Genomic DNA, 72089 nt, shown 5'->3' with positions numbered 1-72089 from the left:
TGACCGTTTTATCATGCTTCACAATCCTCGCCATTCTCTGAACTCGTACATCAATGAGCTGTTTCCGTCCACAGGACTGCCGGTGGATTGAAGTTGTTTAGTTATTACACTACTCTTGATACACCCTAAACACAATTGTGCGTAAAAAGGCTAGAAGAGTGGAAGTTTTTTAGATACTGACACCAGTCTGGTACCAATACTTGTACCACGCTCAAAGCCACTTTATATATATATATATTATATATATATAAAGTGGCTTTGATATATATATATATATATATATATAAAGTGGCTTTGATATATATATATATATATATATATATATATATATATATATATATATATATATATATATATATATATATATATATATATATATATATATATATATATATATATATATAAAGTGGCTTTGATATATATATATAACTTGCTTATTATGAAAATAAGCAACTTATATAACAACAAGATAAGATAAAATAAAATAAGTTGCTTATTATGAATCAATCGGTGGCTAGTAACGATGCCCATGCCCAGTAAGAAGTTATTAAACTATCGAGAGCAACAACCAACTTCATCATCGTGAAAAGAAAGAAAGACATTCAATGCGCATATTTACCACTAAAATATTATTATTAGTATTATTACCAGGAATATTTTATTATTATTATTTCTAATATTTAATTACTAACAGTGATACTAACAACTATGTCAGTGTTCGTGACAAAAAGTTAGAATCTACTGAAAAATTGAAAAAAAACATTTTTTTGCCAAAATTTTGAACGTACTGGAACAGAACTGGCAATTGATTCAAAAAATGAAACATCTTAATAATAAGTCATTATTCAAACAAACGGTATACTACGGTATCACAAAGAAAATATGGATATGTTTTGAACATACCTACATATTTTAACATCTTACGAGTATTTTATTATTAGTAGTAAAGCATGTGAACATGGGTGTTTAAAGTAGTTTACCAAATCTAGAGGAATACTTTAATTATAGTCACATCATGTAAATAGTGGGATAAGGATTAAATAAGCTCCCTCCTCTAGAAAGAAAACGGGATATTTTTCATGCCCTTCAGCCTCCAAAAAACACGGTTCAGAAAATCATCAAACACCTGTTTAGATATTACCAGCTTGCTTTAATCTATGACTCGACACCAAGTGGCATATTGTATCATCATGAAACTTTTCGTTAATAGTCGAATGTCTATTTTAAGAAACCGGTGGTAGGCAGCATATTTAACTTTCCAATTTTTCTACATTTGTCAGAAAACCAGGAAGTGAACCACTTTCTTCACTTTTCTTGTCATTTCGATTCCTAATCTACCAAGCAGGAAAAAATGAAGACTTCAGTAATTATTTTTTATATTATTGACGTTCCAATATTATTTATTTATGTTAATTTTTACTTGATTATTTCATCTTGTTTAATTCACAATACTTAATTTGTTTCTCAGTTAAGGATCTATTTTTCTGTGTGTGTGGTAAATATTTTCATTTCATTGAACTTTTTCACAATATACACGGGATTTTAATTGACGACAAGCAAATAAGATGTATTGTTATTGCTCAGAGGCAAAAGTTGCCTCTAATAGATTTCTTAAGCAGAATGAGAGAATTTCCTGTTATTAAACAGGCATGTAAAAGTGTTTAATAAAACTGAAGAATAGTGTGAGTCGAGTGTCTCATGATAATTTTGGGGGCCTTCTCTTAAAAAAATTTCTTTTTAAAATTCTCTGTCAGTTTTCTTTATTTATCAAGAAGGGATATGTGTATTTACTGTTGCTAAAACTAATAACACCAGACATCATAATAAAATAACTATTTTTGGAGGATTAGTGCTGTTTCGTATACTATAGGTATTGCAGTGCTATTTAAAAAAGTGTACTTCGATAATTGAAAATATATACTTAAGAACTGCTATGCGTCGATGACTATTTACTTGTTTATTGATAAAGAAAATGTACCGAAACAATTTGTGCAAAACTGTAACTTTAAAAAATAAAAAGGTAGAAAGAACGCCATATATGCCAACCTACTTAATTATTATTCTGTTTTGTTAAAAATTAAATTAATATCAAATGTTCATATTTCTTTATTCTTTTCTAATTTTTTAAAATTTTATCCATTCTGCAATGGATAAGATGTACACTATATGGTGTACACTATATAATACCTGACAAAAATTATATTCTTATTTTCATCCTAATTTTATCCAAGAGTAAGGAAACAAACGTTTGCATGCGAGAGAGTGTCTTCACGAGTAAGCTACTTGTACACAGAGAACAGCTGATTTCACATCAAGCTACACTTTGTATCCCATAATGCTCTCTTTTCAGACGTATAATATCATCTGTGGAGAAATATGGGTTTAATTCGGCTGATGAGATTTCAATAATGGTTCGAACGAGTCGGAATAATGACCTTCACTATAATGCATGATACTACATACACCAGAGAAGGGAGTGTAGTGTGCATTATAGTACACAAGAGCAACTTGTGTACTATAATGCACAAGTTGCTTTATAGTGTAAGTGGTATAAGGTTGACTTATACCACTTACACAAGTGTAAGTGGTATAAGTCAACCGTGCTATAATAAAAGTATAGTTGTGAAGATACATTCTTAAGCAAACTTTTTCTCTCTTGTGACTGGTTGAAATAAGCATGATAATGCATTTCGACCAATAAGGAAAACTTCCTATAAAATGTACGCAATGTCTCAAAAATTATCCGGACACCAGGTTTCAAAAACCTTTTTTACAAGCTTCAATACACCGTTGAGAAAGATAAGCCAACGGCTTATCTTTCTCAACGAACACATGTTCGTTGAGAAAGATCTCAATCTTCTAGACTTTCCATTAAATACAAATAAACGGTAAACATTTTGGCCAGTTCCTCAAAAAAAAAAAAAACAGCTAACGGTAGTGAAGACAGATATATTGATCTAGTCCTCAATCTATGTTTTAACTCTTTCCAAAGGATTCAGATCTCGATATGTTGTGTAACAGTCTAACCATTGCAATTGCATTCCCATGTCCTAAAACCAAATTCCTACAGTGCTTGTGACATAGTGTATTATCATACTGGCATTCAATTGAATTTTTCTATCTATAACCCCTACAGACAACACAAACGTTTCAAAAATGTTTATAATTCTGTTCACTTTTCGAGGAATCGAGTAAAGGTGTTCTAATCCAAACTAGAAAAATCATCTCAACATCGTAACACCGCCACCATATATAACGGATAACAAAATACACTGTGGTAAAGAATATTCTCTTGGAAGCACTATGTTCAATACCTCTCCCTAATTTAAATACTGTGTACTGTGATTTGCGATCATGTCTAATCACGGCGTGCTCCGCACCAGAAAATTGGAACTGATTCAGGAGATCTTTGGTTTGTATGAAATATCCTTTTCACGGAAACCGAGGCCGTGGAGTTTAGTGCATAATATTTCTGTACAAAGTTTTAAAGATGTGGATTACCCCCTCCATTTTTCTCTCTCTCTGCAAAATTCACCGCAGAGAGAGAGAAAAACCAAGTGAATGGCTGAAGGGTAACGCAAACCTTTTCAGAGAGCTGTCATGTCTCCATCTGTCGGTTCCTGTAAGTGGTTTATATGTTTATTTTCGACATCATATTCCCATTTTTAACATCAGTCACTACTCGTCAATGCTGTGACTGTGGTAAAGTCGTACGAAATTACTGATAAATAATATGATAGCCTATGATAACATCTCGTTTGGAGGTTCCCTAAGGGAAACACAATACCCACTTTTTTTCAGTATTGTACAAAACTGCAGATATTTTGCTTTTATCGCTTGCTGTCTTTCCTGGTTTTGCGCTATTATTCAGTATTTAAAAATTTAAATGTCCATATAATTCCTCTATATTGAAAGGTATATTTTTACTTTGCATATCCTGGAAATTTGCTCAGCTAATTTATGTGAATGAAGCTTCGAAGCTATTTCTCTTAAGATAAATATAACCTTTAATGAAAAAACACAAAATATAATTTTTCCAAATGTGATTCCAACAGGCTGCGCTTTGCTATATATGCAAAAAACACAATATTTAAAAATACAGTTCATTTATAACTTGTACTCGGACTTTCTAACCGACGGGGAGATGTTACGATATCCTCGCACCAGTGTCTCGCTTATTTGTTCTGCATATGATGAAAAATAATTTCTAGTGTTTATGATAGTTTCTAGTGTTATGATAAAAAATATATGGAAGAAAATTAATGCATGTAAAAGATACGTCATCTCTTTCAAAGTACCAACTTCAGGGATTATATCCAGCGATTCAGAGGTCCTTTCTTGGTTGGATGCATTTCTGGTAAGCCTATTTAGTAATGGAATCCTGATAGATTTTCCCGTTCACATTAGTTTTCATTCTGGGAAAGAAGAAAAAGTCTGCAGAGAAAAAATAAGGTGAGTGAAGTGAGAGGGAACTACGAAGATGCCGTAGTTCCGTCCCACATTACTCACCTTATTTTTTCTTGAACAACCAAAGCCGTATACACATTGCTGGTATAGAAAACAAGTGCTGAAAGACCATTCGTGAGGCCATATTTGGGCGAAATGAATATCGAGAACATTAGAGAAATGTTCTGAAGACACTTATTTATATGAATATCTGAGTTTTGAGAAGAAATTCTCGATGCACAAGACCATCCAAGTCAAACAAGAATTGTTATAACAAAGCGCCGAATTTTATTTGTTTGGATTAACCCTATACTGTTTCTCCGAACTGAATTCTTACTGTAAGATTTCATCCAATTCTGTGATCATTTATTACATTTGCAACAAAACTTGATGCGTGCACATTGTTCCCTCAATACGTCCAACTCAAAATAACACGAGGAAGATATGTTCGCACTTTAGGATTGCAGTAACTCGCGAGTAAGGCAAGTTGTCTTTCTTTTCCGATAGGTCAAGGAATAACGTTTAATATCTTACACAGATGTTACTTCAGTAATCTTAGTAGTTCCTATAATTCTGTCCAGTATATATTTTGATGCCCAGTTCTGTATGAAACCAGAATTTATGTGACGTATGAATATCCACTTGAAATCAAAATTCGCTTTCAGTAATATTTGTCAAACAGATCAGTGTTAACTAGGAGCACTTCCATCACGCAGTCGCCTGAACTTTTGCGATATTTGCTGTTCGTATAGAAAGACTTAGATTCAGCCTTTCTACAATAGAATACATAGAAACGGTTTTGGGGATTTTTTTCTGCTGAAGGTGAATTAGCCGGCATAAAATGGAGACACAAATTTTTCCCCTTAAGGAAAAAGGAATTTTTAATCCTTCGAAGCAGCCAAACCAGCTGCTGAACAAATGCATGTAACTGACCATAATGGCATACTGGCCATACAGTCTTAGTCTACTCTTGGCTGTATTTCCAAATTCTAGGAAATTTTAATGACAAAATTGAATGTACTTTACTATTAATTTTGATTGCACTTGCACTAAGAGTTTTAATTTCACCTTCCCAAATACTCAAGTGTTTCACATAATATCAATAAAAAAAAACTATTTAAGATTTGATAACAAAAATATTAGGTATTCCTAACTCACTATAATATTTTATGGTGAATTAGGAAGATTGAAAATCTTCAAATAATTTTAGTTTATTTTCATGACCTCAATTATTTGCTACTCCCATCAAGAGAGTCTACACGAAGCACCTAAAATACGCGACCTAGTCGAGTGCAAAGTGCGGAATTTAATCATGAAGACCACCCTCAAATGTTATCTTCAAGTTCCACTCCCAGTGTCACCCCCGCAAAAAAGATGACAAACAGCATATACCTTCCATGGAAACTAGAAATGGTTAAAAACGATGTGCTCAAAGTGCAAAATTCTGCCTGATAACCTAGATTTTCTGCTTAACTCTTCTAATCAAGTCTGACCCAACCTCTTTCTGCTATATCTTGTTAAATACGTTTTCTCCTTGATATGTTATCTTGGTAACAATGAGGCCGTGTAAATAAGAATCTTACTTTGGTAAGTACTTGTGTTTGACCCCTAGACACAATAATATAAATATGGTTCGGGGATAATGCAACCTCGCATATCTTATTTAGTGCCGTTTGCGTGGAGCAAGTTCAGGTTGGAGGCCGTCTCCTGAGTATGTAGCGTCTCCGCATTACACTGTAGCAAATAAGGAAAGCATACGTTAGGAGAAAGGATGAAAAGTGGTAAACTATTTGAGACTGCATTCTTTCCTTTACTATCGAAAGTGACCTAATGGCATTATACAACTTTCACATATGTATCTAGTAAACTTTGGATTTTGATTTTTTAGAACAATTACTCAAGTTGTTTCGACTGAATATTAATGATTACTCGTGTGAACAAAAATTCAGAGAGAAATCTAAATCCAAGCCAGGTTGGGCTGTGAGCAGAGTTCTTTTCGTCTAGTGTTTTATTACTCTAACCAGAATAATAATAACATTATCTTCTGTTTATTTCCTGGGCTAAATGTGATAAAAGTACCAGCACACAGCCAAGAGACCTCCTCCACCTGTCTGCAGTTTTAGTGCGTCAAGATGTAGAAGCATCAACCCGGAAGTAGAGAACTCAGGGTGAGTGAACTCTTCACGTGATGTCATCAGGAAACACCCGCCAGCAAACTCTCTCTCTTCTTTAGCTCGTCGCATTAGTGAGGAAAACAGCATACCGTTTGCGTGTAGTAGAAAAGGAGTGTAATGGCATGATAACCATTAGCCAACTGTTTCCAGAGAATGGAACACTTCCGCGTATGCGCAGTTACTAAATGCGCATCACAGTACTACTACGTAACCGAATGTATCATAAATCATACGTCATGAAAATTGTATATGAAATTACACAGAATAAAGAGAAAGAGTAGACGTGCCACTAATAATACTTATTATGAATGGTGTGTATGTGTGTGTCAGAGAGAGAGAGAGAGAGAGAGAGAGAGAGGGGGGGGATGGAATAAACAGTTTTTCAACTTGATGATGGAGAAGGCTAAATATCCATTAGTCTTTCACAACTGCATGGTGCATTTACTTCCTCACTAAGCAAGAAAGAATAATCACTGCCTTGTGAACCTCGTAATCCTTTGTTTTTTTTCCACCTGATCACTCCTTTATACCACTAAGCTTCCAGACCACATAGTTAAGGTTTACTCTTGACTTCTGAATTCTACAGATTACATAATTTTTCGTTCAAGAAAAGAGAAGTAATTTTTCGGTTTTCTTTTAAGAAAAGCATTAATTATCTTTGATATCGTCGTATGGAGGATTGTTATATGTCAGTAAAAGCACACAAGCAGTTTTATCTAAACAATTTCCGAGAACAAAGTATCTTATCTATGATTACTGAAGAAAACTGGGCCGTAGCTGATAACATCAATCTGAAAGTGAGCAAGAAAATAAATTCGACGTTATCTGCTAAAAGTTTCTAAGGAAAAGTAAAATAAGGAAAGAACAAAAACACTGCTACTACTCACAGTTGAAAAAAGGGACTGGGATTGGGAATGTAATGCATTAAAGCAATTGAGAGGGGGGGGAAGAGTAAAACATTTTCGAATTATACTTGTGCACACTATCCCGACCTATTATGGATATTAAAAGAATTTCCATGAAATGTATTTTATGTCTTTGCGTTCAATATATATATATATATATATATATATATATATATATATATATATATATATATATATATATATATATATATAGATAGATAGATAGATAGATATTATATATTATAAAATTCTATGCATGTATTGCCAATTTCATCTAGGTTCTGATTGTTACTGAAAACAAAGTGCGAAAAAAAATCAATAAAATAAACTTAGTAAGACTAAATCACTAAGGAAACGATCGTAGACAGTCATAAAAATGAGCATGTTGTAATCGCATTCTTATATAAACCTCATCAAATTGTTACAACTGAACCAACGACCTTTTTTGTAGAGAGTGTTATGCATATGTTGCGAGTGGGAACATTGAATGTTGGAAGCATGACTGGAAGGGGAAGAGAGGCGGCAGACATGATGAGGAAGAGGAAGTTGGACATTTTATGTGTGCAGGAGACAAGGTGGAAGCGGGGTAAGGCAAAGGAACTGGGAGATGGATATAAATTGTTCTACTCTGGAGCGAATAACGAGGGAAGAAATGGTGTAGGAATTGTGGTGTGTGGCAGAATGAAGGGCGAAGTACTGGAAGTGGGTAGAAGGAACGACAGGATAATGCGAATGAAATTGGGTCTTGGAGAAGAGCGGGTGGTCGTATTATGTATATGCCGCAAGTTGGTTGTATAGCAGAGGAGAAAGATGAGTTCTGGAACGTGTTAGATGAAGAAATGAGGGAACTGGAAGAAAATAGGATGGTGATTGTCGGAGGAGACTTGAACGGACACACAGGGAGACAGAATAGGGACTGTGAAAGGATGCATGGTGGCCACAGAGTGGGAATGATGAACCAGGAAGGAAAGAGGGTTGTGGACTTTGCAGTAGCGTTTGATCTGGCAATTGTGAACTCGTTTTTCTACAAGAGAGAAAAACATTTGATAACATTTAGGAGTGGTAACAACAGTTCACAAATTGACTACATTTTGACTAGAAGAAAGCAGATTAAGGGTGTGACAAATTGTAAAGTAATTCCAACAGATCAAGTAGCACTGCAACACCGACTGCTGTGCGCAGACTTTAAAATAAGATCGAAGATGAGAACCTCTGGATGCCATGGGATGAAGACAATTAAGTGGTTTCGCTTAAAAGAGGAGAGTGTGAGGAATCGTTTTAGGGAGAGGGTGTTAGAGAGGATTTCGGATGGACTGGAAAGTGTACAAGATTGGTGGAAACATAATTCAAAAGTAATCCTGAGCTGTGCAATCGAGGTGCTTGGTGAGACATCTGGAAAGATTAGAGAGCAGAAGGAGGGTTGGTGGTGGAATAATAATGTACAAGTGGCAGTGACAGCTAAGAGGAAGGCAAAGCAGAAGTGGGATGAGTCAAGAGTGGAAGAGGACAGAGGTGTACAGAGAGAGAAAGCAAGAACCCAAGAGAGTTGTGGTACAGGCGAAGGCCATGGCATATCAAGATCTGTATGATCAATTAGAAACAAAGGAAGGACAGAAAAGTTTACCAACTAGCGAAATGTAGAAATAAAGCAGCAAAGGACATCTTACATGTGAGGCAGATCAAAGACGCTGAAGGAAGAGTATTATGGAGGGATGTGGACATAAGAAACAGATGGAAAATATACTTTGAGGTACTTTTGAATGAGGAAAATGCAAGGACTCACAGAGAAGATGGGCAGCCTTCTGAGGGGATGGTGCAGAACATCAGTAGAGTGGAAGTGACGGAGGCCATGAAGAGGATGAGGAATGGAAAATCGGTGGGCCCCGACAGAATTCCAGTGGAGGCATTGAAGGCACTGGGGGAAGAGGGAATTTATCTGCTGTGGGAGCTCTTCATGAAAGTTTGCCAACAGGAAAATATACCCGAGGAATGGAGGGAGAGTACTCTTGTCCCCCCATCTACAAGGGTACAGGGGATGCACAAGACTGTAAAAATTACAGAGGAATAAAGTTGATGTCCCACATAATGAAAATCCTAGAAAGGGTTCTTTATGGTAGATTGAGGAAGGAGGTGGAGATTGCAAAGGAACAATTTGGCTTCATGTCTGGTAGATCAACGACAGATGCTATCTTTGGGTTACGGGAGATGATGGAAAAGTATCGAGAGAAACAAAGGGAGCTACATCTGGCATTTATTGATCTGGAGAAAGCATATGACAGAGTGCCAAGGCAAGAAGTCTGGAAGTGTCTGAGGGAGAAGAAGGTTTCGGAGAAATATGTCAGGTTGGTGCGGGAAATGTACAGAAATGTGAAGACAAGTGTTCGGACTGGAACAGACAGAAAGTTTTCAAGTAACAGTTGGCTTGCATCAAGGGTCAGCATTAAGTCCGTTTCTGTTTAATATTGTGATGGAGGTGGTAACAGAGGAGGTGAGAGAAGATGCGCCTTGGACAATGTTGTATGCAGATGACATCTTGCTGTGTGCAGATTCAAGAGAAGAAGCAGGAACTAAACTGGAAAGACGGAGAAAAGTACTGGAAGAGAGAGGTATGAGACTGAGCAGAAGTAAGACAGAGTATATGTGTTGCACAGTGGGCGGCGGACAGGAGACAGATCTGGAGCTGGAAGGAAATGTCATCAGGAAGGTGAGAGACTTTAGATACTTAGGTTCAACAGTGGAAGAAGATGGAGGAGCTGAGAAGGAAGTGGGATGCAGGATACAAGCGGGTTGGAGGAAATGGAGGGAGATGGCTGGAGTGTTATGCAATAAGAGGGTGCCGATCAATCTGAAAGGCAAAATCTATAGGACAGTAGTGAGGCCAGCTATGACATATGCTATAGAAACTGTGGCCCTGAGGAAAAATAACATCAGCAGGATGGAAGTAGCAGAGATGAGAATGCTTAAGTGGATGTGCGGTGTAACCAGAAAGGATCGTCTGAGAAATGACTATGTCAGGGGAACAGTGAAAGTTAAAAACTTAGGAGCGAAAATACAGGAGGCAAGGTTCAGATAGTTTGGTCATGTGATGAGGAGGGAGGACGAATATGTGGGAAGAAGGGTTATGCAGATTGATGTGCAAGGAAGGCGGAAGCGTGGGCGGCCAAAGAAGAGATGGAGGAAGCTGGTAGAAGAGGACTTGAGGATGAAGAACTTGGATGTGGTGACAGCCCAAGACAGGAAGGTGTGGAGGAGACTCATTATCAACAGTGACCCCACTTAAGTGGGAGAAGCTGCAGAATAATAAGAAGTGTTATGTATATGTACAGACGGAATTTTGTTTTAATTTTACCATTAACATATCTAGTTCTACCTACGCAGTTTGTAAAAAAATCATTTCCGATTGTTTCGCGAATGAAAACGCAATTATAAAATTCTGTCTAGCTATGAATAGATTTATTGCAATATACAATTTCAACGTTTTGTCTCTTTATGCTTCTGCAAATGGTCCGACATAGATAAAAATTTAAATGGATTCTGATTTTTGTAAGGATTGCAAATATGAAATCTAATTAAAATAAGTCCAACCAGCGTCTCTGAATAATCTGCAATGTTAAAACAAGACGATTCTTAAAAATATAACACTTTGTAGATGTTTGGAATTTCTATATTTTCCCTTAGTTGATGCTGTAATAGTAAATGCATGTGATGCTTTCGTTTGTTAGAACTGAGTTGTTCAAAAGCAACTAAGGCTATGGTGGGCAGTATATCATGTTAATGTTAATTGTGGAGTGTTCTCTATCCGGTGTTCCTCTTTTGAAGAATGATAATCCAGAGTTTCCGAGGAAGAACTCTTCTGCCTCTGGATGAAACCAGCTAACTCAACTTTTTATGACGAAAATACTATAAAGGTGCTCGGTGCTCTAGACGGATTTTGAATCCAGGTCTTTCCAACCGAAAGGCAAATGGCAATCCTCCAGTTTATTTTGCCGATCAGAGAGCATATCAGCTCTCTAATAAACAGAATAAAGTTCGAATCCCATGGTGGCATAGAAATCTGCGAATGTCTCTAGGTAGCAGACTATCTTAATCGTCTGTCGTGAGACCACTATCACGATCTGCTTAATAAAGATTAATAATAATAAAATGAAGGGATACCGGATTATCTGGCCCTTAGCAAACTTCCGGTATTAATGTTTATAGTCTTTCTCGTGTGGAATTCACATAAAAAATGCTGCGCAGTCCTCACACATGTGCTTATGGATACAATACATCAAGTTGTTCATGTTGGTAAACATACTACATGTGAATGTATCAAATTCTTACTCCTTGCAACATTTTTATCGGGCTATTGGAAGTCCGTTTAATGCATCGCACGTATTATTTTCTGATGTCTTTATAAACTTTGTCTAGCAGTCAAAGGTACATGTCATTATTCGATGTTCATAAATTTGTTTTAACATTTAAAGCTTATCACTTTCAAATTATATGTTTTAGTTATTAATGACAAACCATGCAGTACTCTGACAACGCTGTCTGGGTATAAGATCATCTGCAACTAGTGCGTTAAACATTAATTTACAAACTATCCTTCAATGGGGAGAGAGGACAAACTTGTCATGTTCAATGACACCAAAACATAGTCGCTTTTTTTCGCGCAAAAGAGAATCAAGCTCACCTACCTTTAGTAATACAAAAATCACCAGACAAGATCAGATCTCTATGCCTGGACTAACATTTACCTCCATTCTTTCCTGACATAAACTCACATCAATAGCCTCCTCAGCATCCAAGAAATTTGGCACTCTTCTTCGTTCAAGAGCTTATTTCACACCCAGTCAACTCTCAACTATATACAAATCCCAAATCCACCCACGTTTAGAATAATTGTTCACAGTGTTTCAGTCACACTTCTTCTTTATATTTCGTTTGCTAATTTCTGAGACCTAAATTTGTGGATCAGCTGTTTAAGATAACGCCGAAGCAGTCAAAACTATAAGGTGATTTGCATTATCGTTTTTTCGTTTATATATATATATATATATATAAAGTATATATATATATATATATATATATATATATATATATATATATATATATATATATATATATATATATATATAAAATATATATATATAATTCTTTATATATATATATATATATATATATATATATATATATATATATATATATATATATATATATATATATATATAAAATATATATATATAATTCTTTATATATATATATATATATATATATATATATAAAGAAAAATCACAGAAAATGCATTTTTATAATTCATATTTATTTAGTAAATTAGAAACGTGTTATGAATCAGCAGACATTTCTGCTAAAATGTTGTATTTAAAGAAATTGATCGCTAACATTTCGTGGCAATCTGCTACTATTTACAGTAATTAAAGAGACTAAGGAGAAAACATTGTTACCAAATTCGCCATATACGAGTGTATTCTTCCAGATGTAACAGAGCATCACTTCTTAATTGTATTAACTTATGTCTCAGTAGTAAAAAAAGTATTGGAGGTAATTTTTTTTCTTTAGATTTTTAGAAAGCTAAAGCTTTCTAAAAAGCTAAAGGAAACAAGAAGACTATAATAGTCATTAAGGGGCGGAATACCACAGATTACATATAAAATGCATTAGAGTGATCTAAACTTACTTCCCTGGTCTGATCATGATTTTCGTTGTTTTCATATTACTTTATAAATGTTCAGATGTATGTATGTATGTATATATATATATATATATATATATATATACATACATACATCTATACATACACACACATATATATGTTTCAGGCGCAAACTTAATTGTTTGCATACTTGGGATTAGGAGTTAAATAACCAAGGTTATAAAATTACTTGGTAACTCTAATATACAGTATCCCCAAGTTAAAAATTAATTACACATACACACATATATATATATACAGGGTGGTTCAAAATTCCCTGTACAAACTTTGAGGAGAGGTAGAGAACATCAAAATCAATTATATTCACATAGGAAAGCATGACCGGAAACGCAATCAGAAGGTACTAACAGGGACACAAAGATACAGAAATAACACAAGGTAGTAAGTAGTGTAAAAAACTTTATTAGGCGTAACTGAACAGTTCAATAGTAGTTGGATACATAATATAGTTTCACGTCAGGTGCTCAAAGTTACGACCATTAGCAGTGATGCATGCCTGTAACCGACGACGCATTGATTGCCATACATTTTCGAAAATACCTGGAGTTTCCCGGATATTAGCAGCGGCGATGGCGATTCTTGCCACGAGGGCCATGTCAGAGGCAACAGGCGTTTCGTACACCATGGCTTTAAGGATTCCCCCACAGAAAGAAATCAATGTTCGATAAATCAGGTGAGCTTGGGGGGAGGGGCATGCGACGGGTCCACCACGCCCAATCTGTCGAGCCTCAAAGGACCTGTCCAAATACTGACGCACAGAAATGCCAAAATGGGCTTGAGCCCCGTCGTGTTGGAACCACATCTGCCGACGCACAGTCATTGGAACATTGTTCAGTAAATCCGGCAGAACTTCTTCCAGAAAGGTCCGATACTCCTGGGAATCCAGTCGGGGTGGTAACAGGTATGGGCCAACTAAACAGTCAGCGACGATACCTGCCCATACATTAATGGCGAAGCGTCGTTGTGCAGCATGTGATCGCACAGTGTGTGAGTTCTCATGGGCCCACACATGAGCATTGTGGTGATTGAAGACCCCTTCGCGGGTAAATGAAATTTCATCCGTGAACAAAACACAAGTTGGAAAATCCGGGTCTATGGAAAATCCGCTTTTCTGCAGAAACCACTGCGCGAATTCCACACGTCGAGAATAATCTTCGGCCATCAGTTCAATAACTGGACCCGTTGCAGATGAAATGGATATAAGGACTCAGAGTGCAAAACGCGCAATACGGTGGATCAAGATCCTCTTATAGCAGAGGCAACGGCACGTGTGCTTGTCTCTGGATTATTGTCCATCGAATGCAACACCTCCTCTTCCGTGGCGGGATTTCGCGTCGATTGTGGCCGCCCACTATCATGCCTGCGATCCCTGAATGATCCATAGTCACACATATTCTGATGCAAATGCGCAAACATTTGGTGATGCGGTACACGTCTGTTTGGGTACCTTTTGCGATACATTTGTACAGTGGCTCATCCATTACCGTCAGCTAATCCGTAAACGAGGTGCCTGTCTGCCATCTCAGCGTTCGTAAAACGACGCATGTTCTTCGTACGACGTGGAAAGCTTGAATGAGGAAGCCCCAATTGCTCACCTGGAGCGCTGGCGAACAGCGCCACCTATCACTTTCGGGTGGCGTTTCCAGTCATGCTTTCCTGTGTGAATATGGTTGATTTTGATGGTCTCTACCTCCCGTCAAAGTTTGTACTTTGAATTATGAACCACCCTGTATATATATCCAATAATAACGAAATAAATGTTACACATTTTATAGACAGCATTATCTCTCTCTCTTTTTCTTTCTTTGTAGAGAGCAGCTTCTATTCTCTTTTGCTAACTGTAAACGAATATTCGCTTGTTGCTGCATAATTAACGAGTAATAAATATTTAAAATTGTTTTATGTTGGAATATTCCATCGTTATGATATGATATTGATAACGATGGAATATTCCATCGTTATCAATATCATAAATTGGCATATTCATTGATATCCGTTGTTGAATGTTTGATTTCGTGAAAATGAAAAATTAATGCACGGATTCAAAGCAGTATAAACTATAAGAAGTGAATACACTACCAGAATAACCTGTTTGTAGCATTCGCTTTGAGACCGTGTCTATTAGTCGCATATTATACATTTTAGAACCGCATGTGCGAAATGCAATTATTTGAAATTCAAAAGCAGAGTTTTCTAGAAACTCCGTTTAATTCTGTTCAAACGAGCATAATTCCTGCAATTGCTCATTTGCTACAGATGAAGTCGTCATCCTACATGGGACTGAAAGTAAATGGGTAGGGAAGTAGAATAAGAACATGATGAGATATCAAGAAATTACGAAACTGGGTTTATTTTTCAGAACTGTTTGCACATCGGTAATGAAGACTTAATATATATATCAAGTCTTCCTTATATTTCGTTTACTAATTTCTGAGACGGAAATATCTGTGGGTCAGTTTAAGATAACGCCGAGGCATCTAAAACAAGGTGATTTGCATTATGTGGGTCGGTTTTGAGTTGGTGTGTTTTCGGATTAAAAATCCGACTTTCCAAAAAAAAAAAAAAAAATCCTATTACCATCGTTTAATCGCAGCTGAAAAATCCTAAGAAATGTTTGTTTCTTGATGGGATTTGAATTCAGATCCTTTCAATCACAAAAACAAGTTTCATTATTTCTACTTGGACAGATTTTAAAAAATGCATTGCTGACCTCACATTATTATAAACTTAACCATATGCTGACTTTAGGAATAAATGGCTGCTGGTTATTTAGAAACACAAGAGAAACAAGAAGTAGTTGTTTCCAAACACGATATTGTTTAATCACTTGTCTGAAACTCAGAGTTGTGGCCTTCTTGACAAGATGGAATTTAATAGAGGTTCTGATATGTTTTTTGTATCTTGCTCATCATCACATTTCTTCTTTTCTCAAGAAACCGATGAAGAATAAACGTTAAAGAAACGCTAAAAAGTTGAAAGCAGTTATTTCGGTCTACGTGTGGTCAAAACAACGGAAGTGTTAATTATAAATTTAATGTTGTGACATTTCTATGTCACAACAGAGAGAAAGACTACAACATATAGAAAGTCAATATGAACATAAAACAGAATTTGAGAATCATCAAGTAATCTGATGATTTTTTTCTTAAGTGTTATGATAAAAAATTCTAATAACAAACAATGCAATTTATTAGCTTGATATTTACTGGAAGAAAACTGATCGGCTTTTTGATGTTTTTTTTTGATAATATGCTTTCTAATTTACCATTACTACAAATCTGTATCCTCTCAAAGTCAAATCATATGTATACTATACTAAAAAAAGTATATCACAAACTGAAGTGAAACTCAGAGTTTTTTTCAGTTATTAATTAGTATGATAACAAGAGGTCATATTGAGTTCAGCGGGTTACTTTGAGGATACTATGAGGATAATCATAGTACCCTCCAGACTTCACGTTCATAATTGCATCCCATTTATACTTTTTCAGCGTTGTTTTGTTCATGGAAGTTGTGAAAAAGGCAAACGTCAAATACATCATATTTCTTGATTTAGATCATCGTGAATTTTACTATAATAATGCGTACTGCATTAATAGTTCGGCGTTATATCCCACTTACACTGCCTGGAAAGAAATCATTGGATACTCCCATGGGCAAGGTGCATCGTGCTATGTAACGACTCACGTGTTTGTAGTCACGGGTGAAATATACGACTCACGTATATTTCACCCGGACACAGTGCAACTGTGTCCGGTTGAAATATACGTGTGTGTGTGTGTGTGTGTGTGTGTGTGTGTGTGTGTGTGTGTGTGTGTGTGTGTGTGTGTGTGTGTGTGTGTGTGTGTGTGTGTGTGTGTGTGTTTAAATGTCCGAAAACTGTGCTCTAGAGACGTGAAACTGTTTCAAGTCATTTCAGGCCTCCAGTAAGCGGAGCAGTGGTCTCATACCAGGAGAATGAAATTCATTTCAGACTAAAAGACACTCACAAACATTCAAGGCTACGGTGAGATTCGAACTTGCAGACTGATGGTTGGAGAGCGGATACACTAATTACATGGCCAACTAGATTCGCCAAGGAAGATTAATGCAATCTAGCATTAAAGGCTAATTGCTGGCATTTGCTGGGTGAGTGATTAGCGTACCAGCGCTCCAATCAACAGGTCGTGGGCTCGAATCCCGCCATGGCCATGGATGTTTGTAATTGTCTTAGGTAGAAGATGAATTTCATCACCCGGTGTGAGACCACCGTCCCGCTTACTGGCAGACCGAAGTGGCCGAAAAAGTTCCATGTTTGGTCTCTAGAGCAGGGTTTCTGGTCCGTGTAAAAAGATTACACTATATATATATACTGTATATTGACAAAAATTGGGGATGGGGAATCCTTAGCCCACCCACGGTACAAATGCACTATAATTTAGTAATGACACTTCGTGGGTGGTAACCGCATAAAAAAAAATAGAATGCAGTCAGCTTCCGCTTCTCCAGTTATTGGTTCCCTTTTTTTAAATAGATTATTGTTATGAGATATGACTGATTTCTGAACGAAGTAGGTAAGACAGCTACGTAATAAAATTCCCATACTGTTGAATAACGTAAGCAGGAGCGATGCTGTGTCATTTTACTTTCTTCTTGTTCTTTCTTCACAATGCTGCCTTTCATTTTGGTTCAAGTGTGCCAAAATTGTTATAGGACTTTAAACAACATAAGAAACAAATATATTTCAAATCTAGTCGAAAACTGTTGAAAGATGTGATCCTGAATGGATCATATCTTACAACCGTTTTAAACATCTTTCAACTTGTCTGGTGAGAACAGATTTCAAGTCTTCTGGGAAATCTTTAAGCGACGTAAGAAACAACTATATTCTGAATCTTGTCCAAAATGGTTGAAATGTCTCTTCGAAGACAAACTCCTCCCCACTTTACGTTCCTGCTTCTCTTTAATACAAATGGGCCATTTTTTCCAGGGGTTTTTAACCAATGCCAGAATAGCTACGTTTCAAATTTTACAGAAATCGGTTGAACGTATAATGCATACTACAATCTACAGAAAAGCCCTCTTCCCATTCCTCCATTTTAGAGCCCGATTAGGCCGAGTTTCTCAAAAGATATCCAACAAGGTAAGAAACAACTACATTCAAAATCTAGTAAGAATCTGCCTTATGTAGGAAGAGAAAAAAAAAATTAAAAAAAATGACGCTTTGGAGACGAACGTTTTTCGCTATTTTCAAAGACCTGTAGTATTTTGTATTAACTGGATTTCACATTTTAAATTGGTAAAATTTTACTGCGTTTACTGATACACCTCTATCCAATAAAAGTGACGAGCCGATGATATTTAACTTCGAAATGGAATTACAGGAAGTCTTTTGGTCATAATGATTCTTGTAATATGGATCATTACAAGAATCAAGTCAGTGGCTATCTACAGCAAGTGGCTGAAGCTTCAATGGTCTGAATGCCGATCTTCAGAATATGTATAAGTATCTTGATGAGATGACCAGTGAGGCGAAGGTCTTTTCGGATGAACTGAGATGACTAGCATAAGTGTAACAAAGGATCCGAGAAAATATTGTCAACAAAACTTTATTGGGATTTGAATTTGACATTCGCTGATTCATTTCATTGGAATCAATATACGCTGCAATTTACAGTGTAATAACACATCTTGAAAAATAAACTGGCAGCAATGAACTGTACTGCCATAAAACAGCTTTGGACGAAAAAACTAGGATATATTAATTGTACAGGATATATATGTGCTTCAATAATAAATAACCTGCACATGTTTTTTATCTTCGCTAGATGTATTTCCTCGACATGTCAAGGAAATACATCTAGTATAAATAAAAAAAAGTCTACAAGTTAAAACCTGACTATGCAAGCAAATCAACTCGTAGTGAATCACATACATATATGTGTTTCTCTCAAACTGTAAGCATACATTAAATATCATGATTTACAACTTGCTCGTTTTGCTAATACAGACCATCTCATTTTGAAACGAATTCTTAATTCCTAAATGAAGTAAGGTAGTTTAAGAAATGAAGAATACATTATCATTAAAACTAATAACAAACATTTTTGAAGTGATATTTGCTATATTGTTCACGTTACTGTTCATAGACATGCACGCACACGTAATTAATCAAGTAAGTAAAGAATTTTTTTTCTCACTATTCACGCAATCAGTAATTCATTTTATAAATGACTTCCTTTGACATAGTTCCCATGATTCAACATGGGTATCCCAAAGTTTTATTTTCATAATTAATATTTTTCTTCATCTATTCTAGGAAGTATGATCCTTCTGGTGTTGGAGTGGATGCGTAAGATGAGTTTATTTCTCGACATCAAATTGAAGAGACGCAAGGTTGATTCAAGATGCAGCAGTGACGGAGAGTTGAGTGTCGATATCAACACGTCGTCTCCAGAGAGCGGCGGTGGTGCAGAATTGCCACCACTGCGAGATGGAGAATCAGGAGGGTGTTTGACAAGCCAAGCATCAGTTTCCGATGATGGAACAGGAAATTCGCCAGAATCCGGCCATGACAGACCACCATCGGAACTTGATATGTACGGAGAGCATTCCGGGTTCGACATGTTAAAGAACGGGGGTGAGCCGAAACACACTCCGGAAAAGAATGGACACAAAATAGACGGTGAGATTTCGGATGCCATTAAAGAAGAGGAAAGGTCAGTGGAGAGTCCTCAGCACGAGAGAAGAAATAGTGTATTCGATGGTGGGGGCGGGAAAGAAATGTCAAAATCGATCAAGCAGGAATCATTTGGCGATGATCAGACTAATGGTGATGGGGGTCTTGACTTAAGTAACCCTTTACGGCAGCAAAGAGACATCCGGCCGCCTCAACTATTTTCGTATTCAACATACCGGAGAAACGAAGAAGAAAAAAGTCTTTCTCTTCAAAGACTGGTGAACCAGTATCGGCCGCCGCTGGTCATTAGTGATATCCCTGGACCAGTATCAGGAAAGACAATGTTGTGGGCTACCGGCTCCAGTCCAACAGTGTCCCCGCTGGGCCGAAAGCCAGAAAGTACAGCTACATGTACTAGTGCGAGCAGTGATGAGCAAGGGAGCGGTGCACCAGTTTCGCCCACTCAGGCAACAATAGGAAATAACAGTCGATCTATGTCTCCTCGCTCTCATGAGTTTTCCATCCTAATGTCTGTGACTTCCCCACCTACCACCCCTCCGAACTTTTCCCAATATGGGACACTAAGTAAGTCTGGAATCAAAATACCTATCTTCGTGTCGGGACGAACCGACGTCCCATCGGTGTTTCCCTACGGACCGAGTTCGAGTAAGACTCTGTATAACACGAATCCCTCCTTGTCCACTAATACTAGGACAAATGACTTGCAAAAATTCTTCCCTAGGCCGCCTTCCGAGCCTAGAAAGTTCTGGTCGACACCAGCAGAAAAGAATTCGTCGACTTCAAATCAATCGGACTGTCAGGCCCTGCAGGCCCTCAATCTGACTGTGGCAGGGGGAAGTCGGAGAGATGAACCTAACCCATCCTCCACTGAAGGGATTGTGGTGGTTCCTAGTGGAGAAGAGGAGGAAGAGGAACAGCCTATGGTGTGTATGATCTGTGAGGACAAGGCCACTGGACTACATTATGGAATCATCACTTGTGAAGGGTAGGTGTAGGTGTAGAATTTATGTGGGAAAGGGGAGGAAGACAAGTTGATGATGAGACCATCTTCTATTTATATCCTTTTTTTATCGATAAATAATAGCATATAGTATAAAAGACCTTATTAGATCCTGGAGTTTTAATAGCGACTGTATTTCATTATTAGACTTATACTAGTGCAATAGCAATTAGAATTTTACATTAGATTTATATTAGTTCTAGAGAAACATATCGATATAATTCGTTTATGTCGTAGCCATATCGGTGTTCATTAATGTGTACATAGGATGTTTGAATCTCTGTGATATCCCAGTTTACATTGACCTACTCAAGAGCAATTGTGGTTCTCTTCGTCTCTGAAAAAAAGAAAAAAAAAAGGGAAAAAAAGTCTTAGGAAGTTAGAATGAGTCAGCCCTTAATGACCTGAATGAGATTTCAGACTATGAACATAATAAAGTTTTGAAAAATCTCCTTTTAAGGACAATGATCAGGATTAGGTAGTCAGGGAACTAACATGAGAGTATAGTTTTTTCCATTATTATTATTATTATTATTATTATTATTATTATTATTATTATTATTATTATTATTATTATAGTAAGTAGTTAGTGTTCCTTAAGGGAATGGAGGAGAAGGAGGACTGAATAGTTGAAGTATACTTATGTTGATCAATGATAATAGAGATCCAAACTACTAAATGAACTGATTACAAGAAATGTTCATTTATTCTTCTTTTAGAATATATGAACCTATCAACTGAGGGTATTTTGTGTTGGAAATACCAATCACCATGAAGAAAGTGCGAAGTAGTATCTCTTAGCTTTTCATGGCAGCTTAAATCAGCCAGCCAGTTTCCTAATGCAGCTAACTGTAATTGGAACTGGAACTACAATTATGATGATCACGGTGATTTTAAGCGTCCAGATTAAAAAAAAAAAGGTTTTGTGCTTATGTACGAGACGGATGATTCCGAACATACAAAAATTTTAATATTTCTTAAACTGGCTTATTTAAACCAAACTTCTATAAGAATAATACTACAAAAAGCTCTTGAAAGGGTCATAGTGTTATGTGGAATTATGTGTTATGTGGACAAATATGCATTAATTCAAGGCAAATGGTTCTGTATAACTAAGAAAACCACATAATCTAAAATTTTTGGAGTCAAGAATTATTATGAATAAATAAATAAACAAATAAATAATTCGAAAATAAGAAATGAGAAGAAATTCTATTCAGTTAAATCACCTTTGGCAAAAATATTTTTATGGATAGTAGCAATAGCGTTGAACCAAACAGTTCGTATTTTATTAATATTATATAAATCATGATTCTCTTTTAGATATGAAATAAAGTTGTAGCGTGCAGAATTTTATTCTTTTGCTTGTTGCTGAAATGATTAATGCTGAACAAGTAGCAGAGAGCTCCTCATTGTTCGTGCACTGCATGTGTCTTTGTTAGTTACTTAGTAGAAGGTGCATGTGGGATCAGTAAAAATAAAGATGAAAAGAATAAAAATGAATAATAAATTAATAAAAAAAGACAGTAAAACAATAAAAATAATAAATATAAATATAGGAATAAAATAACTGAAAATAGGGAGAAGAATAAAAATAGTAATTAGGTAAGTTATTGGTTCAGATTTTTCTAAAGACGACGGATATTGCTTTTATTTTCTAGCTATTGCACAGCACCCTTGCAGTTGTGTTGTGGGATCATAAGGCGTACTGAACACAGGATATAGACGAGGATCGCGCTAGAAATGTAACTATAAGATCTTGAGAGTATATAGGAGTGAAGAGGGATTTAAGCTATAAAAAATGAAAAAGTGGAATGTACTAAATAAAGATTGAAATAAATGCCTAAGATATGCTTCCTAGTGTCTGCTTGTTTATCTCTAGAATAAAATAGAAATAACTAGCATACCTTTTACGACTAATGATTTATCAGCTTCATGGTAAAAGAGCTCTATATTTATATTTCCATGAGTTGTCCTCGTCTTTTTGTATTCCTATGTTCATCTCGCACCATGACCATCCTAATCGCAAGAAGGGCTCTGTACCTTGTAAAAGCAACATTCATGCGTTTTTTTTTTAAATCACTGAGGCGATACGATTACCTAATTAGTACTGTTATTCATACCTGCCTGGTATTTTATCATCACTCCAACCAACAGGCTGGGGATTCGATTCCTGCTGTGGGCATAGATGTTTGTGATTGTCTTTAAGTAACAGATAAATTTCATTGCCCAGTGTGAAACCAACCACCTGTTTATTGAAGGCTAGAACTTATGAAAGTTGATGTTTGGTCTCTAGAGGAGGATTTCCGGATTATGTAAAAAATAAAACACAATATAACAATATAAAAATGATAAAAAGAAAAACATTTCTTATCCCACCCATGGCACAAATCAACTATAGTTTTACAATCTTTCGTTGGGGTTGGAGTATCATAAAAATTCCCATATTGCATCTACCGCTAGGTAACAACGAGTCTCGAAAAAACAGAAGAGTTCTAATTGAAAATATGAGTACGTTTTGTAACAATTACAAGTATGAAAACGTATTTATAAAAATATTATAGAGAATTTAAATGGATGTGGGGATTTGATATCGGTAAATGAGGTTACCATAACAACATGATGTTAGTTTTAATAATTTTGCTATAATTTATAGTTGTAGCTTCCAAATATGCTAATCATATAATTTTTTACGGATTTGAAATTCGGCTACTGTAACTTTCGTGCTCTCTAAATTTTATATTACATCTTTTGTTGTAACTGAAATGATATTTATGAAGTCCGTGACACTGATCGACTTCCGCTTAACCCAAGGTCGCGGCCGAAGTCAGTAAAGTTCAACATGCTTCGTTCTCAGTGATTAGCTTGTTCATGTCTCTGCCCTCTGCGTTAAGAATAAACCGACATCTTTTCTAAACTAACATGTCTTCATTACTTTTTGCCGATTGTTATGTGAACTTTATATGAGTCAAGGTGCTCTAAATATGTTACTTGTTATCAGCAACGATATAGTCTCAGAGTGGCCTATCCAGAGTGATTACATTTTTAACAAATGAAAGAAAACAGACAAGGTGTAATATGTTTTCAAAAGTATTAGAATGTCAGAAAAATATAGAATCTGATTTAAAACATTACTTTTAAATGAGGTACAAGTCCACATTTAGGGTGTACTGCAGCATTCAGTTTTTGTGATAAACTTACCATGCACTTCTTAACAGGCTTTATGGAAAATTAATCTGTATACTTCACATAACTGTCTCGAGTCTTACACGTAATGAGAATCTCAACGAATTTCACAAATGGCATTCCATTTCATCCATGTTTTCATTCCAATCATGTACTCACCCCTGCACTTGCTTAGATCTCTCTTCTAGATGTCTGCGCTGCTTTTCTTGCAAGACTCTTTAAAAGCTATAGACAGTCCATTATACGAAAGTTATTCTCAAACCAAGTTAGGTATATTGTCCACCGCTGACCATAGGTGCAAGAAGTGCAACGTCATCACACAAAACGTAAAGATTACATTACACAAAACATTACATTACACTTTCAATGCTATGCTTTATAGTTAACAATGCAGTCCTCAGTCAGCGGCGATATTTTCGCTTCGGTTGGAAAACTTCAGTACTGGAATACTGTCTAGGACGCGAGGGATGTTTATAAGGGTATCTCAATCGAGGGTGAGTTAGCCAGTTTTGTTCGGAGATGGAAACGTTTTTCCTCTCGGAAACGGACTTTTTTCCCTCATTCCGGCAAAACAACCAAACCAGCCAGAAAATACATGAAGTGTACAGCATAATACATTGACCTCACAGATGTAATTTTTATAACCAAACAAAAGTCTTATTATTATCGGTTTGGGTGCGGCTTGTTTATTTATTTATTTTTTTTATTTACGGCCAAACCAACTAAAGCTGCGAGGTCAGTATATTATGTTTGTAAATTGCGTATGTTCTTCTGGCCAGTTTTCCTGTTTAGCTGGATGAAAAACCTAACTTTCTGTGAAGAAACCCTTTCACCTCTATATCAGACTAACTTCAGATTAAAATCTCTATGAAGGTTCTTCACATTCTAGAACTCGAACCCAGATCTTTCCAATCAAAGGGCATCATTAATAGCGACTGGGCTACGGAGTCACTTTATGAGTGACAACTTGCGCAAAGAATCCTTTGCATACAACGCTCTGCGCACCCTTCTCACATCTGCACTCACCCCTGCAAATACTTCGATCTGTTCTTCTTCTTCTTCTTCTTCTTTTTTTTTTTTTTTTCATTCCCGCAAAACAAGCAAACCGGTCAGAAAATATATGAAATGTTCAGCGTAATTTTGCAAGAAAAGCAGCTTTTCTTACTCGTGTAAGAAAAGCTGCTTTTCTTACACGAGTTTCTACTTTGACCTTTGACATTTCCACTCAATATCCATTTTCATACAATGCCCCCTACTTTGCTGCGAAAGTTTAATGTCTCAGAAATATGTTTTATATCCAGCCTTGTAATATAATATCCAACAGTCTAATTACCTTTGTACTCATTAAGTTCTGCTCCGCTTGCCACTTTAGTTCAAACTGAGCTCGATGTTTACTAACGTATCTTTATATTCATTGGAACATAGTGAATTATACCTTGGTTGACGGGTTGATCCATTAATGTTGATAATAGCAGACCTTTTGAGAGCTATGAAGAGTATAATGGGAAATTTGTAGGAAGAAAGTGAAGAAACAGATTGGGATTTAAAATAGCGAAAGGAACAGAGGACATGGAATAAGAAGATTAGTGTAGGAGGAATGGGGGGGGGGCTCCTTTCTATCCATATCCTCACTTTTCTTAATTATTCCAAATCCTATTCAACTTCTTCAGTTCCCATTCCTTATTATCCTCCCCACAAAAAAATGAACCTTCACTTTACCCCACATAGCTCAAAAGTAGTCACTCAACATCGAGGATTATCGAAACCGAGGTTTGATAAGTTATCTACTCAGTAATTCTCTTTTCAATATTGTAATTAAAATTAGTAATTAAATTAAATGCACAAGACATTTTTAAAACATAGTATTAATAAATTAGAAACACAATTAGTTGTTTGCAACATTCAAATTACGTGGAAGGTTATACCATTATAAGAGCTGTTATTCGATGTTTTGCTTAAATTATGTAATTTGATCTCAACAAACAACTCATTTAAAAAAGAAGGAAAGATCGATCCTGACCATTTATATAAATGTATAATTGAAATAAGGAAACTATATACTTTCAAGGTTTCAAGCACAAACATAAATGTAGTATAGTTCTATGCTATAATTATGCATTGTTATCACGTTACAGAAAGATTTAGTCAGTGTTGCAAACATAAGGAGTATAAATCGAGTTTTATAGGATGAATTAGTTGCATTTTAAGTAAACAGTTCTGCACAGACAAGAAAAGTGTATTATTAACTTTATAGTATAAACTATTTTATCACTGGTGCAAATAATGAGAAAATAAATTAATAGGTTTACAGAGTGAATTAGATTTATTTACATTTTAAGTAATCAGTTCTGTACATGCAAATAGATATATTATAAATTATATGCATAGTATAATATATGTAAGGAGAGTGAAGAAAAAATAATAGTGGCACACCACGGTTAAATTGCCAACAGTCTGAGCTGCGTGTGCGTATAACATAATAACAAAATTAGAACAATGGTTTGATCAAGAAACTCAGATCGCAATCTTTAATGCCATCTGGCATATTAAACTGCTTTTCTAAGATATTTGTTGAACACCCGGCCTATTATGCTGTATCCCAATGCACGTAGCCATAGGACAGAACCTCTCATGGATATTCAGGTCAAGTATCTTGACCTGAATCCTAAACCATTGGGGCATTTGCCCGTTCGTGTGATACTGTCCTGTAATTTTGATCTTCATTCGATTAAAAGGAAAGAATATCTCCGGTGTATACATTTTTCTCAATAAGGTAGCAAATTTTTTCCCGTACTATACATCTACTTCTGCTTCACAATTAGAAAGCGTTTTCGTAGCGCATTCGCGAGGTTCTGCAACATTTGCCTTCCAATGGGAAGACCCATGTTCGAATCTCATCAGAGGAACTTTTATAAGAGCTTTACCACTGAAGACATTCAGTAGTAAAGCTCTTCTACGGAGATATGAGACATATACGGGTATGAAAAAAGTGCAATGGAAAGGAAAGAAAAAAAAAACCCAGTGAACTATAATATGCAATTCGAGTCAGTTTGAACACAGTTTTGTAAATCAAACAGCATATACAGCTCGGGGCATAGTTTAGAATAATGAAATAATTTGCTGAAACTGCGATATCACCTATATATCATAAGAAGCAACATTTCTTTACAAATTCTATCAAATTTCACTGCATTATATTTTTTAAGATCCACAAGAATTGCTTGGTCACCCTACGGTCATCAGCATTCATGTATTCAATAATGGTAAATGAATAACAAAAATACGATAGTGTTCTGTTTTTTTTTATTTGGGAGGAACATGTAAGCTATTGGAAACATTTGGTTAGACTAATTTATTTCTCAGGTTGCATTTGTTATCTTTGTACTATTTTGATTTTAATTACTTCTTTTTAACTTAAAACTTTCTTTGGTTTCTGCATGCTTTATTTTATTTAAAAATATTTATTAAATTATATATTGTTTGAATTAAAGTTATTTTAAAAGGCACTATATCAACTACATTTTCTGTTTTCATTCATTTTCATTTCGTAAATAATTTTCACATTATGCAGTTCAGAATTAACAAAATGATTATTTTGTCCCCTGGTAGTTAAAGAAATTTATTTTTCTGTCTGGAAAATTTTTCCTCCTAAATTAATTTGTTCTAATTATAGAGAGATCTTTTCATGTAGAAGGCAGGGAAAGAATTTTATGATCTGTAACCTGTAACGAAGTAGTAAAAAAATTGCCTATCCTATAATCACACACACACACACACACACACACACACACACACACACACACACACAGAGAGAGAGAGAGAGTATTTAAACATAAAAAAAAAACATGATGTGCTGTATAAATTAAATACACAGATATTTCAAAGGCGTCCTTTAGCGGAACATTTTTTTTCCTTTTAAATTCAGAAATAAATTTCAGAAATTCAGGAAATTTCCTGATTTCTGCGCGTGCGAAAAATGGTTATCCAAGTTGCCGATGATTATAACAAAGCATAAGCTAAGCTGAATAAAAACAAAATAAATAAAAGAAAAAGTGATTTTTATTCTCATATATTCATAAAAAATCCAGTTTATGTACGATTATCATAACCAGGTGGGATACTACCAGTATGCTTGTCTACAGAGTAGGATACCCGCTTACCTATAATAATAGCTGGAATAATTTAATGCCCTTCAAGAACGCTGATAATGAAATAAGCTGCGGATGCATAAAGTAAAAACATTTATCACGAATTAATTTGATAGTAAAACTAGAAAAATAATGAATATAAAATATTTATTCTGCTTCAGTATGCCAATTAATTTCACCAAATACTTTATGTTTTGCTTTACTAGCTTTGCTTTGGTCGGCTCAAAGTGAATATATATATCAGCATAATTTATACACCGAAATGCCATATTAAGTTAATTTGACAAGTATAATGATTTCTTAATTTATATTTTAAAAAAAACGAAATTCCTTATAAGGCATCTGTTTATATATTTCTTTTCTAATTTCGAAACACGACATTATATAAACAATTTACTCTATGACAAAAGGATTAACTTACGGCATTAAATCTCCTGTGCTGGCGTTAATCAACATAAGAAATGAGCTTACTTTGAACAGCCTTTGAATAGTATGAGTAATGTGAAAACGTTGTTGGCATCTATAAATCAGTCAGAGCACACATTTACTCTACTCATTGAGATTCAGATTTTCTGGACATTATCTTACTCAATGCTGTAGTGGAAGCGTTCCTTCAAAATCTGAGCAACAAAAAAGAACTGCATAAATGTTTAGTGTAATAAAGTACTCCACTACTCTATGTATTTTATCTCTTTGCATTACACAATAGAACACAAACCGAAGTTACATATAAAGTAATAAAATACAATTGTATTTATTTCCTACTACTCCATAGGATTTAATTGAAAATTTTTAAAGTCTAAAAACTAATATACGGTAGCGTTCCTTCGAGCTCAAAGTTATGAATATTAGTAAACACCCATTTTGAAATACGATTGGTTTAGGATATTAAACATTTTTCATGACATACAATTCAATGGTAATTATTTATTACACAAAATAAAATATATACAGAAATATAAAGGAAAACGTTCTGATGGTGCAAAAATAATATATACCGCTCAACCATATGTCAATATCTGAAGGGGACCACAACATATGCTATTTGTTGATTCTAATTTTTGGATCTACGATATTATCCTTAAAGAAATTATTCTATTAAACTTCGGATCATTGCAAATTATTTTTCTAATGAGCTCTGGATGCTCTAAAAGAGATATCAAAATCACGCATTTTTTCAAAAATTTCTTTTATATATTTGTGTAATTTTTTCTTTAAGTATTTCGTTTCTTTGTTAATACCTTGCACGTTTACAAAATAGCAAAAGGCTCTTGATAACTGATACAGATCAGTTAGCACACTAGAGGTATCTACAAGTAAAAGAAAAAACATTTTATGAAGCAAGAGAAACGAAACAAATCTGTGTTTTTATGGATCTCTCTCTCGCTCTCTCTCTCCAGCTGTGCAACATATAATTGACTTGATCAACTTCTAATAGAAGACTAAAATTTGAGGAAACCGGTGATAAAATTGAAAGTAATTGAAAATGTAATTGAAAGCTTTTAAGCACTAAATTGATTTTGACTATATTAAAAATGACTTTTGTTTTGTCAAAGTGAATTAAAAAGTGCAGGGAAAGAAGTAAAGAAAGAATATATTCCTTTATAAGGGAGGGAGAGAACTAAACCATTATTGCTATATTTATTTTTTACGTTGGTAGGTGGAGTGAAGCAAACATTGGCTATTTCTAAAGTTAGATTTGTGAAGGACATTATTAACAAAATAGAAGAAAGTTTTGACAAAGAAACTTTCCTATCTTGGAAATATCCCAAATGCCATACTTTTAATGTTAATCCCACTCACGTAAAACCGATGTCCTAATAAGCATATTTAGACTGTGGTGAGTAAGCCATGGTTAGATAAGCCAGGAATCCTGCTCTAGAATTCAAGCATGGTACTTTTATCAAACCACTTCAGGGTATCCAATAAACAAGGCAATGATTACAACACCATGGCGTAAAAACCACCCACACATAAATGGAATTCGACCGCTTTGTTACTGTGGGATTCAAACCTACGAGTTGTTGGTTAGTAAGCCGAGATACCATTCAATCTACCAACAAGGCTGGCATTGGTCTTTTAATTTCATTGAAGAAATCTCTCTCTCCCTCCCTCTCTAGCTAACTAGCTAGCTAGCTTGATCTCCTTTGCAGTGTTAAAGTTCCGTTCTTAGATTTTGTTCGTATTCTTCCTTTTGTTTGGATGCATCATTCCTTAGTCTTTATTCCAGTTTATACATATACAAATTATCTTAATTGGCTGGCTCATCTTTAAATAATTGGTTAACTATAGCATTCCCCCTACCAAAAAATTTTTCTGATAACTTGTGCTATACTGGGAAATTAAACTGTTTTCTACTGCACATGACAGTATACTCAACTCGTGGTCCTTACTGCTTGATATAATTGCAGACTTTGAATAGCTATAATTCTGCTTAAAAAGCACCTCGTTCCAGTTTGTTTTTGGTTCCTGACATTTCAAGTTCATACTTCCATGATCAAATTATCTGTTGTTTAAATTAAAGGTTAAATTCACAATCTGCCTTCCAGTTCACTTTACTTATTTCTGCATTAAATTACTGATGTGGATCGCAAGACACTCGAAAGAGAAGGAATGCACTTGCGACCAAACTATTAGAGAGAGATTAGAATTTCACATTTCGGTATTAGATCATTTGGGAAAAATCGTTTATAATTTGTCACTATTAGTATTTTATCTGATAATGCAATGGAGTATTCTTTCTATTCTGACTATTCACATTCAAAATGTTTACATAATAGAATATTCAATATTTACACTATTACTTCTGTGTCTGTTACTAATCTTTAGAATTAAATGCTTCCAGTGCTCTTAATTACTAATCTGTTGAATTTACAAACAATTTTCTATTCCTTTCTTCCCTTCTTTTTCTTATTTCAAGATACCACTTCTTTATCGACTTGACTAGTCAAAAAGGAGCCTAATATTCTAGATTTTTAATATTTTGTCTGAAAATGGACCGCATGTTTCACCAGCTTTCGTACTAACTTGGCTTACACTTTCATCTTCTTCTCCAACACCACTTATCAACAAACCTGCCTCCCTTACAGCTCGTCTCGCCCACTGTTTTTACATTTTTCAGGTGTAAAGGTTTCTTCAAGCGAACGGTTCAGAACAAGAGAGTGTACACGTGTGTCGCCGACGGAAACTGTGAAATCACCAAAGCACAGAGAAACAGGTGCCAGTATTGCCGTTTCCAGAAGTGTCTGCGCCAAGGAATGGTCTTAGCAGGTGAGTGGTTTCAGAGTTCTACTCTGTGTGTGTGCGTGCGTGTTGTAGTTGTACTGTCAGTAATAAATTTACAGAAACAAGCTACTCTGCTTGGCTCAATTAATTGTTGATAGTCTGAGCTAGTACAGGGTCTTTTTTTCTTTTATTTTTTAAAATGACGCTGAGGGGATGCTTTTTGGGGAAAAATTCGATAGATTCCAGCCTCCTTTATTATTATTTTTTAATTTTTAATTTTTTTAATTTTTTTTAATGAAGGGATTAGAAAATATTGTGTTTCCGTAGAGCTATCATAGTGAGTTAGATGGTCTCATACGAAAGCGGCGATAAAAACTCAAAATTTTACCTTCACAAAACAGAGAATCAGAAATAACAACATACCAAACATTAAACTGTAGTAAGTTTGTTTTCAAATGTTCACACTGTTTCTTAATCATATCACAACAATTCTTATTCGTTGAAATATTCTACTTATTTCACTTTATTTTTAATTCTACATTCATTTCCTTAAACAGATTCGACAGATATACCTTTTAAGTAACTCAATTTATACGATTCTTAATTTTTACTTTTATGCATAAATGCTACCTTCATAATTTTATTAGAGATCGCACTGTATTAACTGGGTTTAAATATATAAATCTTTAAATTTCTTAAACTAAGTTTAAATCGTCTTGGAGCGAGGAACCTGTATGGGGTTCGTTCAATTTGATAGTGAGTTAGCTGAACTCAAAGGAAGTATCAGAGCTTAAGTTGTCTAAGCAGTTAATTTTATCAACCAATCTGTTCTTATGTTGCCAGAATAACTTATTTTTACTTAAGTTCTGAAGTGAAATCATAGCGTGGAAGATATTAATTACCACCCCTCTCTTGTGCGAATTGCCAAATAATGGAATGTTATTAAGCAATCTAAAGATGGTTATACTGAAGATTAGAATTATTTTGCGCATATTATTTTTTGAGACATGAATTCCCAACACGACATTAGTACAAAACGTATTCATTCTTTCATACTAAAATAAAGCAAAATGTAAATGTGTTAAAGGTGAAAGCTAAGAGCGTTCCGAATAAATACGTGTTAGTTGGTCTCACACGATGATTGTAGGAATTTACCGAAAAAAAAAATCCTGAAATCTTTTATCCTAACAAAACGGATTAGACACATTCTTTAAAACTTAGCTGCTTTAACTGTGCTTCCAAACTACTCAATCAAAATTGTCGTAAACAATTTATGAAGAAAAAAAAACTTACCATTTTACAAACAAAGATATACTATAATAGAAGAGTCTAATATTATTATTAACCTAAATTTGCTATTAGTATAAGCAATCAACAAATCTTCTCTCGATAACTGTTTATCTCACCATAGAGAATAAATGGCGTAGATGAAACAGTAGCGCCACAGTTAGAAAGCAATAAAAATAATAACGAGAATAACGTAGCACTGAAATAAAAAATATATATGTAATAGCCCAATTCAGCCAACATATTCATTACAACCCACGCTCTAAAAACACAACATTCAGCTACTTCGTAGCATCTCAAATATCTTAAATTTTTAACTCTGTGAAATAACTAAACTGGATTATTTACTACGGAATTAGAGTACAGATACTCACTTCATTTCAGAAAAAAAAATTTATTTCATTCAATTTAAGGTAAATAAAGATTACAGTAACTCCATTACAGATATTATTTTTAATTTAACAGCTGTTCGAGAAGACAGGATGCCCGGAGGACGAAATTCTGGAGCTGTCTATAATCTGTACAAGGTAAGAAAATGCCATACATTTGAAATTAGGTGTATGAATTCTCACAAATGTATAAGCTTTAACAGTGAATATTGCCTACCTGAAAATGGTAGAAAAGAGATAGATGAATAGGTTATAACTACAAGTGGGAGACTTGTATTGACCCTCAAAGAAGGTAGGATACATTAAAAAAATTGAAAAGATCAAAATAAAGTCCTGGATTCAAATGTCAGGTATGAGTGAAAATTAAACGGTCAGGTTTTGATAACCGAAAACTTATGTTACACACACACACACACACACACACACACACACACACACACACACACCAGATTCTTATGAAATCATCGGTGGCCACGAGTTCAGTTTTTGGTGAACACAAGGAGTGGAGATGGGTGCTATAGATTTCTAAATAAATAAATAAAATAAAGTAGGCTAAAAGCTGTTTACTTCCCTTGAAAAATAAAAATGCGGTAGAGGATTTATTTTATTCATTTCATATTTCATTAATCCTATGAATGTGTCTAAAATCTTGCAATATTAAACGAATTAAAAATTATGCCATTTCTTATTTTCTTCATAATTCGTGCTATTGAAAAATTATAAATTCATGAAAGGATATTAGTACTATTGATATTAATATTATCATAATATCTTGTACATCCTCTGAAGGTATTAGGAATTTGAAGATGATACAAATGATGATGAAAACTGATACAATTATTTTCCAAAAATTTCAAGTAATTTTGGAATAATAAGTTCAATCTGTATCTCATCTCATCTTCCTTTTCTCCTCTTTTACCTTGCGGTGTCGAGGCTTTATTAATCATCGGACCTCAAACCGTTCACAGGATAAGATGGTCAGCCGTACACCCGGTGTATCCTATGTCCGCAGTGTTGAGTTCTCAAGGCCGGTTTGTCTGCTTTGCGGGATGAAAAACCCCGGGACAAACTGGGGGAAAACCCTACTGTCTACGCTCAAGACCGGCTAACTTGGCTATGGCTGAGGAAGATCCTTCAGCTCCTCACGTCACCTACGGGAATCGAACCCAGGACACTCCTTCCCCAGGCATATGGTTGCGATGCGCATAGTCACTGGACTAACCGCACCATTAAAATTAGCCAGTAGACTAATTTTAATGGCTCTTCAGACCTGCTTATCTCTAGTTTCATTATTTGATCCGAAAACAAAAAGAAGTCTCGTGAAGGTATAGTCAGGGAAATAGATGGGTAGTTGATTTATATTGCTGCTATTCATGCTTTTTTTCTGTTTTTCTTTTTTTTTTTTTTTTTTGTAGGCACAGCTGAAGGAACACTGTCATGAAAAAGATATCAGTTCCTATTGTAAAAATTTGGTCTCGATCGTAAATGTTTGCTAACAGTCGTTTCCAAAATTCTACATTATATTAAATGTTAATAATCTGATCTGGTATACTCGAACACATGTAGCAAATGCTCCACGTTACAGATGTTGCATTCGTTATCAATGAATATGATGAGTCTGATTCTACACATACCGCCACTGAATTATTAACTTTTATTTAATACCGTGTTCGACTTCCTTTAGCCAGAAGTACTGCACATATGCGGTTTGGAATTGATTCTACAAGGTATTGGATTGCATCTACGTCTTCAACGTACCAAGCGTTCACTAGACAGTCCTTTAACTGGCTCAGATTTCATGGAAGTGGACTTTGCTCCCGGATCTGTCTCTCTAACATGTTCCATACACTCTCAATCGGGTTCACATCGGGGCTTCTACCGTCTTCCAGGGAAGATAGTGAAAGTCGCTCTCATGCTTACTGAACCACCGCTGAACAATTCTTGCGCAGTGAACAGCGACTTCCACAATCTTCCCTGTTCGTGAAACAACCGTCACCTGCTGGATAAAAATTCAACATTGAAGGATAGACTTGGATACGTATATGAGCAATATCAGAAGACCCATTCCTTACCAATAGAACATGCCCCACTCCAGACACCACCTCCAGAATCTTGAGTTGTGTTTACAAGTCAAGTTGGTTCATTGCTTCATGGGGCTCCCGCAAAACTCTCTGCTACCATTGGTACCGAACGAGGTGTGCCGTGACTCGTTGGACCCCATGACCTTTTTCAAAGGTTCCAGTCAAGGTGTTCCTGACAGCACTGCACACGAACATTTCGGTTTTCCGCAGATATCAGTGGTTTCCTTATAGGCATGCATCTGCCAATGCTGATCCCCTTCAATTCCTTGCTCATAGTTTGTGAGATAGGGTCAGGAACTGCCTTTAGTCAATACTGCGGTCAATTGTTGCCCACAGAAGGGTCTATTTGTCCACGCAAGCCTTCTCAGACGATGACGATCTAGTTCCTGACACTCTCTAAGGAACGCCTCTTAGACATGCAAAATTTCTTCGCTGATTAAATACCTGGGAAATATCAACTTTTGAGAAGCCAGTCAGCTCTTCTGTTTTCAAAATCGTAGCTTCAGCAAGCCGGCCACCCACAAAAAGCCATTTATTGAACTTCGAAAGATCCTTTATTTTTCCCATTATGATCAACACTATGCCCGTCAAGAACTATTCCTATCTTCATCTGTGCCGAGGCAGTCGTCCAGCTTCTGCCTTAAACACTTGTGAAATATCACCAGTCAATCACCAAGTGGGAGGAAATCCTCACGTGGAAAGTACACAGAAAACTACACATCAGTCTCATCCTAGAATATCAATATCACAAAAAAAAAAAGAACGTAGCCAAATTCATCGAAGAGTGGAATCCAACTGATGATATTCCTGGATTGCCGATGACCATGCACTTCAGGTAGCTGAAAGATAGCTAAAAGTGATCCTGAACTGTAATGTTCCCTTTTTTACCAAAACATCGATCTTCTATGTCATTCAGTTATCCTTTGCCTCTTTTCTAATGTATGTCTTAAAAGCTTTTGGAGCACACATATCTGATTTATCCTGCAAACAAAGCGATTATCACCTATGTCTTGTGATGTCTAGCACCTGTAATTGCACCAGGGTGCCTGGGACATTGCTGAAGATAATTAGAACCAATTCTGTAACTTGGAATTTGCGGTTAGGTAAGAAGTTAGAATTGGTAAGGTGTTGTGCCATTGTGGTTCGTTTGGAGATTATAATGTGTAGTAATTTTTTTAAGAAAGTTTCAGTGTATAGTGTGTATAGTTGTCCAGAAGAAGAACATCCTTGCTTGATCCCTCTAGAGTGTTAGAAAGTGTTATCCAAAATGCCCTGAGAACTTCGTAAATGAGTGCTAGATTTTCATTTTGACTTTGCAATGTGGATGAGATCTTGTTAGATGTAGGTATATGTATTGATCTTCCTGGGAAAGAACAAGCTTGGCCAATATTAGCCAATGACTTCAGGCTGTGCGGAATTTAGTCGGTTTGGAGTAACTTTGGAAATGATTTTGCAGTTTGCATTGATCAGGTAGATTGGATGCCAATTTCGAATGTCTGTGTTATCTCCTGTGTTAGGCATGCTGTTGAGGTCGTGACGGATTGTAGAAGCTGACTGAATTAAGCTTCTTGTACATTTTAAGGAAAAGTGGTTCGAGATGATCAGATTTGTTCTTTGGCAAGAATGATCCTACACCCAGAGAAATTTTGCTGTTTCGTTTTACATTAGTGTCTATTTTATGTTGCAACGAGTTATCAGAAGTATATTTTTTGAGGAATATTTTTTTGCATACATGATAATGAAGTATTTTGGCCACTTGATCATGGCTGTATTCATAATCCGTTTAGGTTATCTTACTGCATGCACTAATCATATGTTCTACAATTTCATCTTTCTGATCACCTAGTCTGCATTTGCTGTTATAACTGATGTTCTAAAATTTGCTTTGATTGCATTAGTTTGTTCAAAATTTGTTGAGATGCTAGAATAAATCTGGTTTCTTTGTTTCCAAATCCCGTGCATAGGTTTTCTAAAAAAAACCCCGTTTTTCTAGCATTCATCTGTAAAATCATTTTACAACTTCTTTGTTTTCTTCTGCAGTTTATTTTTTACGCCTGGTTTCTTCCAGTCACTATTCAGCTTCTTGCCCTGGTCATCCAGCAAGGAGTATTGAATGCTGTATCCCACTTATCTCCTGATGTCCAGAATCCACAACATCTGACACAGTCCTTGATCAGGACGTCGACTGATCTGGTATGGATTTCTTCTTGCTTTTCACCATTAATATGGGAGATGGAACACTGTTAGCTGGTTCCTCAGTTGAGACCTGCCTAACTAGGGTGGCCCTGCTGCTGCTGCTGGCTAAGCTACTGCTAGCATAGCTTCCAACATCATTGAAGCGTAAATCCCACCCCCGCGCTACAAGGCCTAGTTCCTTGGGGTTATTATTATTATTATTATTATTATTATTATTATTATTATTATGTATAATGAATACATATCATCACTATATGAATTTGTCTGAATGTTTTCATTTTATTACGTCAGGTGAAGTACAAGAAGCGCCCGAAAAGCCAGAAGAATGGACAGATACGAGATCAACCGAAACTGCCAGCAATTCGATATTCTCCTCAAGACTGGGCTAATGGACAAATCTTAAAGACAGCCCTGACCAATCCTTCCGATGTTATACATTTGCGACACCGGTTAGAGAGCTGGGTCACGAGTTCCAGAGATCGCCAGTTTACTCCAGAGCAAGCTGCGGCCATCATCTCGCAGTTGATAGACTGCGAGGAAAGTCCTCAAAAGGAATCTAAGGACCTTTTGTCTAAAGCTGACCTCAGCGATAAGCTTTGTCAAATTGGAGATGATATTGTCTTCAGGTTGGTGAACTGGACTAAAAGGCTACCTTTCTATGCCGAACTTCCAGTGGATGTCCATACCCAGGTACGAATTTGCAATATATCTTATAAAAATTACTAGAGTAGTTATACTATCGACGATTAATACTATTAATAATGATTAAATGCGTCGCAACATTGAACATGTACCAAGTTAATTTCTTTCTTAAAAAATAAGAAAGAAAGAAATCAAAAAATAGTTTTACAATGACTATCAAACCTTTTACGAAGTGTTTTTATGCTCATAAAAGCATCTAAAAGGATCTTTCTAGCGCCTCCTTAGCAAAGTCTGTTTCGACGATGCCTATTGATTGGAAAGACCTGTTTTTGAATCCAGTCTAGGATGTGAAGAATCTTTGTCCGGGCTTTTCAGATGAAGGTAAGCTTCCGAGGTTTCGGAACCCTATAACCTCATGTGAAGTTGGCAGGATTTTTCCTCCTGGAAATTCGGATTTTTCATTACACAAAATAGACATACCGGTCGCAATAATCTACTGGATCTTTATTCTATCAGATAATTAATTAGGTTTACAAGGTTCCAAGTTACTTAGTAGAGACAGACCTACGAGCCTAACACGCAAGCGGAAAATGGAAAGAATTCCTTGGATCAGTTTCTAAGCAATAACATCGAAAATATGGTTGCTAGAAAACCTCTGTACGATGAAATTATTTAATACAAAAATATAATCGATTGCTTTTCTTTTCATCGTTGCTTTAAATTTATTGTAGAAAGACTAGGAGATGTAAGGAGGCATGAGAAGAGATTTGAAAACTCATTTTGTTTTCTTAATACTACCACGAAAAATAGTACTAAACCATATCAAATCATTGAATCCAATCAGAGGACGCATAGGTTTGATGTTACCATTTGATGCCTGGTAGCATTACTCTTGTTGCATCCCTTATTGAATCACTTCCTTTGTATTAGTAAACACAATTCTGCAACCCGCAAAAAATGATCACGCATAATGAAAGAACGTTACACAACTGGACCTTGATCTAAACGATTTCTTTTTGTATTTCAGGTTTTTTAATTTAAAAAAACATCCAGCCCTCTAGTTCGCTGTAACAATCCCGAAACAACTTCGTACAATATTTTATATTTTACGAAATTATTTAAGGATTGTTTCATGTCCCATTTATGGTTTCCACAAAACCAGTGAAATTCCTTTTACTTTAATTGTGATAACACAAACTTCATTTGAACTGTCCATTCAACTAGGCAAGTTTAGAGTTTAATGATACTTTGTAAGTAGGCAGAGTGACAGACTAATAATGAAGGATAATTATAATTAAAATTATAATAACGGAATTAACTCAAGTAAAATATTATTTATTAGTAGAATTTTCGCCTGAGTATCACAGGCATCTTCAGTACATGTATAAAGCTAATTAAACAATAAATGACAATTCCAAAAGGCGCAACCTAAGTAGCTAATGTAAGATAGCTAAAAAGGTCAATAAATTTCGTAACTTAAAAAAAAAAAAAATATATATATATATATATATACACACACAATTAAAAAGTTAGGAAAGATTAGCTGATTTATAAAGTACTATCTCCCACAAAGGAGATAGACGTAAACCATCGGATCTGTTTAAGTTAGGGGAGTGAAGTAAAGTTTCACATGTTTCTTTATAATGCCGTTCCATGAGGAACCGACTTTTGTGAAGGAATCTTGTCTTGTTCCAATGAATTCTATGTCTAGTGTTTATGGCATGTTCTGCAAGTCCAGACTGTTTAGGTTCAAGGTATTGAATATAAGACTGGTGTTCTTCTAGCCGAATAAAGGCAGATCTTCCTGTTTGTCTGAAATAAGATAATCCACAAGAGCAAGGAATCTGGTAGACGCCTGGATAACTGGGATGTGGAAGCTTGTCCTTTTGGAGAAGTGAGAAAGGTGGAGATTTTTCTGAATGGTCGAAAGGCAACAAAAATATTTTGTGGTTTTAAAACTTTTGCCATGCGTTCATTAATGCCTTGCACATAAGGGATAGGAATACGCGTTATTTCTTCTGTATTTGAAGAGGAAGACATATTAAAACTACTAAAAGCTATTTTGATGAAGGAATTTTTATATCCATTAGATAAAAACGAGGAAATAATATATTGCAATTCTTTCTGTAATAGATCGTCTGAAGAACAAAAGGAGTGGGCCCGATGAACCAGTGTTTTAATAGTTCCTGCCTTTTGACTGGGATGGTGATGAGATTCAGCATGGATATAATGGCCTGTATGAGTGTTCTTCCTATAGACTGAGAAATGTAGGTTACTATTTGGTTGGCGAAAAATTAAAAGATCTAAAAAGGCTAACTGCTTATTTAATTCTACTTCTAGGGTGAACTGGATCTTTGGATGAAGTGCATTTAATTTAGAGGGAAACTTTTGTAGTTTATCAGAAGAGCCATTCCAGATAGCAAAAATGTCATCTACATATCTGAACCAATGAGTAAGTTTAGGAGAAATGTTGTCAGAAATACGTTGTTCAAAGTGATCCATAAAGAAGTTGGCGATAACAGGAGATTGCTGTTCCTTCGATTTGTTGATATAACTTGTTTTTAAAGGAAAAATAGCCAGAATGTATTACAAAATCAAATATTTTTACAATGTCTGAAGGAAATTCTTGCTGCAGTAATTCAATGCTGTCAGATAAAGGAATATTAGTAAATAATGAAACAACATCTAAACTAATCATAATATCCGAAACGTCCAAATGAAGATAAGAAATTTTATTTTTGAAATCCAAAGTATTTTTTATATAAGTATCAGTTCTTCTAGTTGAAGAAGTGAGTAAATTTGATAAAAATTTAGAAATTTTATAAGTGGGACAACCTACACAATCTATAAAAATTTTCAAAAATAAAATCAATTTTCAGTTGAATTCCTCTAAAAAATAAGGAATATTTGGTAGTAGCAATTGTCATTTAAATAAACAACAACAACAAAAAAAAAAAAAATGATAGAACTGTGATCGCAATTACTTTAAAAAATGATGTGTTACTAACGCTCTTATGACTCTTTTCCCAGTTTATTAAAAATAAAAAAATGTTTCGCTATCAGATCTCATTCTCTGGAACACACACACTCACAATTTATATATTGCAAAAGTCAGCAGAATGAGTCAAGTATAATAACCCATGGTAGACTTAATATGAAACTACTTTTCTACTTTTTTTGTAACTAACTTAAGGAAACTTAATCGAAATCACAGTAAAATTAATTATTTATTTTAAGTTAACGAATCTTTATATAGCCAAAGTGGCTGTTAGCTAAATTTTGGAAACTAGGCTAAAATCGTGCTGCAATTAAGAAACAAGGACGAGGATTATTCTGCAGTAAAAGGAAGTCAAGTACCCTTGACCTGCTGGCTAAAGCATCGTTGTTCTCTCCCATGAACGAACAATTCATGTTAGCTGAGGAAATGCAAGCTGGCAGCAAAGGGAGAAAGCATAGAAAAGTTTGTGATCGTTAAAAATAAAATAGTTTACAAATTGAATGCATTTGGACAAGCTTTCTTTCTTAATGATCATATCCATTATTGAATTTATTTAAATCTGTTGATGCTACAAATTCAGCATTCTACAAAAAACAAACAAAATACGGAACATTCGAGTTTTTTTTCCTGCCTAGTCATATTACCTCTTATTTTATTGTATCAAATAGCCATTATTATAGCTATTTGTTCTTCATATATTTAAACTCATAATAATTTATTTTATTTTCCCAAGCTACTAACTCATAAGTGGCATGAGCTTCTAGTTCTTACAACATGTGCCTACTTGGCCATTCACAGTGGAGCCACTTTGGGGGATACTGACATGGACCTGCAGCAAGAAGTGGGGATGTGTTTATGTACACTTCATAACTGTTTGTGCACTATGGTAAATGGTCCCATTACCTTGGATCAACTAAGGACGGAAGTTGGACCGCTAGTGGAACTTATCACTCAGCTTACAGCTTCCTTCCGGAGGTTACGACTTTGTATCGAGGAGTACGTATGCCTTAAAGTTGTCACTATGCTAAATCAAGGTAAGATAATCGAAACTGTGGTCGTTATCTTTTTGTATTTTAATGTTTTTGTATTTCTTTGGCATTTAATTTTCTCGAAGTGCACCTAGATAGTAGTGTACACAAGAAAACATATAAAGAAACAACAATGTTACTTTAGGTTTCAAGAAGTGTTAAATTTTAACGCCCTCGCTTTCCGGTATGAGAGGACTAAAAATTCTTTTCCGTAAATATCCCCTTTCCCCGAGAGTTCTTTGAATATATGCATGCGTCAGATGACGACACCCCTCAGCGACGTGCGGTGTTGCGACACTTTCAAGATTTTATTTACTAGGAAATGGACTGACCTTGTTTCCTTTTCTGTCTTCCTGGATTACAAAATAACGATCGGTAGCATTCACTGCGGCCAATAACATACACAAGACTGTGCCGATTCGAAAATAAATAATAATAATAAAAAGTTATGAAAAGGGCGCATTCTACTGCTTATAAAGACCTTAGTTAATATTCCTGAATCATATTTTTATAAATTCTAAACTGAATAGTCTGTAGTATAAAACTTCCATTAGTAAAAACAGGAATAGCAGACCACAGAGCAGTTTGTGTATATATGATATTTATAAAAATCACATGTACACAACTTGCTCTATGATTTCCGTTTGTACTAATGACAATCTTTTACTACAGCTGTTCAGTTTAGAACTGTTCACAAAATTAGATCATGCTCATAGATTAAGGTCGCAACCTTACTTAAGATAGACAACTGGACTCAGTCATAGGAACCGCATCTAAAAAACACTCAAAACGGCGAGTGGTGTTAATCAATACTCTCAATGAAAAAAAAAAAATTCTAGATAGACATGCATAGATGTAATGGAAATTATCATTGCCTATGAGTGTAAAGATTTTCTTTCTTTCTTTCTTACTTTCTTCTTCTTTTTTCATACTGCATCCCAAGATGCAACAGTTGACGCGTCATTGCAGATTCATTCAGCATCACTAGCGACCTAAATTGTGTGCCAAGCAGAGACATTTTTTTTTTTTACATTCTAACCATTGTCATTGTGATTCATGATAAGGTATGAAGCCATGGTGTAACCATGGGGGACTGAAATGCTTCTCCGAAAGGACCTTTTCATTATGTCATCGGTTCCCTCTAACTATGATCTCTTCGTTAAAATTAATTATACTTTCCCAGAATGGATATCCTGTCATATCAAAAATCGTAAACCAACCCCTAACACCGCTGTTCCGATGAGTTGAGAACCAGTACTGAGACTTCTTGTAAAATTTGTTATCTACTTGTCCTTGATTATATCGAAGCAATTAACATGAAAATACAAAATACGCAAAAATAAATCTTGCAGATTGCAAGTTTTCTAAACTTTCAGAGACAATATCTACGCAGTTTTTGTTTTCGGAACTGAATGTTAATTTTATTTGGTATTAAATAAACATTTCTAATAAGATGTTACTTATCAGAGTTGGATTATATTTGAAGTATGAAGTAGCAATTCATAATTCTATTATACCAAACATATTCAAAACAACACTTCGATAATTGAAGTGTTTTTTTGAATACGTTCGGTATAGTTACTTTGGAAATCGACTGGACTTCATGTTTACGTATAAAATATTTTCCCCAAAATATTTTTTACTTCAAGTGCATTTTTAAGTATATTTTTTGGCTTAGCTGATTTTCAAGAGTGTGCAATAATAAAAATATCACTAACAAGATTTTTTCAACAACAATAAAGGTGATACTAAAATAATATTTCAATTAAGAAGGATCAGTAAGGAAATACATAATGACCATTTTGATAAATCATAGGAAGATCGAAATATTCTGAAGAAATTGAAAGAACTCGTTTATGTGTAAAGATTGCATTACTAAAACACTGTAGTCTTCTGTTTTGTTTTTATAAACACCATTCATGTTCATTTAATTGAAATGCTTATCTAAAGAATATTTTTTTGAAAGCCGACTAGGTGCGTAAAAAAACTGGGAAATGGAAGTTTAAAACAGCGCCTTTCTGGGAAACAGTTGGGTACGAAAATTATCTCTTTGACTTAAGAAGTATTCACATCTGACTATTTTGTCTTTCAGATTTGAACTGAAACGAGTTAAAATGTTATCCTAGTAGATTACTTGGTATATGAGTGGTTAAACCCAGAAATGAGGTTCGGTGTGAATACATAGATGGTGGTAAATCTATCATGCGAATGAACATTTTGGGGTTTGTTACTGAAAGCACTAATTGTCACTCTGCCAAAAAAGTATGTATGAACTAAAAAATAATAAAAAGAAATTCGCCATACCTACTGGGTACCACTCCGTGTGACATCACGGATCGGCCATGAGCCAACTACTCTTAATGTTGTCTTTATTTAGCTTTGAACTTAAATGACTCATACTTCCTTCTGCTTCTAGAAATAAAAATGTTTATTTTGCAACATATGGCCATTGTAAGAAAAATTTTGCAAACATTTAATTTGAATTCATCTTAGAAATTTTCTTATAATAGCCATCTATATCTTGGCATAATAAGCATTTTTATTTCTAGAAAAGTGTCAGAAGACTACCATATATTTGCAATTATTGTAAATTAATAAAAATACTTCAAGTGTAATGTCCTTTTTATTAAGTTCATTTGTGTTTTCATTTTATTTATTTTTCCAGAGAGTTATCAAGGTAAGCGAGACATCGAGGCTATCCAGGAGCGCTATCTAGCGGCATTACGGGTGTTTGTCGAAAACAGATTTCCTCAACAGACTAATCGCATGAGCGAGCTGCTGGCTCGACTTCCCGAGATTCAAGCAGCAGCAGCCCTCATGGTACAAACGAAGATGTTCTACGTTCCCTTCCTGCTAAACACAAGTATTAGCAGATAGCGATAACCCCATTACCCCTCATCCTCATAACCCAGTCCAACATTATTTTTGGTTACTCAGTCGACTGTCGCCTCATCCGGAAAAAAAAAAAAAGCCGATGAGTCGATGTGAAAAGACTTTGCCAGCAGATAGAGAGAGAGGGGAAGAGAGTCACTTCGACTCCTGAAAGTCAGCATTCGAGTGAGATAGTGGTACGAAAATTGGCGAAAAGGGACTCCAAATGCTTACACCACATCCCATTTCTGTCCTGGATTTGATCTCGAAAACAAAGGTTTATTATGACGTCATCTCATTATGGATCGTAGATCCAGTGGACTAAAGGCCAGAGTCCTCCTTGAGCATCAAATCGACTAAATCATCAGTGGCTGCTGCTTGGGTGGGCTTGGAATACGACTAGTCAGTTGGCCCTACTAAAAGGGGTAGGAGACGTGATTATGTGATGCGTGCAATAAGCAAGAAGAAATGCGTAGCAGAGAAAAATAAAAATGTTCTCATGCAGGCCAGCGTGGCCTAACCATAGTGTATATTAAATGATGTGCATAGTTTTAGCATTGGCCGAAAGCTGTATTATCTGTTCGTTGTCTGTAAGCCTTTTCTTCCTCCAAATTATTGACAGATTCTTATTCTGGGAAATTAAAGCGATTTCTTGTTTGTCTGGGAATGTATAGTGTGTTTTAATCAATTCGAACAAACATTCAAGAATACAGTTCACTACTCACTACTTTATTTCAAACATTCCTACAGAAAATAGCGAAACTCCATTAAAAAAATATGTTTATTTTTACACTCCATAATAATCAACGAAAGTTTATGAAACTTCGACATTAGACTGCTACTGAAAAAAATAAAGCCAACAGTCAGTTATGGTGCATTGTATGTTCCATACAATGGAACACACAAATCTAAGGCCGCAATATTTTTAACCTCTTACATAATTTCATGAAATGTTTACGGACTTCTGTACTGACACTTAAATCAATAAGTGTCAGTACAGACGCCAGAATAATTTATTATTCGGACGGCATAACTAAGTAAATAGAATGAACAGAAGCAAGTTTTGTTGCTGCTCATGTTTTGAGTTAGCAAATTTGTTTGTATTCCTGTCTTCACTCTCACTCACTTATCTTCTAGAAATGACTGAAAGAAAATTCTAGAGAATAACGTAATCGAAATTATTAGCAAGCATTAGTTAATATTGTTTTATTCATTTTTTTGCCTCATGATGCTGGGATATCTGCTCTGAATTTATTGTAAAGAAGAATTTGTTCAACTAAGTTCAGTCCTCCATCTTTGATCTTTATGCTCCCTCCCACAAGTTAAATGATAGCTGGAACTGAGATAGCGGCAGAGGGAGGGGATCATAATAATTACGGCGACTGCAGTGATGAGATGTTTTGAACAAGAGATTGTTGGAGAGATCGGCAAGTTTGGCAGGCGGAGGCGGTGTTCATTTAGGCAAAGGGTTAGGCGGCCACTTCGAGCCTAATGATGGCGTGGGCTGTACGGCGGCCATATAAATCTCGGTCAAGGAAGCTGTCGACGAAACGAGCGGGGTCAAGTCAAGACCCAAATCCAACTCCCAGGGTCAGCGTCCTCTGTGGAGGCTAAACCGAAGTACAGGCGGAGGCTCTGCTGCGATTTGTGTTTCTGCTATTCAAGGTCTTGGTGTCTCTCATGCGCTAAAAATACAACGGCATTCTTTTTCCCTTTCGCTTAAACCTTTAGTGCCCTCTGCGCAACGAACCGATGTGCAGTAGCAGCAGCTAAAAATACGTCATCCGCAAACCCCTTTCATCAGTTCAACGGACGAAGTTAGGAAGAGTAGCGACAAAAGCTTCGCGAAGCTACAAGTGTCGTAACCTGTTCTGCCTGCAGGCGGATGCCAGAAAGTAGGTCAGTAAGACATTCACCCCGAGTGAAATGGGAGCACGCCATGTACAGCGTCTGACCTCGCCGCCTTATTTGCGCAGCCACGTCAACAACTGGCTGGTCGTCTGTTAAGCGCGCGTGCACAGAGCGAACCTATTTGTCGGCGGGTGGTGCCTCCAACTTGTGGCTTCCTGGTACATGTGCTTTTCCCTGTACTTGATCCACAAGAATGGCGGTCAGCCGTGCTTGTAGCCGCACTCTTTCACGTGCATCCCCCCCCCTCCATTTAAAAACCTATAGTAGGTCAATGCAGTTATTAGAAGCTAATCCTTACAAGGACAAAGATGAAAGCCACTTAACACAGAACACACTTCTTTTTCACACTAAGCTAATTCCTTTTCTGTTACATATTACGTTGTTCTCCGAGAGAGAATATTGTAACAAGTGCTGCTGAAAGTCAAGGGAACTTGGGTATGGAATTAATGCATATGACATTAAGAGCTGAGCATGAAGGATCTTATAATAATCATAAATCAACCAGCCACTAAACTAAGTATAAAATCATATCGCGTATGATTCTGGTTATTGAACAGATTCATTGTTAAGCAAATTTTTCACTCTCTGTTTGTTGTAAAAAAAAACATTTTAATGCTTCATGCATGTCAACCACGTCTTGTTTATATAATCTTCACAATAGATTTCGTACTCTAAATTTCTTTCTTTTTTTATTTCATTTGAATTTATTCTTTGAGTATTGAATACGTTGATTTTATTCAAGGTTCATTAAAATTAAAAAGAAAAATCTCTAAGATGGTCGTAGCAAGGCTTTCCTTCCACATTTTAACTAACAAGAGTACAATCTTGCATAATAGCTTGAATCAAAATGAGCTCACATATTGGCACAGCATGTCACAGAATATTTTAACACATATTCTGTCTATAAAATATAATCATGATTTAAACCACATTATTCAGATACAGATTCACACCCAAGCTCTTCATATTTAATACACTGTTGCTATTTATGGTGTAATTAGTATGGATCGTGTTCTTGCATTTCACTCTAGCAGTTTATTCATAACAACTCATTTACATTTGTTAGAATTATATCAAGAGGGAGCAACATGTCTGATACTGGTCATCACACGTTGTTCTGCAGACCAGTCAAATTTCAGGTTCATTAATAGCTAATTAAAGAAAAATCTCTAAGATGGTGGTAGCAAGGCTTTTCTTCCACATTTTAACTAACAAATTCCTGAGAACACACCCACATGCGTCATGGCTGCCTTAAGCTGCCTTGGCAATAAATCTAAAACAATGCAACCCAATATGCCGTCACTTGAAATACCCACAGATAGAAGTATCAACTCAATAAGCATTGGATTGAATTTCGAAAAACAAATGTCGCATGACAGTAACCACCGCTAAATATTAGATATAACAAAGTTCGATTTTATACTCTTGTCGATTTAAAAGCAGCTGAAAGCTAATTTTTACCATTCACAGGAAACCATTGACTCACCGTTTAAAAGCTGCAAATAGCGAAAAACGAAATTAAAATTAGTGAATGATAGAGAACTATTTAAAAAAACAACTTTAGTTGATATGCAAGCAATCAGTAGTTTATGTCAGCCTTCGGAAAACGAGGACCCAATCCATCCCAACAAGCAGTGGGTTCGAATCCTACTGCAGAGATGAATATTTAAAAAATTGTTAGTTAGTACACGATTTTCTTCTTCGGATGTAAGACCATCACCTTGCTTATCGAAAACTAAAGTGGACTGAAAAAGTTTCAAGTTTGTCTAAGCAGGGTTTGTGCATTATTGGACTTTCGCCTTTTGTAGGCAGAATTGTGATAAATAAATTAAAATAAAACAATAATAATCAAAATGGCTTTGCCATTTCGTGTCTTAATGTGGTAGCAAGAGCACAATCCTGCATAATAACTTGAATTGAAATAAGCTCACATATTGGCACAGTATGTCAAAGAATCTTTCATCATATATTCTAACTGTAAATGATATAATCATGATTTAAACCACATTATTCAGATACAGATCCACACCTAAGCCCTTCGAAACGTATTCAGTTTAAATTTATCGATGTGTTGTTGGGTAGAACTTTCCACATTGCTATGTAACTTGTAACACTCAAGTTGAATAAACTACACAGTGGTAATTCTAAACAGACTGCTTAATTGGGAAGGAGATTTAGAAGGATTTCATGTATCTGTTTTATATAACTCATATTTTTTGAATCTGTATCTAATCTTGTAACGATTCAGGAGAAGTTACTGTAATCATGAGATATTTAATCAATTCTAGACAATCAAAATACATGTACATTATTCAAAACGAATGTTATATCAGTTCCCCATGACCTCCTTACCACACGGTGTCATAATTGTAAATGAGGTCTCAGATTCTTGTTAAACAGTAAGCGAGCCAGGAAGTAGGTTTGAATATGAATTCGCCAGAAGGGCAACTTCTCTCTCTCTCTCTCTCTCTCTCTCTACTTTCTCTCTAACCTTAATAATACCTTCGGAATACTTGTCATTCGGGTAAGGTTATCGTGATCAGCAAGAATGCGAATACCTCCGACTGTGTCTGATGTTCTGTATAACTTGCAAGACCACTTACATTAAGAGTATATACTCGTATACATTATATATATATATTTATATATATATATATATTTATATATATAATTTAATGTCGGATCATTAATAATAAATAAAAGGGTTTAAAGAAAATATCCCCCCCTCCTCGTGTGACCTCATATCCTGGTTGCGATCTTGATCTTAGAGTATTTGTCTGCTCAACCCTTCAGACGTGGGAAGGACACATGTGTGGGCTTTCATTCATGACCCATTTCCGTTACTTTTACTCTCCTCCCTAAGAGCTGAAAAGGATAGTCACAGAAGCTAGAGTTGATCACGTGATAGCAGCCAATGCCACTTTTTTTTATCGTAATAATTCAGTGTAAGTAAATAAAATATCCATAAGTTAAACTTGAAACTCGACGTTGACCCATAATACACAATTAATTATTAAAATTAGGTTTAATAATTAATCGTTGAGCTAAGTTATGAAAACATAATACGATAGATACTTTTTCCATAAAGGAAAATTTGAAATTAGGAAACAATAAATGGTTTTATTTTATTTTTGTTATTTAATGTAACAAAAATCTTTCAGTAGATTTTTAAAAATTTTAAAAAAGAATGCGTATTCATTTTCTGCGTGCAAAGCTTGAATAATTTTTTTTCGCTGAAACAAAAAAAAAGTAACATTTGAAACAAGTAGCAAAATTCTGACGTAAAGACGAAACTAAAATTAAAGATAAAAAAATAATCTTTATTTTATTCTGTCCTAGTCACCGAGTAGAGGAACTTCTTCAATGTGTCTTTTTTCAGTGTCCATTCCATGATCAGTCGATTCTCGATCCTTGATCATTTTAGTTTAAAATAAATCCACAACTCATAATGGCAAAAATTCACAACATGCTACATACATGACATTTTAATTTGTTTCTGGAATGAATGTGACGGAATTTTGATCTCGAGTTTTTAAAGAAATTGACAGATTCTAAAAGCTTCCTAAAGTATTTGTAGTATTTAAGACAATTTTTATATAGTTTACAACAGAGAATAACCAGTTGAAATAATATAAGCATAATAAATTAATAAGAATATGAAATTTCAAGCGTTAAAAGAACTAGAAATCAAAGTACCACATTGATTTGGGGGAAAAAACATATCTAAAGTAATGTTATAATGAAATAGTGAAGTAAATTTAATGAAATTATGCATCTTTACTGTTTAAATAAAACTTTGAGCTATAAAATATGTTCATAATCCGTAAAGAAAACAAACTTCAAACAACACGGTATTATCTATTTCTATTATTAAAAGTAAGAGTCTAATCAAATTTAACGAAAAAAAAATTATGTGATAAGTATTAATCCCACAATTTTCTATATGATTTGTTTTTGAAAAGTCGTTGACTATATTAAGATTACATATATGACTATATTGAAAGAGTTCTTGATTACATCAAAATTTCATTGTCCCTCTAGATAAAGATAACTCTAAAAGTTATTTTTATCAAGAAATCAAAACATATACGACAACATATATCTTTAACTATTAGAATGCAATTTTATAGCTAATTATAAGAAAACGGCACACATTTAAAATGACTTAAACTACAGAACTCTACAATAAATAATTAAATCATTCTACTGAATGACTGATTGACTAATGTATTGTAAAGTCATAATGATTTATTCTACTAATAAATACTACACCAAGCGGAGTGGTTTGTCTCAAAATAGAAGTTTTTTTCATCCTTTCTTTTTAAAGAAAAGAGGATAGGTTCAGTTATCCATAAAGTTTTTTCATTTGTCAAATCAGTCAGGGATGACTTTAATGTTTTCTGATTGTTGATTTTATGCTACTAAATATCAGTTGATTCTCTGAGGAAATTCATCCCTCTATAAACGGTCCTTGGAAATATCAATGAAATAAAAGCATCGATTACTACAAACACATTCTTTTTATTCTGAAAGGAAGGGGGGTGAATTTTATACAGAAACATTTCAAAGCAAACGAAATCAACGCGTATCCTTATGGTGAAGTTAATAAAATATTGTTTTGACTGAACATATTTTATACAACTAATGAAAAAATTAAATCAGAAACACGTAAAATGGGTCAATTTCATGGATTTCTCGTCTCATACGTTTGTAGCTGGTATAGTAATTTTTTTATAACATTTTCCATAGTTAAGAAATTGTAGCATTTAAAATGAAATAAACAGAAGATTGCAAAATAATCCGAAATCCACGAGTTTATTGTCCTCCATTTTAATAACTTGAAACATAAGACGATAAGTGATGAAAGTGTTAACAAAAATTTATACTTGGCATAAATTTGTTATCGATTGACGTTTTTTATCATTAACATTCCTAGATATATAGATGTTTTGCTTTAAAATTATTACAAATGGCTAATAATCAGTCTAGACTTTTTTGCAATGCTGGGCGATATTCAGGTTTTGGAAGCTGCCAAACATTGCAGTGTTTATGAACTCTTATCTTGTACATACAGAAAATATAATGTACTGTAGGTAAATAATATGAAGAAATTAGCCAAGACGCCACACCGGTATTAAATACTTGTCAATATTCAAACTAGTTTTACAATTTGATCTAAGAGTTGGATTCGAGATAAAAACAGTCTATCAAAACGTCTACGATTATATTTATCTTTATTTATTTATCTGCTTTCTCTTTTTCTTTTTATATTCTCCAGAAAGAAGCTAAAAAGTGAAGAAATTACATAATCAACAAATAACAGACAAATTTAGTAGAAAATTGTTGATAGGAAACAAAGTCCGGAATCTCATTTACTTATTACTGGAGTATGCTCCTGTTCAAGTTATAATGGATTTTTTTTTTAAAGTATTATTTCTTACAGAACGTTTTTGAAGTGTTTCCATTAATCATCGATTTTTAAAAGCTTCCGTTCATGGGTATAATAACTGATGAAAGAAAAGTGATGTTTATGTACTATTCCAATATTGTACAAAAAAGGAGAAAAATATGAAAACTGTCTTATTTATAAACTGCATTCATCCTAAAGTTTATTAAAAATGTTTTACAATGAGACCTCTGAACAACATGTTTTCTATTTTTTTGTTAATCTGCTTGAAGCATTTAGCCATAATTCTTCTTTTTTTCTTTAATTTGGTTGTTTTTATCCACAGTATGAGGAATAATATCTAATTTGCTGTTCTGCTTACAAGGTTTTTCTTACTTACTGATTTTCTGTTTCAGTCTTGCACTCTGTTATAAGAATTTAGTTTGTAGAAAGCCTTATTATTTTAAAAATTTTTATAACATTTTTTTTCATAAATTTTAGTAACAGGTTTACAGAACTAATATCTGTTGTTTGTTCTAGATTTCTACATTTTAGACCACCAGTCTGACCACACCTTTCAAGAATATTGTGTTCTTCACGGCCAGACGCGGATGCTTTATAATTTACCAGTCCTTATCACTCACCTCCATCTTTTCCTTCTCTTTTCTTATTATTTGTTGCTCCCTGTGCTCATGGCCACTACCCAGAGGTCATCGTACAAGTACGCAATAGGCCGACCAGGAATACAACTACACAACAACAAAGATGGGAATTAATGCATTCGCGTTCGGCACTGTCTATTAACACTTTCTGTCCCAGTTTTCATCTTCGCTTTTAGCCGGTGACATTTGTGTCTCACTGAGACGTGACATATTTAAAGAAAGGTCGAGATGGTACGCCTTCGGCAGTGTAAATGAAATTATTTGCCAACTCATGCTGGGAGATATTCAATATTTGGAAGCTGTCAAAGAAGGAGGTGTTCTCATAAGTGGATTCCTTTCACAACCTGCTTTCATTCGATACAACAGATATTAAATCTAGACATTTGAGTTCTTTCTTGAGTCGAGAGCACTCCGGCATGTGACATGAATATTACAAGTTATTTAAATAAGTGCATTCATAGGTGACGCTATAAAAATATTTGCAGTGTCACTAGTTGCTATAAATGTTACGGTTTTCTTTTCAATGCATATACTTTTAATGTATTAATATATGTAGGTAGGTAGGTAAATAGGTAGGTAGGCAGGTAGGTAGGTAGGTAGAAAGAAAGAAAGAGAGAGAGAGAGAGAGAGAGAGGGGGGGGGGGAGAATATAGATCGTCATTTAGAGATTATTAAATCCCTGGAATTTTACCATTTTGATTCGAAAAGAGTGCTATAGTTTTAACATGGCATAAATAATCTGTATATATACGCCAGTCAGATCGACCATATAACAAGAGATGACTATACACAAGAAAGAGTTTCGTGATGTGAAATTATATTAAAATACAACAGATATTTAGCACTGAATATAACAGTCCGTCTTCACTGATAGAATATGCATATTTAAAAAAAAGTGAAACGGATAACAATAGATTTCGTTGCAGGTTCCGCTTTTTGAATTTGCCATCTCTGATGATGAACTTTTAGAATTTTTTAAAATATAACACCAAAATATGTGTTATATTTTAAGATAATTTCATATAATCAAGAAACGCCTTTCTTGCTTGTTTCTTGTTATTCATCTGTACAAGTACCTTGAAAGAGTCGTTCAAGTCGATAGTATATTAACATTTCAACCAGCGGGATGTATGTTAGAATCGCACCGTAAACATAGATGTTTGTAAATGTTATTAGGCAATAGATGAATTATATCGTTCTATCGTCCTGTGTGTGACCATTGCTCTCTTCTTGGAGGCCTGAAGTAGCTTTAAAAAGTTCCATTTTTCTCCTTTAGAGAACTGGAATTTTAGATTATCTCACTCTTTGCTCATTCACGGTACTCTGTTACCATAGGATATATTTGGACTACCCCCCCCCCCCTCGGGAAGAGTATTTCTGTTGTCGTTCCAATAACATAGGCCATAAACCTTTGTGCTAAGTTTATATGTTGTACAATATTAGTTTACGGTGATAAACAACACAGCAATTAAATGAGAATAACTTATGAATAGTTGTATATACAGTCTAGATGCAAAAGCGTAATTTATTTACGAGAATTTTAGTTTTTGACACAAGATTGGCGAGTTACGAGATGTGTATATGGTTATAATAATCATTAAACAGAAAAATAATCTGAGTTAATAAAAAAAAAAGGAATAAAGAGGAACATGAAGTGAAATCAAGAACAAGACGCAAGCACGCACGCACGCACACACACATAAAGAGAGAGAGAGATTAACTCTAAATTTTACATGTATGCCCCTTTTCTGTTCATGGATATATACTTTTCACGTTTTTTCCTTTTCATTCAATTTCTTTCTCGATTGTTTCATTCAGTAAAGCATATAATGCTGAAAAATTAATTAACTGTAAGTCATTTCAAAATGCTATTCTAAAACCGTAATTAATGTGATTTTTTCAAATTTAAAAATTCGCTTTAAAATATTTTGAATTTACATTCGAAAATTATCTACATTGAAGAACTGTAGATAATTTTTCCATTAAAAACTTATAAATATGTTGTCTAGAATTATATAAATTAATCAAGGCAAATAATCAGTTCACCAAGAATAGTCAGACAAGAAAACTGTATTTATATTGTGAAGAAAGACCTACATGATATGATGCTATATGCTATAATTTATATGATACCGTATTAGTAAAACAGCTGGTTAATATTGCATCATATAAATAAATGCCGTACAATCCAGACCAGTGATATAAAAATATGATGATCCCATTAGAATCATGGTTTTCTAATTGTCGTGATTGATCGCATGTATTGTAGATGTGATCTACTGTATACCATAGATGAAAACAATTCAGGATGAATTGCAAACATTTATTTAGCTATTTATGTTTATTTGTTGTCAAATCAAAGATAATTTATAAAGAATTTAATAGCAAAAAAATCTCAAGAAGAATGCCATAGGAATTTTTTTAGTCCACTACAGGAATTCTTAACTACACTTTATTAATGAGCGCTTAGTATGTGAATTTAAAATTCGATTTCTGTATCTTTATTATCTCCGATTCTATATTTTATTAGTGCATGAATACAAGCATTTTGAAATAACTGTGTAAAAATAATGTAATAGCAACAACTCAAGTCGTTTCATTATTATCTACAGTATCTGTCCCTTTTCATTCATTCGTTTATTATTTGCTTTCGTTCATATTCCATTTTTACGCTATGCGCTATTGCGTGTATTACTCTCTCTCTCTCTCTCTCTCTCTCTCTCTCTGTGTGTGTGTGTGCATGTGTGTGTGTGTGTGTGTGCATGTGTGTGTGTGTGTGTGCGCGCGCGCGTGCTTTGCGTGTCTCTTTCTTTGCACATCATCACTTTCTTATTATTCCGCAGTGACTTCTTGTTTATCGTTCACGACTTCCAGCTTCTTCGTATTATTTTCTCGTATTTCCTATCGCGCCATCTATCTCTTGTTTTCCGAGAAAAAACACTTCAAGAATCTTCAATCTACCTGTGACTTGGCATCATATTAAAGCACATAAGGTCATTATTTGACACTAAACGGACACAAACCCGTCGTAGTCGAAGCGGGAAACACCATTACCGATAATAATAATAATCCTTCCATTACGCTGGGAGCGAGGTCAAAATGCACCACTGCTAGGCAACGAGGAAGGCCTCGTGATGCGAAGGTAAGCGGGCCGCACGGCGAAAGTTCCAGGGACGTTTTTTCGAGTCAATGGCCTAGAAGTAGGTCAGCCGACACGCATTCTCCCTGAAAGGGTTAACTTCCTGAAGTAGCTGCTCGTCTCAGCACTGACTGTTTATCACGCTAGGGTTTCGCAAAACACGCTTTGAAACTGTGCCAAGCTCGTGGCTGGCAACGCTGTTGCTTTTCACTTTTATTTGTAGGTCAGCTACTAACCCTTTCGCCTTCCTACCGAAGATAAATTTAGGCTTAGGTTGGCTAAAGAAAGAATTCAGGAAGGTTAGAAAGGAAATATTGCAGAGGAGCGTAGGTTTGCGTCCCTACTTGGAGACACAATAACTAATTATTTTCGTAGATAAAAATAAGTTAAACTCTTCGTCTAAAGCAATGAAAATACGAAGTAAATTCCCTTGGATTATTCTTCTAAGTTCCTTTCAAAATACTTAAAAATTCAAAAGGGAAGCCATTATAATCAATGCAAAGAACAAAGACTGACTCCATTTCAACAATGTTAGTCTTTGTTGTTGCACTGATCACTCCTGAGTGTTTCGCACCGATATGAAACCAGCGTCGTGGCAGCTATTACTAACCACGAGTAGACATTATAAGGTACCAAAGTATTTTATAATAATAACCATGATGTATTAACTGTGTTGTTTCAAATCACCTTAGGATTCCGAAAGCAACGCGCCGGAAGACAAATTATGAACAATTCCAGGTTCAGATTACATCAAAATCCTGATTGTACTAAACAAATATGAATATAGTAGTCGTTTCTACATATTTGTAGCTCATTTAATTAATTAAACTACAAATATCACACAACCAGATTTCAGACTTTTCCCCTCTAGAATCATATTCAATGTGAATTGTAGTTAAACACTTGCAATTTACTTTCAGAATCTGATCACTTAGACCCGAAGTGACAAGAATACCATACAGCATTAAGACATATTCAACTTCACGAGATTTTTTTTCCATAGGTTAAAAGGTTAATATAAACCAGGATGATTTTTTGCCATTAAATTCTTTGTAAGTCTAATAATCTTGTAATAATAGTATTTAATAATCTTGTAATTGTAATATAATATATACAAATGCTACTAAAAGTCCTGCAAAGCTCCTGTTATATATCATTATCATCACATCCCGACATGTACCTTCAGTATGTTATAGAACTGATAGTGGAGTTCGATAAGATAATTAAGAAATTAAAAATGCAATATGATAATTTATCACTGTGGCATATTGCTCTTTAGACGCATACATCAAGTGGAATATATATATATATATATATATATATATATTTTTTTTTCTCAGCATGTTATTCGATCTGTTGTGTAGACAAATTTTATAAGCTCGTGTTTTTTTTCTAAAAAAAAAACAAAACAAAAATCCGTCATTTTAGAAAAATCAGCAATCGAATTTACATTATTTCAGACAATAATACCAGTTAGGATTAAAAACACAAGAGGACGACAATTGTCTTCCTTACCTTTGTCATCCGGAAATCTGCAAACCGTTAGTAGCATAACGCCAACTTCTTGAGACCGGTTGCCTGCCAATTTCTGCCTACTTCCTCTGGAGAAAGTATAGAGGTCTTGATCATTTTCCACCCTTCAAATGAACTGCGTGCCCGTCTCTGAGAGTATGATTTGGTATTTTGGACCGTTCGGCCTTCAACATGACCATCAACTAATGTACTTTTATTGGAAGCATTGAAATGATCCTCGCCAGATAATCCATTTCTTCCAAAAAACGGTTCTCTAGTTCAGAGTGGGACGTTGTTAGTTTAATTTTCTTCATGATGTATAAAAACTTAACTAACCGGTACAACGTCCCTCTCTGAACTAGAGAACCTTTTGGACGAACTGGATTATCTGGCGAGGATCATTTCAATGCTTCCAACAAAAGTACATGAGTTGATGGTCATGTTTGTAACCTAAAAGTGCTTCATATCCATTGGTGTTTATTCTTCCAGGCATTCGCCACAAGCAAAGATTAGTCCATTACAGGAAAAACAGATTATATCTCTGGTATACCAAACTTCATATTTGTGATGATGACGACGCACTCGGCATATGATATTCTACACAATCACCTTAACTCATACGACTGGAAAAAGAGTGTTGAGTGTTTTGTCGCTCATAATACGCGACTTCGCGATGTTGTTCTTTATGGTGTGGTCTGCACCGTTGATAGTCGATGTTTATTCAAATGCAGCTAATAATCTTTTTGACCACGTTTACCGTTTCTTCATCAGATTACCAACTTTTACCATTCTTTCGATCACTCTTGGTGTTAGCTTCCTTGCTCTTCCAGTGCGTATCTTGAATGAGGTGATGCCTTCACATTTCCAATACTCTTTCCTACATCTTTTGGGTGATGCTGTTTCTTCCCCATGTCACAAACAGATAGGCCACACTAGTATTGCATCCTTTAATGCTCTCTTTCCATTTCTTCAAGTTATTTTCTACCCCATTCACAAAATTTAGAATAACGGCCTGCTCCAGGGATATGTCTGTTTAGGAATATTTACACATACTTTATATAGCAGTATACATATCAGTAATTCTAAGGGAGAAAGTACCCAAATACTTATTACAACGGGTATATAAAATTAGATAAGCTCTCTGTGTATCAAATAATGATAAGATACCGAGACATTTTAAGAATTAAAAGAAACAATGATGATGCCAATGTTGCTTTGTACATGTATTACTTTTTGTTTAGTATGACTTTTTCCTCCGAAAGAAAAGTTCAATATTGAACTTTTCTTTCTGAGAAAAAAGTCATACTAAACAAAAAGTAATAGATGCACAAAGCAACATTGGTATCATCATTTGTCTACAAGGTTTCTTAAATCAGAAAGTGATTATACGCAACTTAAATAAAGATGTACTAGGAATTGCATTTAAAAATGCTCTGCGTGAATTCCTGCAAACAGTGTGTTAACCTCCTGCTCCAGATGATTAACGAACACAGACGAGTTTTTGTAATTACGTAATCCAAGAGACATCGTTTTTAAATTTATATTTGGAATAAAAATTCGGAATATAATAAAAAAGTAAAATATAGTAAAAAAAAGATTTATTACAGTGAGATTTATTGCAATGCTTTCACATGTTCTTCAAATTTTAGGTCTCTCTCTCTCTCCACTGGGGTTCTTCATTGAGAATCCACTTATAATTCTGCTGCCACTGGTCATCAGTACTTAGCACATACATTATATTTAAACTGTAATTTGATATTCTGTTGATAACGTTGTTTGGTTAATCTTATGCTTACACTATCAAAATCTGTACAAAAGTCTTCACAAAAATTAAAACAAATTCGCTTATCCGCAATAATCCAGTATAACTTTCTACAAATCTGTAATTCAGATATGCATATTGTAGCCTTAGCTTGGGAAATCCTTTGCCATTGGTATTGTAAAATAACTAGAATATTATATTACATAAATGTTATACAGAAAAACGTTTTAAAGAATTCATTCAAGAAGAAAGGAAATTTCTTTTACTTGCTAGCAATGTTCAATTCATCTGCATGAATGTACATGCTAGCATCGTTCACTAAATCTGATTAAGAAAGCACAATTTTTCATGAACTTTTCAGGTAGTGAAACTACCTTGCCGAACTAGTAGACATCTGTCACAACACAATAAGCTGATTCTTGACTTAGCAAGTCAACTATTTTTCTTCTCTTTTATATTATATCAGTTTATATTCGTGCAGCTGAGCACACATAGTTCATAATTATTTATAGAAATAAGTCTTGTATAAATGTGTTTTTATCCCTTTACGATTCGTTTCCTTCTTTATTTTTTCTTGTACGACGTAAGTCCGAGGTTAATTTTACTAGATGCTTTTCTCTAACACGGCATTATTATGCCTGTTTGCTATACATTATCATGTTAACGGAAAGTTAAAAAAAATTCTGTTTCAAATTTTTTAATGTCTGTATTATTCATTGCATTACAATGATCTTTTTTACTTAATCTCCTTGAAATAAATGAAATTAAAATACTGCATATGTGTATAATAATTTTAAAGCTTCCCCTGCCTGAAACTTAAAATAATTACGTTTAATGTCACACTATATTAGTTCAAGGCAAACACAACAACAACAAAAAAAGAAAAATATAAATACAGTTGTAATTTATAAATATTCGTAAATAATCTCGCATGTGTGGCTTTGGTTAAAAATAAATAAAACTTATGAGACTGAGATAATGAATTCGAAACGTTGACAGAACTGCGAGCGATTTGGATTTCGTTTAACACTCCAAGGCCGAAAAATAGTCTTTTTCCTTATGGTATTGCAAACATGTTAAGTTTTTTTTTTTTACTATAAAATTTTCGTATCTCTTTTTTTAATATAAGGGAAATATTAATATTTCTACATACGGAAACATCAAATTTAATGCACTGATTTTCAGTTGTACTTTTTTCATACAGAAAGAGTACCTTCTCCAAACATAGTTCAAATCAGTCTCCGTTTACTTGAATAAGCCAAAAAAGGATATTTCTTTACCACATTCTTTGATTGTAAGCGTTCTCTCGCTTAAATGATACTTTTTTCCGTGTATAAAATTCCACACCTGGTGCCTTCAATCATCTGCAGGCCTCTTTAGCGAGGGAGTTGTAGATTTGAATTCCAGTGTGGGCGTGAACGTTTGTGAATGTCTTTAGACGGTAAATTAATTTTATCATCCTGTATGAGACCATCACCCAATTTAGTTTAGTACTGAATCGGCTTACAAAACAACATTAAGCAATTAGGATAGGACAAAAATCACATCTTATTTAATCCCTTTTTTAATTTAAAAAAATTTCTTAAAAGCCAAAATTAATCTTAAAAAATTTCACAGGTTCCTAGGTTCGATTCCCGTCTATGATACGAAGAACCTTCATCAGGGCTTTTCAATTAAAGGTGAGTTAGTCGGTCTGATGTGGAGATGAAGGGTTTTTTTTCTTTCTGAAAATGCGGAATTTTCATAGCTCTAAACGGCAAACCAACCATGGTACATATATCGACAGACGTAAATACGTATCCTTAGGGAATGCACCAGAGCAGGGGCAAGCCGGGTGCATTATTGCCTGAAACCCTTAATTAGAGGAGGACTCAACTCGTTTCAGAACGGACGGAAACTGGATGAGATAGAATTTTGCTAATTATATTGCCAAGTAATTTTTAGGAAAAAATCACATAAATAATCAATAAATACTTTTCAAAATTTTAATAAAAAAAAGCGCGTACAACAAATCAGACATGTTCTAAATTACACAAGCACGAGCAACTTTATCTAAAATGAAAAGAAATCCAGATTATGTTTTAGGAAGCTGATTTTTTCAGAGTGCTATCTTTTAAAGGTTTTTAGAAGAATATTTCTGTAAATAGATATTCCGCATGAGTCTTCAGACGTCATGGAGGTACCCGTACAACAACAACAACAACAACAACAATAATAATAATAACAATAATAATAGTTATCTGTTTCCAATCCCTGTAATTCTGCAATTTTTTAAATAATGAAATGGAGAAGAATGTTTAATCATTAAACATTCAAATTGATGTTTACGATGCGATGGCTACTATTTAAGTGATAGCTTTTACTTTTCCTGTACAGCATAATCATTCAGTTTGCAGCCCTCTTCCCATAGTTCGAATAATTATATGTAGTTATCACAAAAATATTTAAATTATTCAAACATTTTCCCTTCACTCCAACCCGAATCTGTTTATCTTTTCACGTAGATTTTAGCCTTGTAATGCACGAGCCGTCAGTCCACCATAACGAAAGAAGATAAAGGCACAGTAAAGATGTCATCCACCTCTTACGAGGAATTATCCCTATCCTTGTAACACTCATCTTAAGAGGTAACCTTCACAACAGTTTTTATTTGATATGTAAGGCTAGGAACAAGCAGAGGTTACGGCCTATGCAGGCCATGAACCAACCCTTGAGTCATACGAACTTTTTTTTAATGACAGCCTATTCTACCCCCTCCCCCTTTTTCCTCTTCTTAAGTGTTAGTTGTCCTTCAAGTAGCAGTTGCAATGAATGCCAAAACAACCAGCTGTTTATGTGACAAATAGGGCTTTAAGAAAGAATGTATATGCATGCTTTACCAATATCGTAAAATTGAAGCTTAAATAAATCATATAATTAATATTTGAATTATTATTTCATTTGTTATTATTTTATTATTACTGCATATTAAAAAACGTAGTTCTCTCGTTTTGCAATACAAACTTCTCAAATGAACTGAGAAAAGTCAGAGGACAAATAACATTGTTTTACTTATGAGATCTTTGCAGTCTATGGTAGTACTGAAATTAGGTCACTCATTACGATGTCATCCAATTAAACAGCACGAGTCAGCAGAATTCTCAGCTTTCTTTCACTGTACTTCAGTATTTTTTTTTTTTATTATTATTTTCTCTCAGGTGACGGTTGCTCTCTGCGAGCAGTTTTCTCCTTGGTAATTAGCAATCATCAAAGCTTGAAGCTATGTCCTGTTTGTTTTTGTACTCTGAAATTAAGGCTGAAAGATAAACAATTGGAAGAAATTGAAAAGGAGGCTGCTTTACAAAACGAAAAAAAAAAGGAAAGAAAAAAGATAAAAAAAAGGAAAAATAAAACAAAACACAAAACAATACGTATTACATTTATTTTTTTTGTTAATATGTTGTTGATTGTTTATAATTTTTTTGAAGATCATTGACTAAAGAATCTAGAGATCAATTTCAAAATCATAGCAGAAATTGTAATTTTTTAACTATTTCCTTTTTCTTTTTAAGCTTTTTATGTATAAAATTTTTACTTCCTTGATCACACATTTTAGTTACCTCATATTTTTGTAAAACAATAGATATTGCTGAAATGGTTATCTTTATAAAAGTTAGTGTGATTTTTATACAGTAAGATACCTTAATTCGATAAAATCTAAACATACAAATAAATGCATATAATGAAATATTTTATATAATCTAGAATAATACTTGTTTTTTTTTTTAATTCCTTCACGAGTGGATACGCATGATTCATCTAATGACAAATTAAGTACCAAGTCAATAGGTTGCAACAACGATTTTCAAGCTGAACATAGTGTCAGTTTAAACTGGTTAAGGTTCCTGTTTAGTCCAGAAAAGATTATTCTCTTGGTGGTACATTATATAGACGCATTAGTAAACGTGTCTCTCAATTTCTAAATCAGAACTAGATAGATATCCTGTACAGGATGTCACTAATGGTATTGTGGCAGAATTTAGCTTAAAATATACTTAAGGATTAAACAAAGAGTTTAATATATATATATATTAAACTCTTGATTAATTATATTTTACGCCGAAGTCATAATAAATAAACTACAACTGTCTGCACTGTAAATGACATAGCAGGTCATTCTTAGTATTAAAAAAACATGGATAGCTGATAATATAAGAACTGCGATTATTTTGAAAACATTTTTGCATAGAAAGTTCAAACTGGAATTGAGATAATAATCTAGTGCTTCTGAAACTGAACCATGTCACTTACATAAAAAGAAAAACAGTGCAAAGTTTCTAAACTGGCGTAATGGTGTAGTGTTGTCTTTCATCAACTTCCACTATGGTACAAATATCAAGGTGAATGCCTTGAAAAATCTTCCATAACTTTGATAATACGATACTGATGGCAAAATAACACTCGAGTTCGTGTGCTTATTTTTTATTGGAATTTGTTTCCGACTACTGATATCATTCCTTCTATTAGAAAACAAAGTGAATTTTCATAATGAAATCGATATAAGCATAAATAAGAATGAAATGAAATACAGTATAGAGCTTTTCATACTCTATTTACACTTTTACGAACTCACCCATGTCATTTTTAATGTATATACACAACGTCAAGGAAGGCATAGTTAATTGTATTTCAGCTTAACAAGTTAGTTAAGTTGTAATTGTTTATCTAATTTTTTTCTGATTCACAATCAACTTTCTCTTGTCAGCTCATTCGATATTACTATGGTACCACGAGCTACACATACCAGTCACTGAATTAGAAACTTCTCAGGAATCTGTGGTTTCCGTATAGCATGCGACTGCCAATACCGATCCTCTTCAATTCCCTGCGCATATTTCGATAAGATATGGGCCGGGAACAGCCTTCATTAAATGCTTCGGTTAATTACTGCATACAAGAAGTTCTGTTTGTCCGTACAAGCCTTCTCAGACGACGGCGATCTCATTCCTAACAGACTGTCTTAGGACCACAATTACGCAGTTATGCTTGTCCTCTTAGACAAGCAATATAGGTTATTTTTCCACTGACTAAACACCCGGAATATCTTACCCTTTGAGAAACCAGTCAGCTCTGCTGTTTTCAAAGTCGTGGTTCCTGCTTGACGGGCACCAACAGTAAGCCCTTAAACTAACTCCGAAAGATCTTTTGTTTTTTCTATGGTGATCAACATTATGACGATTACTGGCCAGCTACATTCTTGAATAGTTGCCTAGAACATGTGGTTACATACATGGCAAAGTATATTTTGCATTTTAATTGTTAAGCGATTTTGCTGTGTCTTATGAGACTTTTTACGCAGATGAATATCTCCTGAAGCTTGTAGGTGCTCTTTTTTTTAAGGAAATTATATTTGTGTGTGGGTTATGTAGTATTGTCAAGATAGTTTGTAATTTGTTAAAACCGAAGAATGTGAACTTTTCGATCATACTCATTTCCATTCATGAGAGAGCAGCTGCCGAATTATATTCATTTTTGAGCATTTTAACGCTCTGCTTCAGTAAATACCGCTATATCTAATGATATAAAAGCTAAACTTGATATTTGTCCTCAGTATATAATTATTAAAATATGTACACTTTTATTATTACTTTTTTTCATTATGCATTTATTAGCTAAATTTCTCCAAGTTGAATTAATAAAGAGTATAATAACACTTAGTTCATACATTTTGCTGGAAAGACTCCGAAGTATTGCGAAATAATTGAGCAGAAACAAAACCAAGAGGCATCAAATTTATGAATGTCCCACTTGTTCATAAGGCGTTAAAAGAGAATAGTTTGTAGTATTTCGTTGAGTCAGCAAGGTCACAAACTAGCTGAATCAAATCCGAAAATTCTCCCTAAAATCTGGTCAAGGCGAAGGTAAATAAATGATAAATCATGACCTGGTCTTTTTTCATGACTAAGTCATGATTAAAAATATGTGGGCAGTTCATGGAAAAGGTCAAATTATAAAGTTTTCGTTTGTATTATTTGGAATAGATTAATGAAATCTTAAATACAAGTGTGCTTTGTGTGTCTTTTAACTCGAAATCATGTATATTGGGTTGCTGACTTATTCCATAAGTACAGAAATACCTCATATTTCTGTACTGAATTTTCTGAACTTAAGTAAATAGTAATTTTAAGGAAGAAGACATTATTTGCTTTATTTATTTACAAATACTTGTCTCATAATTCAAGTAACTTTAAATAACATGTAATTTAAACTGGAAAGGCATTTACACAGCACTTCCAATGGCACTCCGTTGACACGAAAATTTCTATTGGCTTATTAAGTTATTGTAATGGATGCTTTGAAGCTTCTGGTTTCTAAGAGGATTTTATTAGTGTCTTTAATACCAGGGTTCATCAAAATCCATTCAATGGTTTCATCCTTCTGCTGCTGATGTACATGTATTGATAGATGCAAATGATCATAGACATAAATGTTAAATGTCTACATATTGAAATTCAATAATTTTATTCCATATCAAATTTTATTCAACCCTATTAAATAAATAAGACCATAATATATATATATATAATGAATTTTAGTAAGTGTCATGCCAAACTTCATCAAAATCTGTCCATATGAGTTTTAGGCATGTTTTCCTGGGGCAACGAATCTTATTATCAAGGCCCATGTTACAGTGACAAGATAGGGCAACGAATCAAGCCATGCTTAGAGTCTTAAATCATGCAAGAGTGACTCATACATTTGACAACGACTTCTCCTTCCTTGCCCGGTACATTAATTCACATCTTTTTAATTTAGGTTTAAAACTAGACAAATTACTGGCTACCCATCCGTTACAACACACACACACGCGCGCGCGCGCAAAATAAATAAATAAATAAAATAAAGGAAGGAATGTTCGTTATCTCAAGTTCTCTATCGCCATGCCATGTTTCGTTGACATGCGCGTCTCTTTAGAATATGGCGAGCAAAGGAAAATCCCTTTATGAGTACTCTGAGAAAGCTCCCGCAGACATCTGAACTATTCAAAAAGTTATTAAACACTCGAACAGAAAATGCGAAATCGAAATAATGCCTTAAGGAACGAAAATATTATTCCAGTTAATGACGCCCAGAAGTATAACCTCATGTTGGCATAGATATAGAGTTTTCCCTTTATGTTAGTGTTTGTGTTTGCACAGAAGAAGCTCATGAAGTAAAATTTCGGATATAAAGTTTATACCAATAGAAGGATATGTCTTAAACAGCCAAAAGGAGAAATATGTATATTCGCTTATCTGTAAGATATTTCTCATTGGTTTCGATATGTGGCGTAGCTCCAAGAAACACGTTAGATTACGTAATAGGCTGAGCATGCGAAATTTTTGTCACATTTTTGGTGGGGGAGAGGAGCAAGGGAGTAGCGTCTATGTTCTCTTTGACAGGTTTAAAAGAGTTGATTATGTACGGAATTTTCCGGTGCGGTAATGCTGATTTTATAAAGCGAAAATTTGGATCCAGACCTTAATATAATGTTTTATGCTTTCATGGTCTACAACTGAAAAAAAAAAACAATCGATAAACTAATTAAATTGTTAAACCTTCAACGGGAAACGATTTCATAATAAAAATAATAAAATATGCTTATCTAGCAGTATATAGCAACTTGACAATGTGTAATTTATTAATGATTATATTCTTATTATTCCTTTCAGCTAGATCGCTCGAGAGTCATAAATTCTCAGACCGAGTCTCCTCAAAAATGGAACTCTCAAATAGAGAACTGCTGATAAAGATGGATGTGGTTGACGATACATTAATTTCAGTTATTATTTTTATATATTCTATATCCACCAAGTTCTGATGTCGCTGGATGAGTGTATAGGATCTCCTCTTTATCAACAGGCTCTGAATTTAAATTCTGAAGTAGTATCGATGTTTGTAAACATCTTAAGGTGGTACATGACATTTATTACATAGTGCGATACCGTTATCCTGCTTATTGGAACGGTCCAGAGTACTTTAAATGTGCTAGAAAAGTACCATATTTGCTCTAAATTAGAGATACCAGATTATCTAAATGTACTAGATCGTGCGACGAATTCTCTCTCTCTCTCTCTCTCTCTCTCTCTCTCTCTCTCTCTCTCTCTCTCTCTCTCTCTCTCTGTGTGTGTGTGTGTGTGTGTGTGTGTGTGTGTGTGTGTGTGTCAGGAATTTTTTGTAACACACACACCAAACAAATCAGCCAAGTCAGCTAAAAACGTCCTAATTGTCAGCAAAACAAAAGTATATTTTATGTCAATGAGATTGAAATCATTATTAAATTGAATAGCCAAATTTCAATAAAAATCTCAAATACAAAATATTATCAAAATTGATCAGGAAAGTTACAGTAAAGCGATACTAAATTAATTTTGCGAAAAATGAAAATGACGATTAACTTTACATGACAAAAATGGACAAAACAGGACACCTTGTTTGCTGAAAGAAAAAAATTGGGATGCTACTTCGGTGAGGACTATGGATGGAGCTCACAGGAAATGGCTACAGGTTACGGGTCCTACTGACATTCAGAGATGTGAGTGGGACCTTCTTCCCTACTGTGTGGGTCGAACTGAGAGGTTTACTGCAGACACACTCTTGAAAAGTCCCCTTCAAACAATGGGTATCGCTATTGTATTTTTTAATTACTTACATGGTTTTAATAGCTTCCAGTAAGTTTATTTTATTGTCAGTCCAATAGAATGATAATAAACGGCATAATTTTTTTGCCACCAACAAATGGTTGGAAACCTTAACGATAAGATAATCAAGTAACGATGGCTCTAGAGGCCAGAAATAATATTTTCAAGCTTAAGGCTATATTCGGTTAAATTCATTCACTCTTATTATTATAGGATCAAAAATAATTAAACTGCTGACTAGATAGGAGCATAGAATTAAAAAACGTAATAGAGTATTTTAATTCTGTGAAGAATTTCTTTCCGCTGCTTCTTCTCACTTCTTACTTTCCCAGAATGAACTGCTACTTTTCTAAAATATTTTAGAAAATTTAAAGTTGAAACTAAATCAAATAGTGAAACAGAAGTAATTTTCAGAATCATAGATTTTAAATGTGATCTCTCCCAGTTTCGTTGTTCTAAAATTGTTTCTAAAAACGTCCTAAAATTCGTAGCGTCGGATCAAATATTACAAATAAAAATCAGTTTCATTAGCAGAAATTATGAATAATAACTTATTCCACATAAATAATTTCGAATCTACACGCATTCTTTTAAGTATCAGCATGAATTTTTATTGCGATCATTGTTGTTTGCGGCTGCTGTTGTATTGGATACATCCATGAATAACGAATCTTTATAAAGCTGCTAAGTCACACCAGACAAGCCTAAGATGCGATGTTATCTTGCTTGAGTATTTGCTCTAAGGCAGGATACCCGTGTAGACGCCCGGATGAAAGGAAGAAAAAAGTGTGGTACACAGGATGGAGTTGTTAATCGCCGATGTCTGGTGACCTATATACCTCCTTTCACTCTCCGTAACAAAATAGCCGGTCTACTGCTCATTCGTTGCCATGACTATCAGTGTCTAAACACGTGACAGCAGTCTAGAAGAAGAGAGTAAAAGGGTTTTTCGCTTTCCTTCTAGAGGGGTGAAAAGCTAAGGAATGCGGAAAAGAATCATGGCGAAGTTGCAAAACTCGGAAGTCACCTGTAGCTTGTTGTTAGTGGCCATTTGAGCATTACCGAAAATGACAGGGAACGCAGAGTTGACTAACCGTCTTCGGCATAGAATTTGTAAGGGGATTTTATTTAGATATTGTATTTACACATCGTGTTATCTAAGGTGATAAACAGTAGCCATCTTTTGCTCCAGAATGAAGAACCTCATTTTATTTTACCATTATGAATCCAGTAAGACAATGGATTTAATTATTCAGTAAATTAAGTTAAATTTCTGGTCAAAACCAGAAACAAAGAAAAGAATTGTGTCATTTTCACATTTGAAAATACAATTCATTGATTAAATTACCTTAAAAAATGAGAAATTGATCAAAAGATATGCATTTTAATAAGCTTAAAGGGGGATTTAAAGGAAATTTAAAAACGGCTTAAAATAAATAAATAATAAGTAGAGAGAGAGAAGTTATGACTATCGTAACGTAATCAAATTAATTAATTAATTATATTAATTTATATTATGGGTTTGTGAGAAATTTTCAACACATTTAGTTTTGCCTCAATTCTTTATTCCCTCCCCCCCCTCCCCTTATTCTTTGTGTTTTCTTCGAAGTACTGTTCCTGGTTGCTAAGAAAATTTTTATTATTCTAGACCAGGGGTTCCCAACCTTTTTGTTTCCTAGAGCACATTCTAAAATACCGGTAGGGCGATGGGCACCACCTACTTTTTCAAGCAAATTTTTTGAATTCGCTTGTTAAATGAATACATACAAAGTTTACATTATAATCAAATGTTTTATTACTTAAAAGTTTACATTATATAAAAATTTAAATATATATATGTAAGTTAGTGTGATCTTTGGCATGCATTTCATTGGCCAGTGCGTCATAATTAGGAGAATATGATGATATTCCAGTTCTTAAACTGGAACGAACAACTTCGAATGCGCGTCTACTTTACATTGTATGCGTTTAATACTCGTCATGTGTCATTAACGCATGCGTCATATAGCATGCCATGAATTACTGCGTGATTATTTCAAACTATACGACACACGGTTGAATAGCGGCGGGCACACACAAATTGGTCGACGGGGGTCATGGTGCCCGCGGGCATAGGGTTGGGAATCCCTGTTCTAGACTATAGACTTTTTCTTTTTATTGATATACTTGGGGGCTCAATATATTTTTATCTGAGGATCTTATTCGTTCCTTCGTCTTGGTATTCAGTACTGTTTCTTCCTACGGATGAAAAAAAAAAAAAACATTATTAATTCATATTTTGAGATAAATATATAAACTAAAATTTTTGAGATAAAAACAACTAAATATATTGGCTGCGTTTCAAATTTATATTTCATCTTTAGTATCGCTTCTCGAAGAATGTCCCTCTTCAAAGATACCAAGAAATTACATATATTTGGTTTAATCCATTATCTAAGTGGAAGCAAACAAAGTTTCCGCCTGAAGTATCTTTCAGGACTGGGGCAACTCGTGGCAAAGGTGGCATGAGTTCACATCACTTGCCTTAGCATCTCATAATGCATAGCACATATCTTTGCGGACATGTATAAAGCTATGCATTAAGGGAAAGGTCACTACCCAGACCAGTTTCGATCTTTATTGAGGTCTCGTCAGTGGGAGCCATACCCAGAGGTGGGATACCAAGGATGAAGTAATGCAGAAGTCATATTTTCCTATATGAGTTGCCAAAGGGTGTCACACCTTATTGTTAAAATATTCTGGATTAGAGATAGATAGTTGTTGAAAGTTTTTCACTTGTTCCCATAATGCATAGCATTATACATATACGCAAGGAGATGTGCTTTGCATTATGGGATACTAAGGCAAGTGATGTGAACTCATACCACCTTTGCCACGAGTTGCCTCAGTCCTGAAAGATACTTCAGGCTCAAACTTTGTTTGCTTACACTTGGATAATGGATTAAACCAGGTATATAATTTCTTGGTATCTTTAATTTATAATATAATATCCCTCAATGTCCCTCTTCGTTCTTCATAACTTTCAAAATTAAATGTATTTCATTACCTCTGACACTTGATTTTTACATTAACTAAGAGCAATCTATTATTTGTGGGAATGTTATGTCACATTCTCTACGTGTTTTGCACTCCGCATTGCTTTAGTTTCTCTAGAAGTTTCATCACGCCAATATTTTTCACATTAATAGCGTTATAATTATTACAAAAAACGCAAGCGAATTGTTAATATTCTCTCTACATTTTTGCGAAGATGAAAAAAAATTTACAGGATCGTTTCATTTCTTAGCTTTTCTTAATGAATTTGGAAAGAGATCTCAATAATCTTCTAAGCAAATCTTTATGTCTCTGTTTCAATTCCATCTAGATTTTTTATACTGCTTCAGTTCCTGTTTATCTTCCAGAGACACTTTCCATCAAGGTATCTTTCATCTACCATTCTCAAGGTTTCTATAGTAACGAGCGCATGCTTAGAGCCCATGCCCAGTCGTGTGGAAAAGAAAGTGCCAAATCTCGAAGTTTCTAGTTTGTGCCCATAGTTAATTTGAAGTATATCACCCAAGATTTTTTGAGAGACCCCAAAATAGGCATATTTTTATAAATAATAAATTTTACTTAGGTGTTTGGTGATAATGTAATGCTATCACTGTAGAACAGAAAAACTAGAGTTTTTCATTATTTTCTGAGTATTTTTTAAGATAAACAATCGGACTGAATGTCCGAAGAAAGTCATGGGTTCACTAGCATGGATATTTATTTGAGTATCAAGGGGACTTATATGACAGTTTCTCCAAAATAAGGACCATCCTGTTATAGCTGAAGACATTAACGTTTCTGAGATCTGAGGCAGACAGACAGAGAGAGAGAGAGAGAGAGAGAGAGAGAGAGAGAGAGAAAGACCTAATAAAAATCTGTAAATTAAAATTATTCTTAATTGTGATGTTTCGTATGAGAGCTCTAGAAGTCGTTTTCTTTCAAGATATTTTAAAATATTCTCCAGTGTGAGTTCAGAATACTTTTAATGAGTTAGAAGTTTGGTGATGATGGTGGTCGTATCTGCGATCATTTTTGCCAAAATAAAACTCTCCA

At 34.7% G+C, this 72089-nt stretch overlaps 1 protein-coding gene across 1 annotated transcript; it reads left to right on the top strand.

The window, feature by feature from the left end:
• Positions 1-19577: 19577 nt before the first annotated feature.
• LOC150095482 (hormone receptor 4-like) lies at positions 19578-44977 on the top strand. Its single transcript, XM_090410690.1, has 6 exons — positions 19578-20905; positions 31376-31524; positions 33232-33293; positions 37724-38122; positions 41806-42106; positions 44766-44977. The coding sequence occupies exons 1-6, from the start codon at positions 19578-19580 to the stop codon at positions 44975-44977; spliced, it is 2451 nt and encodes an 816-aa protein (XP_090266816.1).
• Positions 44978-72089: the final 27112 nt, after the last annotated feature.

The sequence above is a fragment of the Typopeltis vanoorti genome, chromosome 20 (assembly GCF_054136105.1).
Source record: "Typopeltis vanoorti isolate ZY-2024b chromosome 20, IOZ_Tvanoo_1.0, whole genome shotgun sequence".
Taxonomy (NCBI): domain Eukaryota; kingdom Metazoa; phylum Arthropoda; class Arachnida; order Uropygi; family Thelyphonidae; genus Typopeltis; species Typopeltis vanoorti.
The sequence above is the reverse complement of the archived record's forward strand: the minus strand, read 5'-3'. Positions and strand labels throughout refer to the sequence as shown.

What these genes read in the sequence shown, in the direction of transcription:
- LOC150095482 (XM_090410690.1), top strand. Translation starts at nt 19,578, where the DNA reads ATGAGTTTATTTCTCGACATCAAATTGAAGAGACGCAAGGTTGATTCA. An exon ending in CTGTCTATAATCTGTACAAG is followed by an intron (nt 33,294 to 37,723) that starts GTAAGAAAATGC and finishes TTATTACGTCAG; the next exon opens with GTGAAGTACAAGAAGCGCCC. An exon ending in TGTCACTATGCTAAATCAAG is followed by an intron (nt 42,107 to 44,765) that starts GTAAGATAATCG and finishes TTATTTTTCCAG; the next exon opens with AGAGTTATCAAGGTAAGCGA.